The 69,830-nt window shown below is 47.6% G+C and overlaps 4 protein-coding genes across 6 annotated transcripts in view; all 4 read right to left on the bottom strand.

Annotated features, from left to right (window-relative positions):
- Positions 1-7,830: 7,830 nt before the first annotated feature.
- KRT3 (keratin 3) lies at positions 7,831-13,681 on the bottom strand. 3 transcript variants are annotated; one of them, XM_010596904.2, is made up of 11 exons: positions 13,458-13,681; positions 13,299-13,427; positions 12,946-13,157; positions 11,598-11,818; positions 10,981-11,041; positions 10,538-10,633; positions 10,054-10,218; positions 9,476-9,601; positions 8,958-9,178; positions 8,577-8,611; positions 7,831-8,108 (listed from the first exon to the last, which is right to left on the bottom strand). In XM_010596904.2, exons 1-11 carry the CDS (start codon positions 13,546-13,548, stop codon positions 7,831-7,833), a joined length of 1,635 nt encoding a protein of 544 aa, XP_010595206.1. In that variant the 5' UTR covers positions 13,549-13,681. The 3 variants fall into 3 exon arrangements, with proteins under 3 accessions (XP_010595206.1, XP_064140251.1, XP_003405087.1); XM_064284181.1 differs by having other exon boundaries at positions 12,946-13,247; positions 13,329-13,681; XM_003405039.2 differs by having other exon boundaries at positions 12,946-13,681.
- Positions 13,682-33,259: 19,578 nt separating this feature from the next.
- Positions 33,260-39,582, bottom strand: KRT4 (keratin 4). The gene is made up of 9 exons (XM_010600720.3): positions 39,097-39,582; positions 37,207-37,421; positions 36,193-36,253; positions 35,732-35,827; positions 35,001-35,165; positions 34,602-34,727; positions 33,955-34,175; positions 33,592-33,626; positions 33,260-33,483 (listed from the first exon to the last, which is right to left on the bottom strand). Exons 1-9 carry the CDS (start codon positions 39,580-39,582, stop codon positions 33,308-33,310), a joined length of 1,581 nt encoding a protein of 526 aa, XP_010599022.1. The 3' UTR covers positions 33,260-33,307.
- Positions 39,583-48,677: 9,095 nt separating this feature from the next.
- Positions 48,678-61,464, bottom strand: KRT79 (keratin 79). Its single transcript, XM_064284180.1, has 9 exons — positions 60,844-61,464; positions 58,702-58,922; positions 57,305-57,365; positions 57,083-57,178; positions 51,899-52,063; positions 51,589-51,714; positions 50,731-50,951; positions 49,184-49,218; positions 48,678-48,898 (listed from the first exon to the last, which is right to left on the bottom strand). Exons 1-9 carry the CDS (start codon positions 61,318-61,320, stop codon positions 48,693-48,695), a joined length of 1,608 nt encoding a protein of 535 aa, XP_064140250.1. The 5' UTR covers positions 61,321-61,464; the 3' UTR covers positions 48,678-48,692.
- Positions 61,465-67,613: 6,149 nt separating this feature from the next.
- Positions 67,614-69,830, bottom strand: part of KRT78 (keratin 78) — a 7,769-nt gene continuing 5,552 nt past the window's right edge. Inside the window, exons 7-9 of the mRNA XM_064285274.1 lie at positions 68,825-69,045; positions 68,497-68,531; positions 67,614-68,416 (exon numbers count right to left, since the gene is read on the bottom strand). Coding sequence (XP_064141344.1) covers positions 68,145-68,416; positions 68,497-68,531; positions 68,825-69,045 — 528 coding nt within the window. The 3' untranslated portion in view covers positions 67,614-68,144. The remainder of the gene's footprint in view (positions 68,417-68,496; positions 68,532-68,824; positions 69,046-69,830) is intronic.

Raw genomic sequence — 69,830 nt, 5'->3', positions numbered from 1 at the left:
CAAGTATACTCTCTTTTCTAGTGCACATGCAACAGTCTCTGGAATACACCACATATTAGGTCATAAAGCAAGCCTTAGCAGACTCCAAAACATTGAAATACTACAAAGCATCTTCTCTGACCATAAGGCCATAAAAGCGGAAATCAATAACAGGAAAAGCGGGGGGGGAATCAAACATTTGGAAACTGAACAATACCCTGCTCAAAAAAGACTGGATTATAGAAGACATTAAGAAAGGAATAAAGAAATACATAGAATCCAATGAGAATGAAAACACTTCCTATCAGAACCTTTGGGACACAGCAAAAGCACTGCCAAGAGGTCAATTTATATCAATAAATGCACACATCCAAAAAGAAGAAAGGGCCAAAATCAAAGAATTATCCCTACAACTTGAACAAATAGAGAGCAACAAAAGAAACCCACAGGCACCAGAAGAAAACAAATAATAAAAATTAGAGCTGAACTAAATGAAATAGAAAACAGAAAAACAATTGAAAGAATTAACAAGACCAAAAGCTGGTTTTTTGAAAAAATCAACAAAATTGATAAACCCTTGGCCAAACTGACAAGAGAAAAACAGGACGGGAAGCAAATAACCCAAATAAGAAATGAGATGGGCAATATTACAACAGACCCAACTGAAATTAAAAGAATCATATCAGATTACTATGAAAAATTATACTCAAACAAATCTGAAAACCAAGAAGAAATGGATGAATTCCTAGAAACACACTACCTACCTAAACTAACACAAACAGAGGTAGAAAAATTAAATAGACCCATAACAAGAGAAGAGATTGAAAAAGTAATTAAAAAACTCCCAACCAAAAAAAGCCCTGCTGGAGACGGCTTCGCTGCAGAGTTCTACCAAACCTTCAGAGAAGAGTTAACACCACTACTACTAAAGGTATTTCAGAGCATAGAAAAAGACGGAATACTACCAAACACAATCTATGGAGCCACCATATCCCTGATACCAAAACCAGGTGAAAACACCACAAGAGAAAATTATAGACCTATATCCCTCCTGAACGTAGATGCAAAAATCCTCAACAGAATTCTAGCCAATAGAATTCAACAACACATAAAAAAATAATTCACCATGACCAAGTGGGATTCATACCAGGTATGCAGGGATGGTTCAACATTAGAAAAACAATTAATGTAACCCACCATATAAATAAAACAAAAGACAAGAATCACATGATTTTTATCAATTGAGGCAGAAAAGGCATTTGACAAAGTTCAACACTCATTCATGATAAAAACTCTCAGCAAAATAGGAATAGAAGGAAAATTCCTCAACATAATAAAGGGCATTTATACAAAGCCAACAGTCAACATCACCCTAAATGGAGAGAGCCTGAAAGCATTCCCACCGAGATCGGGAACCAGACAAGGATGTCATTTATCACCACTCTTATTCAACATTGTGCTGGAGGTCCTAGCCAGAGCAATTAGGCTAGATAAGGAAATAAAGGGCATCCAGATTGGCAAGGAAGAAGTGAAAGTATCTCTATGTGCAGGTGATATGATCTTATACTCAGAAAACCCTAAAGAATCCTCCAGAAAACTACTGAAACTAATAGAAGAGTTCAGCAGAGTGTCGGGTTACAAGATAAACATACAAAAATCAGTTGGATTCCTCTACAGCAACAAAAAGAACATCGAGGAGGAAATCACCAAATCAATGCCATTTACAGTAGCCCCCAAGGAGATAAAATACTTGGGAATAAACCTTACCAGAGATGTAAAAGACTTACACAAAGAAAACTACACTACACTTCTGCAAGAAACCAAAAGAGACTTACATAAGTGGAAAAACATACCTTGCTCATGGATAGGAAGACTTAACATTATAAAAATGTCTATTCTACAAAAGCGATCTATACATTTAATGCAATTCCAATCCAAATTCCAACAACAATCTTTAATGAGATGGAGAAACAAATCACCAACTTTATATGGAAGGGAAAGAGGCCCCAGATAAATAAGGCATTACTGAAGAAGAAGAAGAAGAAAGAGGCCTTACTTTACCTGATTTTAGAACCTATTAAACCGCCACAGTGGTCGAAACAGCCTGGTACTGGTACAACAGATTCATGGACCAACGGAACAGAATTGAGAATCCAGACATAAATCCACCCACATATGAGCAGTTGTTATTTGACAAAGGCCCCAAAACAGTTAAATGAGGAAAAGGCAGTCTTTTTAAAAAACGGTGCTAGCGTAACTGGATATCCATCTGCAAAAAAATGAAACAAGACCCATACCTCACTCCATGCACAAAAATGAGCTCAAATGGATCAAAGGCCTAAATATAAAATCTAAAACAATAAAGATCATGGAAGAAAAAATAGGCACAACTTTAGGAGCCCTAATACATGGCATAAACTGTATACAAAACATTATTAAGAATGCAGAAGAAAACCTAGATAACTGGGAGCTCCTAAAAATCAAACACCTATGCTCATCCAAAGACTTCACCAAAAGAGTAAAAAGACTACCTACAGACTGGGAAAAGTTTTTAGCTATGACATTTCTCATCAGCACCTGACCTCTAAAATCTACATGATACTGCAAAAACTCAACTACAAAAAGACAAATAACCCAATTAAAAAATGGGCAAAAGATATGAATAGACACTTCACTAAAGAAGACATCCAGGTAGCTAACGGATACATGAGGAAATGTTCATGATCATTAGACATTAGAGAAATGCAGATCAAAGCTACAATGAGATTTAATCTCACTTCAACAAAGCTGGCATTAATCCAAAAAACACAAAATAATAAATGTTGGAGAGGCTGTGGAGAGATTGGAACACCTACACACTGCTGGTAGGAATGTCAAATGGTACAACCACTTTGGAAATCGATTTGGCGCTTCCTTAAAAAGCTAGAAATCGGACTACCATACGATCCAGCAATCCCACTCCTCAGAATATATTCTAGAGAAATAAGAGCCTTTACATGAACAGATATATGCACACCCATGTTTATTGCAGCACTGTTTACAATAGCAAAACCATGGAAGCAACCAAGGTGCCCATCAATGCACGAATGGTTAAATAAATTATGGTATATTCACACAATGGAATACTACACATCGATAAAGAACAGTGAGGAATCTGAGAAACATTTCATAACATGGAGGAACCTGGAAGGCATCATGCTGAGTGAAATTAGTCAGTTGCAAAAGGATAAATATTGTATGAGACCACTATTATAAGAACTTGAGAAATAGTTTAAACTGAGAAGAAAACATTCGTTTGTGGTTAAGAGAGGGGGGAGGGAGGGAGGGTGGGAGAGGGGTATTCACTAATTAGATAGTAGATAAGAACTACTTTAGGTGAAGGGAAAGACAGCATACAGTACAGGGGAGGTCAGCACAATTGGACTAAAGCAAAAGCAAAGAAGTTTCCTGAATAAACTGAATGCTTCGAAGGCCACTGTAGCAGGGGCAGGGGTTTGGCGACCATGATTTCAGGAGACTTCTAAGTCAGTTGGCATAATAAAATCTATTAAGAAAACATTCTGCATCCCACTTTGAAGAGTGGCATCTGGGGTCTTAAACTCTAGCAAGCAGCCATCTAAGATGCAACAATTGGTCTCAACCCACCTGGATCAAAGGAGAATGAAGAACACCAAGGACACAGGGTGATTATGAGCCCAAGAAACAGAAAGGGCCACATGAACCAGAGACTACATGAGCCTGAGACCAGAAGAACTAGATGGTGCCCAGCTACAACTGATGGCTCCCCTGACAGGGAACACAACAGAGAACCCCTGAGGGAGCAGGAGAGCAGTGGGATGCAGACGCCAAATTCTCATAAAAAGACCAGACTTAATGATCTGACTGAGACTGGAAGGACCCCAGTGGTCACGGACCCCAGACCTTCTGTTCGCCCAGGACAGGAACCATTCCCAAAGCCAACTCTTCAACATGGGTTGGACTGGACAATGGGTTGGTGAGGGATGCTGGTGAGGAGTTAGTTTCTTGGATCAGCTGGACACTTTGAGACTATGTTGGCATCTCCTGCCTGGAGGGGAGATGAGAGGGTGGAGGGGGTTAGAAGCTGGCGAAATGGACACGAAAAGAGAGAGTGGAGGGAGGGGGCGGGCTGTCTCATTACAGGGAGAGTAATTGGGAGTATGTAGCAAGGTGTATATAAGTTTTGGTGTGAGAAATTGACTTGATTTGTAAACTTCCACTTAACGCACAATAAAAATTATTAAAAAAAAAAAAAAAAACCCTATGGAGCACATGGGCTCGCCATGAGTCAGGGTTGACTCGACAGCAACTGAAATGCCTGTATACCAGAAGGACACACGTCTTGGCCTTCTTAATCATAAGGGAAGTATAAACCAGAGAGTCAGCAGGCTCTTAGAACAGGAAGGGAAAGATGTGGTACTAAGTAAAAAGTAGACGGAGCAAAAGAAATATTTGGCCTTTGACTAATGAACTCCGATCCCAGCTTAGGGCTCCAGGCATACAAATCAAGGCGGTATTATTCAACAAAATCTGTGAGTTCTCCCATGACCCCCTGTGGGCAAACAATCTGCCTTAGAGGATATGAAAAGGATGGACAACTCAATACCAATCTGTTCCCTACTCAAAGAACAAGAAGTCTCATCAAGTACAAGAAAGTGACTTAAGAGCACTTGAGAAATCAACATAGAATTTCACAAATAAATTATGTGAATGCCGAGGTGAAAGTAAGAGAAGGAGCACTCAAAATCAGGTAAAGTTCCCCAGAAGGTGTTTTCAACCTGTATTAGAAATGGTCAGGGCTGCGCTGAGAAGAATATCTAGTCAAGTGTGGAGGTAACTCCTAGTCTCAGGTCCTGGCACCAAAGCCACTTGCTATGGCCATCCCTCTGGGACAATGAAACCTCTAAGAAATAGCCCTCTCTACCGCCCCCATTCCTTGTGAACCAGTCTACCTGGCTACTCTCTCCTTTAAGAAGCTGCATGAACTCCTCCAAGCCACTAGAGGGCTACTAAGGTAGAGATAAAACCCGGTGCCATTGAGCCGATTCTGACTCATAGCAACCCCACAGAACAGAGTAGAACGGCCCTATAGGATTTCCAAGGAGCAGGTGGTGGATTTGAACTGCCAACCTTTTGGTTAACAGCCAAGCTCTTAGTCTCCTGTAAATGCCCATAGGTGGAACAAGGGTCAGTGGGCATAGGTTAGAGTTCTACGGAATAGGAACAGCAAAGTAAAATGGGCCACTCTCTAAATGTGAGACTTGAGACCAGTGGGTCGTGTCCTATGGAAGCTGGTCCTGCTCTGGCTTCCCTTGAAGCCAACATAGAAAACCCCTGACATCTCAGGAGGAGGCATTTCTAAAAACTTGGACCTGGCTCTGTTGTCTGGCTAACTCTAAAGGCTGGGCTTCCTTGAAGCTCGACTTGGGCCCTCCTCTCTCCTCTCTCTCTGGGAGATCTTATCAGTTCCCATGACTATAAAAACCGTGCTAACCATCATTATGCTGATGTCGAAACGTGAACCTCCAACCCTGACAGGACTCCCTTCTGAATCCACACTCACATCTCCAACTGCAATCTTAACCTTTCCATTTGGCTGTCTTCAGAGCAGCTCAAGCTTGTTTAAAACAGTGTTCCTGAGCTTCCTCCTCAGGCCCATCCCACCCTCCTCTGCTCACCTTCCTGAGGTAGGAAATGGCACCACCAGCCACCCAGATGCTCACACCTGGAAACTGGGCCTCATGATTGAATCTTCCTTTTCCCTTACACCCCACACCCAATCCACTAACAAGTCCTGTCATTTCTCTACCTCAGCCCCAGTTGGTTTTCTTAATAAACTATCATAGCTTGAAATTATTTCATTCATTTGCTTGTTTACTCGGTTTTTGTCAGGCTCCTTTACTAGGATGAGAACAGGGTAATGTCTGAATTTTGCTCACCAATGCATCTCCGACATTTAGCCAGCCTGCCAGAGCAAACACTTAATGACTGTTGGTTGAATGAAGGAAGGAAATAATTTATTGGTGCTGCCCCCTATTGGGTGGGCTCATTCCCATAGGGGTAAATTCTGAGCTAGGTCAGGAACTGAGTCTCCCTGCCTATCTCCCTTACTCTCTCTCCACAGAGGGATGTCAACCGGAAAAGATACATTCCTGCCCCAAAATGAGGCAACAGCTACTGAATCCCACCTCCTTCAAAGAGCCTTCCTTGATAATCACAGTGGAACTAGCTGCTTTATTGCTCTGCCAAGTGTGGAAGTGAAACTTCCTTACTGAATCTCTTTGATCTTAAATTGCTGTTTTGGTTTGTTTGTTCAACTGTTGTTCCCCAACTCTGAAATAAGTCCAGCTTTGGCTGAGGATATAAATACTGCTTCCCTGGCCTGGTCTGACCTGGCCTGGCTAAGTGTTTCTATTCCATACGCTGTGTGTTCTTGGGTGCCCAGGCAGAAGGCATGCCTAGGAGGGCAGCAACTGTAGCCTCAGAGAAGTGTGGGGAAGGGAACGAGCTCTGAACTTGGAATATTAGGTCCACTCCCAGCTCAGGTCCTCACATACTATCTCTCACCTTAAGCAAGTCATTTCGCTTCTCTGAGCCTCAGTCTTCTTGGATTCTTTGAGCCTCAATGCCTTATAGCCGAGACCTTCTAGACAGCACTCCATGACCAGTTAACACCATCGGAGCTTCCTGGGGTCAGGGCATCAGGCACTTCCGTGGTTGATCCCCAAACCTGGAGGCCCAGAGCTCACTCAGGCAATGCTCAGGTGCAGAATGTTTTCTGAGGGGCATCAGTCGTTTATTGAGAAGGCAACCTTTGTGGGAAGTGTGGGTTAAAGAGAGCTAACAGGTTTCCTTGCAACAGAACTTCTCAGAACCTTTACTATGAGCTTCAAGAAGGGAGGGTTTTGTGGGTGTGGAACCCTTCCTTGATGGACTGGTGGTCTATGAGTCAGGCTTGGAAACGACTCTCAGGACATCCTTCCATCCCTGGGTTTTAACAGCTCACAACTTTCCCAAGGGCAGCTTGTTGAGGAAAAGTTTTCAGGATGTCAGCTGAAGTGGGGACTGGAACCAAGGGAAAGATCACTCTGTCCCTAAGCCCTTAAGCAATCCAAGGCCCTCTTAGGTTTCCTCAAATGAGGAAAATGGGGAGGAGATGGATGCTGCTTGCCTGGTTCAGGCTTCAACCCTGAGAACCAAGAGGCCATTCAGCCTCCTGGAGCTTTCTTCCACCCCCAAGCCTCAAAGAATAAACGGACAACCAGATCTTGCCCATTTAGATGTCACACAATGGACAGCAAGGGCTAACTGTCTTGGTTTCAGAGGAAAGGTATTCGGTCACTCCGCGGACCATACAGACCATGTGGGAGAGGTAAAAGGCAGGAAGACCAGGAGGAGGACGGAGCAGTCAGTCCAGTGGGGAGAAAGATGGCGTGAGAAAACATAGAGACCTGCTGTGAAACACAATGCATTTTATTGGCGACAGGACAGGTGGGCAGAGGGAGCTCCGTGTTATATACATCAGGACCATCCCACCTAGAGAGGGGACCTCAAGGGCAGCGGAAACGAGCTGAGGCCCCCGGGACAATCACAGGCACAGGCAGGAGCCATAGAGAGGAAAATCTGAAATTCCCTTTTTAAGCATGCCCAAGATCTGGGTGGAGGAGCAAGAAGCCTCCAGTCTTCTGGCCCCAAAGAGCTTCTCCTCTTGGGGGCGGGGGAAGGGGGCGGCGGGGGGGAGCCTGGAGGGCTCTGGGGGCTTGGCTGATGTCAGGAGGGGAGGCGCAGACCAGGAAGGGAGGTGTGGGGTGGCTGCGATCTGACAGGCGTTATTTATCTGGAGCAGCGCTGGGAGGATGAGGAGAACTTGATGCTGCCTCCCCGGTTGCTGCCCGAGCTGAAGCCTCCGCCACTGACCCCGCAGCGACCCCCGGAGCCAGAGCCGGAGCCAAAGCCGCTGCCGCCTCCAAAACCACTGCCGCCCCCGAATCCACTGCCGCCTCCACGGCCAAAGCCGCTGCCTGCGCCACCTCCTACACCAAAGCCGCCGCCAAGGCCGCCTCCGTAGCCACCAGCTGAGGCTGAAGTCGTGCTGCTGCTGCTGACCACGGCTGCAGGAAGGAGAGGAGAGTACATTGGTCAGCGCCCATGTCACTGTGTTATAATCAGTTAACGACCCAAAATAATTGGGAGAGGATCAGGGCAGTTTTGTACCTATGATCACTGTGAGCCATTCTAATGTCATAAATTAATCACTCCCATCGTGTTGTGGTTATAAATTATCCAATGGCTCCTTCAATATATGACCAACTCTCCACAACCCCTTGGGAGAGTACTCAGCCTGAGTGTCTCCTCCCATTAATAGGCTTCCTATTGGATATTCCCCATCCACGGTCTAGATCTATTAATATTGCCCTGAACCCAGAACACTTACAAAAGTCAATCGGCTGTCCACTCTTGCCCCATTCCCAGAAAACCCCTCCCACTTCCTTAGAAATAATTGTTTTAATTAGTTGCTACTGATTAGCACAGATATTTGAGAATGGACTCTCATTGTCACGGTTACTTTGGCTACTTACAGATGCTCACAGCACTCTGACACTCTCCAGACATCCTGTTTGAGAAAGCGAGAGAAAGATGGCACTGCATCACAAAGTTCCCAGATCAAGGTGATGAGTAACAACCAGAACTAAGTTCAGAAGCCTGGCAGGTCAGTACGCTTTCCGCACCCTTCTATGGGCAACAACACAGAAGACCCTGTGAATACTGGCTGCAGATGCACTTTGTCTACCTGGGAAGGAATGGGCTGGTAAAGGCAAGTACTTCTCTGCAAGGCCTGTGGAAGGCAGGGGCCTCTCTAAAGACTGTAGTTCTCCATCCCTGTTTATTTGGTCACTTATCTGGCCCTCAGCATTTGACCTTGGGCCAGGGGCTATGTGGAGATGGTATTGGAGGCTCACCTGCACTCCTCGCCTTCCAGCAGCTTTCGGTAGGTGGCAATCTCCACATCCAGAGCCAGCTTGACATTCATGAGCTCCTGGTAGTCACGCAGCAGCCGGGCCAGGTCATCCTTGGCCTGCTGTAGGGCAGCCTGCAGGTCTTGGAGCTTGGCATTGGCGTCCTTGAGGGCCAGCTCCCCACGCTGCTCAGCTTCCACAATGGCTGCCTGGAGGTTAGCGTTCTGGGGAAGGGGAGGTAGGGAAAGGGATGAGCCACTGAGAGATTCTCAGGGTCTCTGAGTTTAGAATGGATTGTCCCTTAGCAACCATTTTAAAGTCAGGCAATATCACCCATCCCCTAGCTCCTCCATCTTGTCTTCATCCATGAAGATATTTCCCCATGGATTAGCCAGCCATCTAGACTGGCTTCCCCAAGATGACTTCTAGAAGTCCATTCCAGGCTAGGATTCCTAAGATCCTAGCCCCACCTCCAACCCCACCCCAGTCTTCCCAGGCACCGGCACCTATCACCATCCCACCTGCTTCTTGACATTCTCAATCTCTGCCCGCAGCCTCTGGATCATCCTGTTGAGCTCCATGATCTCACTCTTGGTGCTCCTCAGGTCATCACCATGTCTGCCAGCCGTGGTCTGCAACTCTCCCAACTAGAGAACAGAAGGGCAGATGAGATGTTAATGCAACTTTACTGATTTGTTTTTATATTCCCAGCATCACCCACTGAACCCTGAGGTGCTTTGTAAGCATGTGTTAAGATGACATTGAATTGTGTTTCAATATGGGCACCCCTAAGGCAGCAGGGAAGGGAATACCTGGATTGTTATGGGAAGAGTCTTCCAACCTGCTTCTGAGCAAGCTTGGTTCCGTGATTTACCCTGGCTAGAATCAGTCCCATGTGGCCTGGCATTGGACAGGGGAACCACCTCCTCCCTGGGCGTGAGGTTTTTGTAACTAAACAGCTATTAGGGGGATGTGTCCAGAGTGAAGAACCAAGAGGGGCCCACCCACTGACCACAGACATCTCACCACCCAGCAACCCCACAGGCCACAGCTTCCCCAAGGCCCTCAGTGGATCCTCTGAGAGGTGCCTCGCACATACCTTGGTCTGGTATAGGGCCTCGGCCTCAGCCTTGCTTCTTTGAGCGATGTCCTCATACTGGGCCTTGACCTCAGCGATTATGCTGTCCAGGTCCAGAGAGCGGTTGTTGTCCATGGACAGCACCACAGAAGTGTCACTGACATGGCTCTGCATCTGGGACAGCTCCTGCCAACACAGAGGGGGTCTGTTCACTCTCGGGGCCTCTGTACAAGCACACTGAGGCCTGGGAGACCCCTGATTAACAATGCTACTCACTGATTCTTAGCTCTGAATGTACCTCTGCCCCACCCTCTCCCCCAGCCACTCAGAGAACCCCATGTATACAGCCTGTTCTATGGGACACCCTCCATAGGCCTTTGTCTCTAGGCTCATCCCAGATAGCCTTCTAGGACCCTAGGTACCAAAATGCCCCAGCCTCAAATCTGAAAGCATCTCACCCTGCAGCCCTCTTCCTGTTAGCTCCAGAAGTAGGAAAAGTCCTTACCGCGTCATAAATGCTCCTCAGGAAGCTGGTCTCATCCATGAGAGCATCCACCTTGGCCTGAAGCTCCACCTTATTCATGTAAGCGGCATCCACATCCTGAGAGAAAGACAGAAGCATAAAGGCCTTATTCCACCAAGGACCAAACAACAAACTGCTATTGCAGCAAGAGAGAGTTAGGGAAGACTATCCAAGGCTGGTCTGCACATGAAGGAGCCATTCGCACCTCGTTGGCATGATTTAAATTCAACCCTATTCAAAAACTAAGGATGAAGAAACTGATTCTTTTAGGAATCTTTCCAGACTAAAATGCACTTGGCTTGTGTTTATTCCTCCAGCTGCCTGAAGTTGGCAGCCCCATGGCAGTGAAGTAAGAGGAGATTTCCCAAACCCAGCTGAAAACCTCTACGACTACAAGCCCCAAGAACCTCACACACAACCCTTACCTTCTTCAGGGTTACAAATTCATTTTCAGCAGCTGTACGTTTATTAATTTCATCCTCATATCTATGAAAGTAAAAAAGAAATAGTGTTTTCAGGTGATCATAAATACCACTGTTCTTTGAAACCCTGAATATTCATCTCTTCCATCCTTCTGTAGCTGAACACATCCTCTTCACTATCTCCCTCTTAGTTCTGGTGACCAACCACCCAGTTTCTCAGGCAAACAGCCCTTGTGTTAGCACTGAAAAGTCCTTGTCATGGGAAATCCCTCAGTCCCAGGCAAACCAGAACAGTTGGTCACCCTACCATAAGTTGTCCCAGAATCCTTCAAATCCCAGAACCAGGATTTCTCTTCCCCTCGCCCCCAACCTGGCTCATGAGGAAATGCTTCTTCAACTCTAAAGTTGTCCCTCTTAACTACAATTTTATTTATAAAGAACTGTACTTGGAAAAGGAAGGTAAGGAGGAACTTAATGAACCAAGCTCTCCTCCGTGAAGACAAGGAGAGGAAAAGAGCTAGGCAACACCACTGCCCAGAAGTCAGCAGGAAGGCAGTGAGAGCCAGGACTCTGGGACAGGGTGGCCCGTGGCATCTTCCCACTCCTGCCCCATCACTCACTTCCTCTTGAAGTCCTCCACCAAGTCCTGCATGCTCCTCAGCTCTGAGTCTAAGCGTCCTCTCTCCCCAAGGATGCTATCGAGGTAGCTCCGCAGGGAGTTGATATGGTTCTCAAAAAGGGGCTCAAGGTTGTTGGTGCCCGCAATGGAATTTGTGCCCTGCTGCTGGAGGAGGCTCCACTTGGTCTCTAAGACCTTGTTCTGTTGCTCCAGGAACCGCACCTGCAATGCATTGGGAGGAACAACATCAGGCAATGCTTGCAGCAGAGGAGGGGAAGGGTCTTAGCTCAGGTAGGACTGGGTTCTGTATCTCCTGGTTCGCCAGCACAAAGGCACACTCTAGAAAGGATGTGGAGATGGGCTCCGACTGTAGCTGGAGACTGTGGTCAGACGGTTGCATCAGTTAGGGTACTAAAGGTACGGCGTGATTTGGAACGTTGCTAAAGGAGGAGAGATGGGTAAGGGGAAATGGAAGCAGCCCCTGCCTTGGAGCAGAGAATTATAAAGATGATCCCTCCGTGTTTCTGTGAACTTCATCACTCAACTCCAACTTCCAAAAGTCCTGCACTCTGCAAAAACATGCAGAAACCTCAGCAGTGTCATTTCCATCTAAGGCTCCACTGAAAGTCCAGCTCTTCAAAGAATATGAATCACTAGGAACTGATAACTGATTGAAATGCCGTAATCAGCACAACAGCAGTCTCTTGAGCCTTGAGGGAGACAGACTGTGACCTATCCTTGCCTGGGAAAGGCCACCAAACACTCATCTTTTCCTGAGGAGGTTGGTAAAGGGTGCACAGTGAGTTGCCAACTTCTCTACAGCTCCTTGGGACTAAGGTTCAACTTAAACCTCTTTAATCCTTTCTGCAGGGCATCAGCTTCCTTTGTTTGGCACAGCAACATGTAGGGGAAAGGGCCACCTGGAAAGCCACATAGGGCAGCTCATGTTTGAAAAGTTCATGTTTGACCCAGTTCTGGGTCAGACCCTTCCACGCTAGTGGCTATGGCCCTTGTGTCCCTGGCCTCAGCTTATCTCAGGGATGAGAGCTCTGCCAGCCTAGGCCTGGATAAAGCAATAGGTGGAAAACCTGAGCAGACATTTAGACACCCAGGACTTGAGTATGCTCAGGTTCAAATAGGAGACCACTGTCTTTCCACCCCTGACTCTCCCACTCACTTTTACATGTGGACAAACTCGTCAGCCCTGAATATCTTCCCAGACCTTAAAGTTCTACATAACCCCTCCCCTTCCAGCCTTGCCCCTCCAGGACTGATCCTGAATACTTTGTCTCACTGTCAAACTCAAAGTCACAGCCTAGAAATGGGGGTCCAGTCAGAACCTTCATTACCTTGTCTATGAAGGAGGCAAACTTGTTGTTCAGAGTCTTGATCTGCTCCCGCTCCTGGGCCTTCACTTGCCCAATCTGGGGGTCAATTTCCACATTGAGGGGCTGCAGGAGGCTCTGGTTGACAGTCACTTCCTGGATTCCTCCAGGGAAGCCGCCAGGACCAAAGCCACCAGGACCACCAAAGCTGCCAGGACCACCAAAGCCACCAGCACCTCCAAAGCCACCAGCACCTCCAAAGCCACCAGCTCCTCCAAAGCCACCTCCTACTCCTCTGCCTCCACCAAAGCCACCACCAAAGCCACCTCCATAGCCACCCCCAAGGCCACCTCCATAGCCACCACCACAGATACTACGTCCTCCACCAAAGCCGCCTGTCCGGGAGCCACCAGCTGCCACACTGATGGAGATACTCTTGTTGCCACCCAGGTTGTAGAGGCTGCTGCTGCCAAAGCCACCTGGTCCACCCCGGAACCCAGAGGCCCCTCCACTCGCTCCCCCAGAGCGGGCCACACAGCTCATCCTGCTGCTGCCAGAGACCACAGCGGAGCGGCCAGAGAAGCCCTGGCTCCCGCCACCAGATGTCTTGTAGACTTGTCTGTTCATGGTGAGAGAGCTGGGTGAAGAGAAAAGTGAGCGTTAAGGAGAAACACTGACAGTTGGAGGAAGAAGGAAGGGAACTAAAGACCTTTATATACATCTGAGGAGGCTGTTGGGCTCAAATGAAGGATAATTAATCCCAAATATTCATGGGTTGGGTTTGCCTCCGAGGCAATAGTTTATTCCAGGCTACCAAACACACCTTGAAAATAATCTGAAATGGTAAAAGCGCTAAGGTGGCAGACTTACCTGTTGGGGGGTGGTGGTGCCTGGCATTGCCCCACGCTGGTGCACGGCCACCTCCTAGCTTTGTCTAACAGGACCCAGGAGGCTCGCTCATCTGTGTCAGATGCTTAGCAGCCATCTCCCTGCCTGTAGCTGCCCCAGGGCCCTGCCAGAGCTGGAAGGTGGGATGGCGAAAGTTCTGGCTCTCTGGGTGGTAGAGGCAGTGAAACCTCCCAAAGACTCAGGGACGCTATGTCAATGAATGCCATGAATAACTAGAAGAAGGGCTGATACAATTTATTCCATAGTCTGCACGTGGTTGTGGAGTACCCACTGTGTGCCCGTCTCTGTGCTGGTTTGGGGACAAAGTGATGATTTCTCCCACTCCAGAAAGCCCAGAGCCATCACAAATCTGCCTCCTGGGTTCTCCCTCTATCCAAAGGGAATTTAGCACCTGTACACTTTGCTGAGACATTGGCAAAATTCAACTTGCCAAATGTGTAGTTGTTTTGAAAAAGCAGAGAAACAATACGCTGATACATCTTGGGCTTTTCTAAGGCTTCCTTTTTGGCTTCCCACATTTTGGCATTTCTCTGGTTTTAGCTCAGGTCCCAGGGAGCAGGAAACTCAAACATCCATTCAACAACAGATTCAACAACATTTACAGATGGCCTAATGCATGCCAAACACCATGCAAGGCACTGGACACTCAGTCATAAATAGGACACACAGGTGTGGGGACCCAGTCTCTGGTGGAGAGGCTGTGCTCCAGGGAGGTCTATGGCCTCAGGTCTCCAGAAACGTCCACCCCAGGGAGCCAGAGCTGGCAGAGTCAGCAGACTGCTGAACACACCTGACTCCGAAAGCACGAGGGTCAGCCTGCCTAGAGTTTTTCAGACACCTAGGGACTGAGCTTGCTTTGTCCAAGAGGAAGGCTTTCCTGCACAACTCTGGAGCCTTCCTAGCCAGCTGCCTATCTCTCCAGGACAGGTCTTTTTTCATTCTGTCTGCTGCATGTTAGACCCTGCCAAGGCTGCAGTCTGTGTGGCCTTGACAGGAGCCTCCTCAGAATCGGGGGAAAGGAGGAAAGAACAGGGCTTCTTCAAGGTCACCGGGCAGGGCTAGTGAGGGGCTCAAGAGCAGAGAGAGTGAAATCTTCAGTGACCTGGTTTTTACATTTTTTTCCCTCTCCCATGTCACCTCCAAGCTATACAACATCTGCTCCCTCTCCCCAGGATAAAACTATAAACTCTCTAAAAGCTTACAGACTTATTGTCTGGTTAACATACTGCATCCCTTGGTTCTTTGGACAGTGCTTTGGCAGTAATAAATAAGTACTCATAAAGCTTGGTTGGTTGGTTCGGTCATTGATTTGTTGTTTGGTTGGTTGAGTGAATTAATCGATCAATTAATTAAGCCCTTATGCTGGATTACAACCAGGTAAAACAGAAAACTGATTCAAATCCCATTACATATGGTAGATGAAGCTAATTGAGATCATCTTAACATGAGGAACCCAGGTTTCTCAAATTTGGGGCTCATATTTAGGAAAATGTACAGCAAAATAAAGACCCCAGTGGAAAAATGTTGGAAGTTAACTAGGCACTTGAGGTTACACAATCTCCCCTCTGCCCATTGTTGGGATCTCCTCTCCAGCATCTCTGACTTATATCCCTAATCTTCCACAACTGCTGTCCACGCCGTAAATAGAATGTGAAATTAACCCTGGCCCAGGGCTGGTCACACGGACATCTGCCTTCTCTTTGCTCCCTCAGAGGAGCCAGGGCCTGGGGAGTTAACCCAACTCAGGGCTGGACCAGACTCTCCTCAAGACTATGACCAAGGCTGCTTAAATTCTAGTGTTTCAGCCTCATTAACCATCAAAGATGGTCATTCATCTCTGCCCTCTGGATCTCATAGGAACATAGCTGAATGAATGAAGTCTCTGTATTTCAAGACAAGTAACACAAAAATTAGGCCATTTTTTTTATTTTAATATGTAAGAGTATGCACCTTGGAGCCAGGCAGACTCAGTTTTTAAATCTCAGCTTTGTCATTGCATATTCACGATCAAGTTATTTAACCTCTACGTGCCTCAGTTTTCTCATGTATAACATTACTGATGGTACTTCTCTCATAGAGTCTTTGTCATGCCTATAAAGCACCCAGCACATTGTAAGCCTTCAGCCAAGGTTCACAATTATTTTCAATTTTATTTTTTTTTTGCAAGTCAGTGAATACTGCACAGCAAAAATTTCAGCTTTCATACCTGCCAGAAGAGTGCATCCAAGAAAATGCTGATTCTGTTTGCAAATTATCCAGTGAGGCTCCACGGGGGAATGTGAGCACAGCTTGAGGTTAGAGCTATAGAGATAACAGCAGCTCCACAACCTGGCCTGAGAGGGAGCTGGCCTCAGCTTCCAGCCCAGTCAAGAGAAGTCAGTGAACAAACACAAGGAGTGTGTGCTGAGCGTTGACTCTGTGGGTCACCACGTGATCCAGAGATGCAGAGTGGTTTTCAAGGAGCTCGCAATCCAGACAAGCCAAATAAAACAAGACCTTGTAAAATTAAGTGCTACTTGGTTATTATACATATTTAGATATGATACAATACAATCTGGTATGGTAGTTATGGTATAACATATACCAGTACCAGTTGCTGTCAAGTCAGTTCTGACTCCTGGTGACCCCACATGTGTCAGAGTAGAAGTGTGCTCCACAGGGCTGTCAATGGCTGGTGCTTTGGAAGTAGATCACCAGGATTTTCTTCTGAAATATAATATATATTATAAAATATAATATCTGTAATATAATAACTAAGTACTACTTAGTTATTATATATACTTACATAATATGTACAACATAATATATATGATATATATTATAAAATATAGTATGTATAATAACTATTATCAGATAAGTAGTACTTAGTTGTTATAGGTGTTTTAAGAGTGGGAAGGATCCCAAAAGCAATGAAAAGGAGGAATCATGTAGAAAAGCTTCGTGAAGAGACCTGAGCTGAGCTTTTTAGGGAGAGCAGGACGTGGACAGGCAGAAGGAAAGACCTTCCAGCCCAGATGGCCATGAGCCAAGGCTCAGCATTGAAAATAAGCATGGTTGGGTTCAAGGAGTCAAGATCATGGTAGATTCTTGTCGTTTGTGGCTATCCAACATCTTTGAACACCTTTCCTACATTTTGGTAATATTCCACATCCTGATCCCCACCCTCCTTTGGTAAATTCCAGAAAATATATTCCCAGATTCCTTCACAGCAGGAGTCCAGGGCTGTGACCTGGAGACTTCCAATGAGATGGACCCCCATAAGACTTGGATTCTGAAGTAGACAGTTCAAGGCGGTAGCCATAGGCAGAGGAATTGACCTTTCTGGAGGGCACGATGCTGGACACATCTGGTTCCTATGGGCTGGCCAACCAGCCCCAAGCATCACGAGCACAAGCAGCAGTGACTACACTATTTTCACCAGAGCACCCCAGGTGTGACTGAGCACGGTTCCAGGCTGCAGAGCTCCCACTGCATGAGCAACAGTGTCCTTTAGTAAGCTATTTTCAGTTTACATTAGGCAGAATGGATTCTCAGATTTGCAGTACTAGCCCTGACCAGTATAGTGGTGAGATAGGCCTGGCTGGAGCAAAGAGGGATTGTGGAAGAAGCCTCTGCGAAAGTGAGTAAGAACAGGATGAAGGGCCTGCCTTTTGGGTCACATAGAAGTGAGGCTGCTGCCTAGCACCGTGTGGGGCCTGAAGTTCAGAGCAATGGGTCCCTGGGAATTCTTGAACCCATAGTGAATCAGGGTACCTTACTGCCCCCATCAGGGGGATACCAGCCATTGCCAGAAACCATGGATTCTGAGCCATGTTTATCATTCCTTTAGAGGGAATTAACCTGGGGGAGAAGTTTTGAGAAGCAAAATCACAACCACCACTGTCATCAGGTAGTTCTGGGCCTGGCCCTCCCCAGCAGACAATGGGAGGAATAGAAAGAAGGGCATAACCTATACTTACTCTGGGGTCAGGTAACAGAGAAGACATGACCTGAACCATGACCGGACAGGAAACAAAGCAAGGACTGGGGAGAACATTAGTAAAGACTAGAATGTCAATTCTGATTGGAGGGTCATGAACAATGAAAGTGATGGAAGGGGAGGAGGCAATCAGTGAGTTGAAATTCTTGATGGTCGGGCCCAGCCCTCTGAACCTGGGGGACCCAATAAATATTTTGAGAAAACAGGGTTGGTTTACACTTACCCCAGCATCTGGATTATTTGAAGCTTATTTCCTAAGTATCCTAAGTACTTTCTCCCCAGAGGAAAGAATGAGTCACTGAATTGCAATGTATAAAACCAGAGCCTCAGCTAATTATATCAGGTGGACACTTGAGATTGTGTTGGCAACTCTTGTCTGGAGGGGGGATGGGAGGACAGAGAGAGAGGGAAGCCGGCAAAATTGTCAAGAAAGGAGAGACTGAAAGGGCTGACTCAAGACGGGGAGAGTAAGTGGGAGTAGGGAGTGAGATGTATGTAAACTTATATGTGACAGACTGATTGGATTTGTAAACGTTTACTTGAAGCTTAATAAAAGCTATTAAAAAAAAAAAAACCAGAGCCTCATAGGATGCTGCAGCCAGGAGGTTATCCAGTTCACTCTTCTACCTCGAGGCAGACACCCACCTGGCCTCTCCTCTACTCTTTAGGATCCCCGGGGAAAGCGATTCATCAAATCTTCTGACTTGCCCAGGCCAGCAAGGCACCACCCTGACCTAACAACGTCTTCTTAAATCTAGCTCTAGTGCCTTCTGCACCAGTGAAAGCCTGGCTACTCTTCTTTAAAAATAAATAAATAAATAAAAACAAGTTGTTGAGTTGATTTCGACTCATGGTGACCTCATGTGTGTCAGAGTAGAGCTACTCCATAGGGTTTTCAAATCATGACCTTTCATAAGAAGATCACCAGGCCTTTCTTCCAAGGCACCTCTGTTTGAGTTTGAATCACCCGCCTTTAGTTAGTAGGCCAGCACTTAACCATTTGCTCTGCTCAGGGACTCCTGACTCCGTTTCTTAGGATCAGTGAATTTGGGGTTGACAGAAGCCTCACTTACCTGTCTACAATTACCCTGGTGCCCACACCTCTCTGAGTCTAAAGGCCCCTTTTAACATCAAACAATTGTGTTGACGGAAGGTCAGCTCAACTGGACTGGACCAAAAGCAAAGAAGTTTCCGGGATAAACTGAATGCTTCAAAGGTCAGCGGAGCAAGGGCGGGGGTTTGGGGACTATGGCTTAAGGGGACTTCTAAGTCAATTATGAAAACATTCTGCACCCCACTTTGAAGTGTGGCGTCTGGGGTCTTAAATGCTAACAAGCGGCCATCTAAGATGCATCAATTGGTCTCAACCCACCTGGATCAAAGGAGAATGAAGAACACCAAAGTCACACCATAACTATGAGCCCAAGAGACAGAAAGGGCCACATGAACCAGAGACTTACATCATCCTGAGACCAGAAGAACTAGATGGTGCCCAGCCACAACCGATGACTGCCCTGACAGAGAGCACAACAGAGAACCCCTGAGGGAGCAGGAGAACAGTGGGATGCAGACCCCAAATTCTCATAAAAAGACCAGACTTAATGGTCTGACTGAGACTAGAAGAATCCCGGCGGTCATGGGCCCCAAACCTTCTGTTGGCCCAGGACAGGAACCATTCCCGAAGACAACTCATCAGACATGGAAGGGACTGGACAATGGGTAGGAGAGAGATGCTGATGAAGAGTGAGCTACTTGTATCAGGTGGACACTTGAGACTGTGTTGGCATCTCCTATCTGGAGGGGAGATAGGAGGGTCGAGAGGGTTAGAAACCGGCAAAACCGGCACGAAAGGAGAGACTGGAAAGAGGAAACGGGCTGACTCATTAGAGGGAGAGTAAGTGGGAGTGTAGAGAAAAGTGTATATAAGCTTATATATGACAGACTGACTTGATTTGTAAACTTTCACTTAAAACACAATAAAAATTATTTTTTAAAAAATTATGTTGACTTAAAGTTAAGTGGAAACTTTGGTAAAGGGTAAGACAGTGCACAATACTGGGGAAGCCAGCACAGCTTGTATGAGGCAAGGTCGTGGTAGCTCCATAGACACATCCAAACTCCCTGAGGGACTGAATTGCTGGGCTGAGGACTGTGGGGACCATGATATCGGGGAATATCTAGCTCAATTGGCATAATTTAGTTTATAAAGAATATGTTCTACGTTCTACTTTGGTGATAGCGTCTGGGGTCTTAAAACCTGTGAGCTGCCATCTAGGATACTCCACTAGTCCCACTCCTTCCGGAGCAAGGAATAATGAAGATACAAGGGAAAGATTAGTCCAAAGGACTAATGGACGACATCTACCGTGGCCTCCACCAGACCGAGACCAATAAAACTTGATGGTGCCTGGCTACCGCTACTGACTGCTCTGACAGGGATCACAATAGAGAGTCCCAGACAGAGCTGGAGAAAAATGTAGAACAAAATTCTAACTCGAAAACAAGTACCAGACTTGCTGGCCTGACAGAGACTGGAGAAATCCTAAGAATAGGGACTCTGAACACCCTTTCAGCTCAGTAATGAGGTCACTCCTGAGGTTCACCCTTCAGCCAAAGATTGAACAGGCTGCAAAACAAGACTAAAGAGTTGCACCAGCCATGGAGCAGGGACTGGAAGGCAGGAGCAAACAGGAAAGCTGATAATAGGGAACCCAGGGCTGAGAAGGGAGAGTGTTGACATGTCGTGGAGTTGTTAACCAATGTCATAGAACAATGTGTATACCAGCTGATGAGAAACTAGTTTGTTCTGTAAACCTTCATCTAAAGTACAAAAAGAAAAAAAAATTGTGTTGACCTTCACGCATGTCAGAATTTATACTTTCAGTATCCTTCGGGAACATTGTTTTTACTATGAATTCAGTAATACTTTTAAATACAATTGCATTTTGTGATCATACACATTTCAAAAATGGTAGTACATGTATGTGAAAGACACACTGTTTATTCAGGCTGCCAACATTTGTGCCCACTGGACCCATAGAACCCTGGCAATAACACAACAGCGACCTACCTGGGGTCCGTCCAGCCTCAGGTCTCGAACTTGCGCCAACCGGCCTTCTCCACCACTAGACAGCTCTGTCCATTGGAGAGGCCCTGCAATGCAGAGCTGAGATTCTCCATTGGATTCTCTGCTGGACTGTAACCCTGTGAGTGCTGTGCCCAACTGTCTTCCTTGCCTTTGTACCCCTTGGTGTCTGGCCCTGGCAGGCCTTCAATGGATGTGAATGAACTGAAATGAATTTGGTCTCAGCTGGCCTCCCAGAGGAATGCTTGCAAACTTCACTAGCTTCTGTATGACAACTCTTCCAATATTGGAAAATCCTGTTGAATTCCCAGAAACTTTTCTCCAGAGCCATTGGTGGTTCAATGGTGGAATTTTCACCTTCCGTGAGGGAGACCTGTGTGCCCTTCCCAGCCAACGCACCTCATGCACAGCTACCACCTGTTTGTCAGTGGAGGCCAGTGTGCTGCTATGACGCTGAACACGGCTCAGCAGACTTTCCAGACTAAGGCAGACTAGGAAGAAAAAACTTGGCGATCTACTTCTGAAAATCATCCAGTGAAAACCCTATGGATCACAACGGTCCGATCCACAACCGATCACGGGGATGGCATAGGACTGGGCGGCAATTTCATCCCGTTGTGCATGGGGTCACCACGAGTCAAGGACTGACTCAATAACAGCTAACGACAACAAAACATACCCAGCTACTTCTCCCAGTTCTTAGTACACGTGGTTTCCAGGACTCTTCTCTGAACCCAGGCTACTTTGTTCATGTACCTCTTAAAATTGTGGTGCCTAAAAGGAGCCCTGGTAGGTCAGTGGTTAAGTGCTCAGCTGCTAACTGAAAGGTTAACCGTTCAAGTTCACCAGGAGTTCTGAGGAAGAAAGGACCTGGCAATCTGCTCCCATAAAGATTACACCCTAGGAAACCTTATGTTGCCTTTCTACTCTGTCACATGGGGTTGCTATGAGTCGGAATTGACTTGGTAGCAAACAACAACAACATTATAATATAATACTCAGAAGTGGTTTAATGTTCACCAAAACCAGTAGGAGGACCCTTACCAACTGTGATGTAGACGCTGTGCTTCTTTCAATACAGGCAAGCTTCTAGTCCCTTCTTTAACCGTTGGCTCCTATCAACCATGCCTGAGAGGGATAAGACATGGGCTTTGAAGCCAGGCAGTCCTGGGTTTGAACCCTGCCTCTGCCTCTTGCTTACTGTATGCTAATGGACAATTACTAACCTCCCCAAGCCTAAGTTTCCTCACCTGTAAAGCGGAAATAATAGACGACTCTTCCATGGCTATTGTGAGAATTTAATTAAATGGTGTATGGTAATCACTAAGTATGTCACCTAGACATAGGGAGCAGTCAGTAAACGCTAGCTACAATTCTTCATTTATCATTTTCTGTCATTTTGGAATGTGTTTCTGTCCTAATGTGAGAATAGGGACTCTTCTGTTGCTCTGGGAAAATCGCAAGTTAATACAGTAAGTTCATTGTTCCTGTGACAACCGAACTTCTCCATTTTCTTCATCATATTCTTGAATTAACACTCTTCTCCTTCCACAGATGCAAAGCATCAGCCCTGCTCAGCCTGCCCTGCCACTCAGCATTCATGCAGTGAGTACTTATTGGGCACTTACTGTTTACCAAGCACTATTCTAGGCACTGGGAATGCAGCAGTGAGCAAAACAGATGAAGTCCATGCATTCTAGTGAGAACAGATATTAAAGAAAGAAATATATATGGCAGGCAGTGAAAAGAGCTATGAAAGAAAGGCAACAGGAAAAGGGGAGGAGGGCTTGAGGAGGGGTGCTATTTCACCAAGGATGGTTTACGTAGGCCTGAGCAAAAATCTGAATGCAGTGAAGAAGCAAGCTGTGCAATCATCTAGGTAGAGAGTTACCAAGGCAAAGGAGCAGCAAGTGCAAAGGCCCTGAGGCAGGAGTGTGGGGCCTGTTTCAGAAGCAGCAAAGTGCCAGTGTAGCTGGAGCAGAGTGAGGGAAGGGAAGAGGCAGCAGAGATGGAATCTGGGAGACAGGTCAGACACAGGGCCTTGTACATGCGAAATGAGTCTCGCTGTTACTGTGGGTGACAAGGGAAGCCACTGTAGGATTTTCAGGAAAGTGAGACATGATCCGACTTTTAAAAGGATCAGTCTGACTGCTTCGTATAAAATTGACTGGATGGGCCGAGAGAAAATGCATTGACACCCACTTCCCCTTCCTTAGGCATCTTCCACGAAGGAAACCAGCTTTCTAGTTTCAAACACCTGACTTCCATGTCCCGATATAAGAGTAAACAGAAGCGTAGGCAAAACACTTAACATAACAGCAAAACTGGAAGCCAAGTTTGCCCTGAATAAGCCCTTATTTGTATAAAATTCACCTGCATGATAAGAGCTTTCCACTTATATTTGTGCTGAATCTTATTTGTCTGGTGTCCCCCCTCAAACCAGAGGTTTGTAAATAAGAGACATCATATTCTTGTCTTCACTAGTAGAATCCCCAAAAGATCTTAAGAAGTTAGTAAATAGGTTTCTCACATAAAAGATGAAAGGAGAAGAGGAAAAAAATGTTAAGTGATCATTTAACCCTGGAAAGAGAAAGTTATGAGGAGGTTTAAATTTATTTTCCGTGCAATTATTTGAAAAGTGTGAGTCTCACTCTCTCCACTGAGGAATTTGAGGGAACCCAGTTGGACTTAGGGCAGAGGGTGTGATCATGGCAGGAAATAAGGTGACCGTGGGAGATTGGGTAAGTAATCTGAGGAGATTAAGAGGTAGCGGAGTCACAGTCCCTGGCATAGGGAAGGCTCTCAACAAGTATTGAAGAAATGAATGTCATGGTAGAGACGAAAGATAATTCTGCCAGGAGACAAGGGAATGACAACAAACCTCTAAGTCCCTGCCAACCTTTCCTTATAGTAAGTAAGAGTAGGAGAGGAGGAGGAGCATTTGCAAGGTGTAACATGGAAGAAGGTGTAGATGTGACAGTTCCAGACTTCAGTCCGAAAGACATCGTAAACCAAAAGACCACACCCTGAAAGCAAGTGACCAGGGTTCCTTCATCTCATTCTTGTTCTTCATCTCAAGCTTGTTCTCTCAGACATGCCTTGTTCTGAGCTTGTCTAGTCTTGGAACACAAAGCCCAGGCCCCAAACAGTTAGATAATTGGCCAAACCATGGTTCCACATAGCCTGACTTACTCTCCAGCCTCCTTCCCACCAGTCCCTGCCCTTAATCTTGAATGATGCTGACTGTTTCTGGTTCATACACATACTGCAGGGTGTCACATGCCACTCCTTTACTTTGGTATTCTTGTTGCCTAGAGCATCTTTCTCCCCTGCACTCCTCATCCTCACTCAAGATCCACACCTGGCTGACCCTTTTAGGCTTCAAGACTTATCCCACGTGTCACCTCCTTCAGGGAACAAATCCCTGTGCAAAAGTAAATGCTTCTTCCCTGTGCTTCCAGAGCCCCAGCGTTTACATCAACCATTGCTCTCAATGCTGTCCTAAAAGTATGGAAAATCTGTATTTAATGCGTCTCCCTCCTCAACTCTCCCCATATATCCCCAAGGCCTAGCACAGAACCTGATATTTAGTAGGTGCTCAATTTTTCAACAAGTGTTTGCCGACCTGAATCGATTGCTCCCCACTGAGCTCTGAACTGGTGTGTTTGCAGGAGGAGGAGCTCCAAGTCCAACTGAGGAGATGCTGCAGCCCTTGGGACACGGCATGGAGAGAGGAGTGTAATAAGAATCCAGCCTAAGGAAGCCTTTGGGACACAGAGCAATGGGGTGATCCAATGGGTGGAGCCACTCCTGGGAGACTTCTCCAAAGGAAGAACTTTCTCTTAGAGGAGATTAGAGTCCTGCTCTGTTGAGAGAGCCTTTCTCCCTTTCTAGCTCGCATGTCCTACCTGTCCTTCAAGACTTCACTTAAATACCACCCCTCACATGAACCTTCCTGTGATTACTAACCACCCACCACACACAAACAAAACTGGACTTAATTTCACCCTCGTCAGGACTCCCATAGCTTTCGTTTATAACTCCCAAGAGCATTTATCTACCTGGTTACCAAGTTATTTATGCGCATGTCTTTATCTAGACATTGTCAAATGCATTGAAAACTCCTTGAAAGCAATGTCTCTTATTTGTATTTGGGTTCCCCATTGCCTAGCACAAAAGTAGGCACTCAATAAACATTTGTACATTCATTCAACAAACATCTGTTAAATATCTAATATATGGCAAGCACGGTGACCCTGGAATATCAAGATGAATAAACCACACTCTCTGCACTGGTGGGTGGATGAATGGCAAATGGCAATCAAAACACTTTCCCCAGAAAACTTCCTAGTTTATCCAGTTTCTCAATTAGCCTTCTCCTGGCAAGCCATATTCTTGTAGATCAAGTTATAACATTTCAAGTAAAAAAAAAAAAACTGTTCATGGAGATGGACAAGAATTTTACCTCGGCCCAAAATCAACCAAGAAAACACCACCAACAAGACCCTCATGGCTACAGTCCTCCACCCTCAGCCTCCTCCCCATGGGATAAAGAGATAAGTGCTCAGGTCTTACCTTCAACACAGCAAAAAGCTAGAATAGGTGCTAAAATGGCTTCTCCCCTCAGCCTACTCCTTCCGCTTGTCCTGGGATGACCAACTATTAATATGCTCTGGGAGTCATGGAGGGGGACACAATTCTCTCAAATCTTTCCCTAGGCAGTTCTATCACTAAACCCTGACCATCCACTCAGGACATGGTGGTGAATATGCCTTGTTAGAGAGTCTCTGGTCTTAACCTAAAGCCTGGGTCCCAACAGTGAGCTAAACCAAAACCACACAGTGGCACCACACCTCTTTGTTGTACCCTAAAACCCTGGTGGGGTAATGGTTAAGAGCTACAGCTGCTAACCAAAATGTCAGCAGTTCGAATCCACCAGGTGCCCCTTGGAAACTCTATAGGGCAGTTCTACTCTGTCCTTTAGAGTTGCTATGCGTCAAAATCAACTTGATAGCAACGGGTTATAGATATCTATATCTATAGATGTAGACATATCTATAGATATACATATAAAGAGAGAGAGAGAGATAAACACATATGTAAACCCTTCTTTGTTAATCCTTCTGGATACTAGCAACAAGGTAAGGAAACTTCAGAAGTGTTGGCAAAAGTTTTCTGAAACTGAGAGGACTGGACCCAGAGCACAGGGTCTTGGGGAATGAGGAGTTGTTGTTGTTGGGTGCCACCGAGACAGTCCCAACTCATACCAACCTCATGTACAACAAAACCAAACACTGTCCAGTCTTGCGCCATCCTCACGGTCATTGATATATTTGAGCCCATCGTTGCAGCCACTTTGTCAATTCATCTCATGGTCATGGAGGGTCTTCCTCTTTTTCACTGACCCTCTACTTTACCAAGCATGATGTCCTTCTCTAGGGACTGGGCCCTCCTGATAACATGTCCAAAGTATGTGAGATGAAGTCTCACCATTCTTGCTTCTAAGGAATATTCTGGCTGTACTTCTTTCAAGACAGATTTGTTCATTTTTCTGACAGTCTATGGTATATTCAATATCCTTCACCAACACCATAACTCAAATGCTTCAGTTCTTCTTTGGTCTTCCTTATTCATTGTCCAATTTTTGCATGTATATGAGGCAATTGAAAATTCCATGGCTTGGGAGGGATATTCTTGCTTTTCAGCACTTTAAAGAGCTCTTTTGCAACAGATTTGCTCAATGCAATACTTCATTTGATTTCTTCACTGCTGCTTCCACAGGCATTGATTGAGGGATCCAAGTAAAATGAAACTCTTGACAACTACAGTCTTTTCTCCATTTATCATGATGTTGCTTATTGGCCCAGTTGTGAGGATTTTTGTTTTCTTTACGTTGAGGTGTAACCCATACTGAAGGCTGCGGTCTTTGATCTTCATCAGTAAATGCTTTAAGTCCTTTTCGCTTTCAGCAAGCAAGGTTGTGTCATCTGCATAACAAAGGTTGTTAATGAGCCTTCTTCCAATCCTGATGTCACATTCTTCTTCATATAGTTAAGCTTCTCAGATTATTAGTTCAACACACAGACTGAATAAGTATCGTGAAAGGATACAACCCTGACGCTCACCTTTCCTGATTTAAACCAAGCTGTATCTCCTTGTCCTGTTCAAATGATTGCTTCTTGGTCCAGTTCTTCATGAGCACAATTAAGTGCTCTGGAATTCCTATTTTTTTTTAATGTTATCCATAATTTGTTATGATCCACACAGTCAAATGCCTTTGCATAGTCAATAAAACTCAGTGTAAACATCTTTCTGGTATTCTCTGCTTTCAGCAAAAATCCATCTGACATCAGCAATGATATCCCTGGTTCCATGTCCTCTTGTGAATCCAGCCTGAATTTCTGGAAGTTCCCTATCAATGTACTGCTGCAACCATTTTTGAATGACCTTCAGCAAAATTTTACTTGAATGATACTGATAATACTGTTTGATAATTTCTGCATTCTGTTGGATCAGCTTTCTTTGGAATGGGCACAAACATGGATCTCTTCCAGTCAGTTGGCCAGGTAGCTGTCTTCCGAATTTCTTGCCATAGAAGAGCGAGCACTTCCAGCATTGCATTCACCAATTGAAACATCTCAATTGGTATCCTGTCAATTCCTGGAGCTTTGTTTTTTGTCAATGCCTTCAGTGCAGCTTGTACTTCTTCCTTCAATACCATCAGTTCTTGATCATATGCTACCTCCTGAAATGATTGAACATTGACCAATTCTTTTGGCACAGTGACTCTGTGTATTCCTTCCATCTTCTTTTGATACTTCATGCCTCATTCAATATTTTGCACATAGAATCCTTCAATATTGCAACTCAAGGCTTGAATTTTTTCTTCAGTTCTTTCAGCTTGAGAAATTCCAAGCATGTTCTTTCCTTTTGGCTTTCTAACTCAAGTCTTTGCCCATTTCATTATAATGCTTTGTCTTCTAGAACCACCCTTTGAAACCTTCTGTTAGCTTTTTCACTTCATTTCTTCCATTCTCTTAATTACTCTGTGTTCAAGAGCAAGTTTCAGAGTCTCTTCTGACATCCATTTGGTTTTTTCTTTCTTTCCTGTCTCTTTAATGATCTTTTGCTTTCTTCATGTGTAATGTCCTCCCACAACTCATCTGGTTTTCAGTTATTAGTGTTCAATGTGTCAAATCTATTCTTGAGATTTCTATTCTAAATTAAGGTGGGATATACTCAAGGTCATTCTTTGGATCTCTCAGACTTGTCTTAATTTTCTACAGCTTCCACTTGAACTTGCATATGAACAATTGGTGGTCTGTTCCACAGTCAGTTCCTGGCCTTGTTCTGACTGACGATATTGAGCTTCTCCGTCGTCTCTTTCCACAGATGTAGTCAATTTGATTCATGTGTATTCCATCCAGTGAAGTTCACACGTATACTTACTGTTTACGGTGTTGAAAAGAGGTATTCCAATGCCTAAGTCATTGTTCTGGCCAAATTCTATCATAGGATCATCACCATTTCTATCATCAAGCCCATATTTTCCAACTACCAATCCTTTTTCTTTGTTTCTGCCTTTTGCATTCCAATCACTCGTGATTATCAATGCATCTTGATTGCATGTTTGACCATATTCAGACTGCAGAAGCTGGTAAAAAATCTTCAATTTCTTCATCTTTGACATTAGTGGTTGGTGCATAAATTTGAATAACAGTTGTGTTAACTAGTTTCCTTGTAGACGTATGAATATTATCCTATCACTGATAGCATTGCACTGTGGGATAGATCTTGAAGTGATCTTTTTGACAATGAATGCAATGCCACTTCTCTTCAATTTGTCATTTGACAATCATAGTAGACTATATGATTGTCCAATTTAAAATGGCTAAAACCACTCCATTTCAGTTTACTAATGCCTAGTATATCAATCTTTATGCATTCCATTTCACTTTTGACAGCTTTCAGTTTTCCTAGATTCATACTTCATACATTCCACATTCCAATTATTAATGAATGTTTGCAGCTATTTCTTCTCATTTTGAGCCATGCCACATCAACAAATGAAGGTCCTGAAAGCTTTATTCAATGCATGCTATTAAGGTTGACTTTACTTTGAGGAGGCAGCTCTTCCCCAGTTGTATTTTGAATATCTTCCTACCTGAGGGGCTCATTTTCCGGCACTACGTCCGACAATGTTCCACTACTATCCATAAGGTTTTCACTGGCCAGTGTTTTTCAAAGTAGATTGCCAGTTTCTTCTTCCTAGCCTCTCTTGGTCTGGAAGCTCCACTGAAACCTTTCCACCATGAGTAACCCTGCTGGTATTTCAAATACCAGTGGCATAGCTTCCAGCATCACAGCAATACACAAGCCACCACAGTACAACAAACTGACAGGCAAGTGGGGAAGGTCCTATGCAAATATGGCACTTAATTGGAAACTGAAAGTCTGAGCCAAACCAGGGGTGGGACTGCTGCCAGGACTGGAAGCCAAGGGCTTATGTAGTGGGGATCAGGGCAGATGAACCAAATAAATGGAATTAAAAGATTTGCAAACCCACAGTTGGGGCATTAAGACGTGAGAAATTATTTCAGCGGACTAGAGCAAAGGCATTTAGGGGAAGATGGAGAATTGAGGGACCTCCAAAGTAGGGTGGGTAATGCAGCCTGTGTCCCCATAGCTCATCTGAACATGGAGAGCTGGCCAGGACCCAACTCAAAGGATCTGTAAGAAGGGTGCACCAATTATCTCAGGAGTGGGTCCCACCTCCAAGCAATTCCTTTATAGTACCCAGCCAGCTCCAAGCCTATGAATCATGGCCAGGATCCACATGCTTGGATTGTTCTGGACATAGATGGAAGTAGAGGTCAGTGTGATTTTTTTTTCCTCTTTTAAGTAAAACAGGAGTTTTCTTATGTGAATGAAAAACACAAAAACACTCACATAGCCGCTTACCTGCGAATACAAACATGTTTATCCAAGACACACGCATATTTATACAATCTACAGCCGGACTTTGCTGTGTAAATCATTGCATTCAACTGAGGTTGCTCTAAGAGAGACCTAGCAGTACCACCCAGGTGGCTGGCTTCTCCCACACCTCCCTTGTTAAGGGTGAAAAACATGCTAACTTGCCCCTTTTCTTCTCACAGTGGCTCATCTCATTCTCAACCTCCTGGTGGTTGAAGTTGAGAAACCCCACCCCTAACTGCAACCCTTGACTCCTCCTCCCCCACCCTAGAAACTCAGAAAAGAGCCAATTCAGCCTTTTCCCCAGGGAGGGGGGCAGTGGTGGGAAGAAGTCAAAGCCTAACTGGCTGCAGAGACTTCCTGTTCTGACACATGCAGAGGAAAGCCCTCAGACAAAAGGAAGATTAGGGCTGAGCTGGTGATGAACAGAGCCATCAGCCCAGGGAGAGGCAGATCCTGGCAGAGCATCCAGAGATTAACACTTCGCTGCTCTGCTTCTGCTTCCCAAAGGCAGGGCAGCTCTGAGGCTGGGCCAGGGCGGCCTTGGGCAAACTGTGTGCCTGCCTATACAATAAGACCCATGGGTACTACGCTGGAGGGATTGGAACCAGTTGGGCAGCCAAGGGAAAGAATGTGTTCTGTGTATGAAACCACTACTATAAAAGCCCAAGAAAAGGTTTACATACAGGAAAAAACAATGTTTGATGGTTATGAGGGAGAGGAGGGTTGGGGAAAGGAAATCACCAACTAGATAGTAGACAAGTGCTAACTTTGGTGAAGGGAAAGACAACACACAGTATAGGGAAAGTCAGAACAAACTGACCAAGGCAAAGCAATAGAAGCTTCCTAGACACACCCGAACACCTTCAGTGACCGAGTTACTAGGGTTAAGGGCTAGGAGATCATGGTCTCGGGGAACATCTAGGTCAATTGGCATAACATAGTTCATTAAAAAAGTGTTCTACATCCTACTTTAGTGAGTAGCATCAGGGGTCTTAAAAGCTAGTGAGCAACCTTCTAAAATACATCTACTGGTCCCATCAAGTTCAGATAGAAGAAGAGTGAAAACCGAAGACACAAGGAAAATATCAGTCCAAATGGTTAATGAACCACATGAACCACAGCCTCCACCAGCCTGAGCCCAGAAGAACTAGATGGTGCCCGGCTACCACCACTGACCACTCTGACAGGGATCAGAACAGAAAGTCCCAGGCAGAGCTGGAGAAAAATGTAGAACAAAATTAAAATTCATAAAAAAGACCAGACTTACCGGTCTGACAGAGACTGGGGAACCCCCGAGACTATGGAACCCAGCCACCCTGCTAACTCAGAACTGAAACCACTCCCAAAGTCTACCTTTTAGCCAGATTAATCAGGCCCATGAAACAAACAATAACACACATGAGGAATATGATTCTTAGTTCAATCAAATATAGGAGACCAAATGGGCAACATCTGCCCAAAAGCAAAGACAAGAAGGCAGGAAGGGACAGGAAAACTGAACAGATAAACACAAGGAACCTAGGGTAGAAAGGGAAAGACGGAGAGTACTGACACATTTGGGGTTTGCAACTAATATCACAAACCAATTTGTGCATAAAATTGTTGAATGAGAAATCTAATTTGCACTGTAAACTTTCACTTAAAACACAATAAAATTTTAAAAAAGAAAGAAAGAAGGAATGTGCTCTGCATCTGCTGTGGGAGGGATTTAGGTCAGGCAATGGATAGGGAGAGGGCATTGGTGGTTTGGTGGTAGAATTCTCATCTTCCACACAGGAGACGCTGGTTTGATTCCCCACCAGTGCACGTCATGCACACCCACCACCCATCTGTCAGTGGAAGCTTGCATGTTGCTCTGATGCTGAGCAAATTCCAGCAGATTTTCCAGACTAGGACAGACTAGGAAGAAAGGCCTGCTGATCTACTTCCAAAAATCAGCCAATGAAAATCCTATTGGATCACAACGATCCAATCTGCAACCAATCACGGAGATGGCACAGAACAGGGCTGCATTTCATTCCATGTGCATGGGGTAGCCACAACAGCAGATGGGGAGCTATGCAGTCTTTCTTTGGAAAAGAGAGATTATGCTGCTTGGAGCATTTTGGAATTGGTCCCATATAGAAACAGGGTGACATCCAAAGCTATACTAGACCCTGCCTCTGACTGTCCTTTCCCCATTCTGCATTTCACCAACCAGAACTTTCAGAACTGGCCTCAATCAGTCAGCTTCACCCTCCACTGCTCCAAGACCTGCCTCACCTCCCTCCCCATCTCCCATGCTCCTACCACTCAGGAACAGCAACATAAACACAACCTCAGCACAGTTGAGAAGATGGGGAGGGGAGCAAGCAGGAACACTCCATGAGAATCATACGCTTTCACTCCTCGTCCAACAAGCATTACCTTGTTGATTCCTAGCAGCTTCTAGAAAGCCTTATTTATCCAGTGGGATTGAGCCCCATGCATGGAGTTGAATGAAAATAGGAAGGCCTTGGTAGACACTGAGAATAAACACTCTCCACTCTACCTCTTGTTCTACAGTCAGTGGAGCCCCCTTGACTGCCTTTTCTTCATACCTGTCATAAATCTCTACACTGCCAGCCTTAGAGTCCTTCCCTCAAGGTTCATCCCAGGCTCAGCCTTATGCCGGGGATGCTCCAGAATTGCTCTACGACGGACATCCTTTGTATAGTTGTTGGTTGTCTCTTGAGTCTGTACATCTGCTCTGTCGGCAGCCCTTGGGCTCCAAACTGTGCTTGTCTCCCTCAGTGATCTGGGTACCTTAGAAGTAGAGGCCTGAGAAATTAGTTCATGAATTTACTCTGTATAGATAGATCCTTCTGGCCTCAGTGTCCACTTTCACCTGAATTATCTAGATACACAGGATTCTGGAGACTTTTCCCCAGGAAACAAAGACAATTGCTCAGAATGAATGACAAAAGTGTTTTATTGAAGATTCACCAGAAGATGGATAGAGGGAATGAGAAGAGTTCAATGGGACACTGAGTGGTTCTTCTCCTGACCCTGCAGGACCAGTTGATGCCAGATGATGGAGAATGAGTTTGGTCCTGATGTAGAGGGATATCCAGGATCTTGTGGGAGTCAGCTTTGGGCTGTGAGGGGATATGTGTAACCCTGGTAATTTGGAGATGAAGCTCCTCTGTCCACAGGAGGTGACAAGTCAGCTGACGCTCCTCTCATTCCAGGTGGGCCACGAGGCCCAAATTGAGAAGAAGCCTCAAAACTTCAAGAGGGCAGAGCCCAAGCCCCAGCAGAGAAGATCATCCAGGAATAAAGAGCTCCCAGGGGACAGCGGAGATGATAGTGGTCAGACCAGCCTTAGAGAGAGGGTCAAGGCAGGGCGAAGGAAGCATAGAGACACCAGGACTGGGACTGGCTGGGCTCAGGGGATTGCAGGGACAACGTCTCCTCTATCGGTGGGATCTCTTGGTCAGGGTAGTAGTAGAGATGATCTTGCTGCCAGAGCTGCCACTGACTCCGCCACCAAACCCAAAGCCACTTCCAGAGCCAGAGCCAGAGCCAAAGCCACCGCTCAGGCTAAGTCCTCCACCAATGCTGCCAGCACTGACACCACCGCCGACCACGGCTGCAGAGAGAGGCAAAAGATACAGGTTATTCCAACAGTGGTGACAACTGGGAGACCCAGCCCAAACCAAGATGAGCAAATAGCCATGACAGGGGCAGAAGTACTTACAGATGCTCACTGCACTCTGGCATTCTCCAGACATTCTGTGGGGGGAAGAGAGAGAGCAGTGAGTCACAGCTGGGCCCAGAGCCACGCTCCACTCCATACGCACATCTCAAGCACTTTCTACGTGTGCTTACTATGTTTACAAGTCTTCTGATTTCCATCAGCCACCTTCTCTTATTTCCTTCCAGGAAGTCTTATCCCACCCTTGAATAGCCAGATTTTAAGGCCTGAGTGTGAACCTATTATACTGTCTTGATTCATAATGTACCACTGTGGCGCTGAAACAAAGGCCCAGCAGAAGTGCAAACTAGCTAGGACCACCCTCGCCCCATTTTTCATGTTGCCCTCCTGTCCTACCACCCTCACCTGTACTCCTCGCCCTCCAGCAGTTTGCGGTAGGTGGCGATCTCAATGTCCAGGGCCAGCTTCACGCTCATGAGCTCCTGGTACTCTCGCAGCATCCGGGCCAGCTCCTCCTTGGCCTTCTGCAGAGCAGCCTCCAGTTCTGTCCGCTTGCTATAGGCGTCTTTGAGGGCCAATTCCCCACGCTGCTCTGCATCAGCCACAGATGCCTGCAGAGTCTGGCACTACAGACAAGGGCATTGGAAAGACAATCCTCAGTGTCCTGCCTCCAAGCCCTCTACACCTGTCTCCTCTCCCTGGGGCAAATTTCTTTGGGTTAAGATATCAAGAATCTGTGCTGTTCCCATCTTCCTTGGCTCTTATGCATTTAACTCACTCTAGCCAGAGCCCACCAATGCACCCACTAGGCTGATTAGATCAAGATGCACAAAAACCAATGAAGAACAGCCAAGAAACCTTACTGGGGTGTCATGTCCTTTTATCTAGGATATTGCTGAAAAGATCTGGGTACAGCTTACATAAAGAGCTACAGATTCTCTGCAGACAAGGTCAGCGTCTTATGGCTGGGTACATTATCCGTTTGTCTACTATGGAGATACCTGCTTTAAGCCTCTGGCCCTGTATTTTGATTGAAAGGGGGCGACACTTACCTGCTTCTTGACGTTCTCAATCTCTGCCCGCAGCCTCTGGATCATTCGGTTGAGCTCTGCTATCTCACTCTTTGTGATTTTCAGGCTGTCACCATGTTGGTCAACCGAAATCTGGAGCTGCTGTACCTATACACAGGGAGACACAGGAGACAGGGTCAGGGGTGTTTGGGTAGAGTCCATTCTCAAGTCAGTGGACTCAGAGAAAATGGCTACAGGTGGCAAGGATAATACAAAATATCAAGTAGTCTCAAATCAGTCCAGGATCAGTGACACCTGAAAGAATCAGTTCATCTCTGACTTTTCTTCTCTTGTGCTTGAGCTGATAATTGTATACTCACAGACATCAAAAGTAGTGCCCTATAAACCACTCTCATCTCCTCAGAGACCCCCAACACCCACCTTGGTCTGGTACAAGGCCTCGGCCTCAGCCTTGCTCTTCTGGGCGATCTCCTCATATTGAGCACGGACCTCAGCAATGATGCTGTCCAGGTCCAGAGAGCGGTTGTTGTCCATGGACACCACCACAGACGTGTCGCTGAAGTGGGTCTGCATCTGGGACAGCTCCTGCAAGGTAAATGTCTCACATCAACCCCCCAGGAAAGTCTTCCCTAACCTCTGACCCCAGAAATCTGCTATTGTCATGGAAATGGCCATGCCCAGGCTCAGATGGGAGCAGAGTTGGCATTTTCAGTGTGTGGGGGCAAGGAGGGTAAAGGTCTAGTTAGGAATCAAGTGGTTGGTGACATCTCAGGACAAAAAATCAATTCCTCTAGTCTTTGCTGCTCTCTGGAAACCATAAGACAGTCCGTGTCTAATAGAGTGAGTTTTCAGTATGTTGGACGGAAAGAAATGGAATGGACCCATTTCACCAGAGGAATGCTAGACAGCAATGAATTCTACCCCCGAGCAATCTTTTTAGATTTAATCACTTCTAAGACACCAGCTGACTCTGAGAACCTCTCAGTCGGATCTTTCACTTTAACCCTTCCTATCCATGACCTTGCTAAGAACCCACTGCCCTGGCATAAGGGAGGTGGGGTCCTTTCAAAGAACCGTGAATTCCATCCAACAGCCTCCAAGGTAGAAGATTCCCTTTCCCTGAATGGAGGAGGGCAGGATGGAGTCCTCACCGCATCATACAAGACCCTCAGGAAATTGATCTCATCGTTAAGGGCCTCCACCTTGGCTTCCAGTTCCACCTTGTTCATGTAGGCAGCATCCACATCCTGCAGAGAAGAGGCCATCGGAGATAAGATGCAGGGATTACAGTGGGGGGAGGATCTTAAGTGACACCTAAAGATGTTCTTAGCAGCAACCAGGTGAGGTGATGAGGGATCAACCTTTTGATATATTCTACCCCTAAATCTACCTGCCTACATGGAAGTTACTTATTCAAATAGGCTTTCTTCCCAACATTAATTCTTTAGAACCTGGTTCAGTTACCCACTTATTTTGGCTGCATTAACCTGGATAGCATCAAATGGGATGGAGATGAGGCAGAGATGAACAAAACCCACAATTCAAGCCAAAGACCACTACCAAAGAGAGGAGGTACCCTGAGAACACTTTCCTATAGCCCTTCATCTCTTACCTTCTTAAGGACAACAAAGTCATTCTCAGCAGTTGTGCGTTTGTTGATCTCACCTTCATACCTAGAAGTGGGGACAAGAAGAAAAAGAAAAGCCCCACAGTGAGCTAGTGTTTCCCCGATATTTGCTGCTTGTTTTCAAACATCTAGCTATTTGGAAATATCCTGGTAATTGGCTACCCTTTCTCGTGTTTATTCAGATATCCATTCAACCTACACTTATTGAGTAATTATTATGTATAAGGTGACAGTCTAGACCCTGGTTTATTCTAAGACATGAAAACCAAACTTTAAAGAGACTATTTTCAAGAGATAAGATGTAAGGAGAACCAACAGTGATCTCGTTGATTTTATTTCCATTGAAGGGCTGTTGTTTCAGCCATTTGGTAGATTAAATTCTCAGAACTGTTGCCAACACTCCAGACCCTTCACTTAGTGTGAGAGCAAATTGAGAGAGAGGGTTGGTATTTTCTCAGCCCCGTGCCATAGTGAGCATAATAAGAGCTACTGTGTATTGACTGTTCACTATATATCCAGCACTATGTTATGTGCTTTCTCTATCTCATTAATTTCACAACCTTATAAAGTAGGAATATTATTCACATTTAAAGATGAAGAAAACTGAGGCTCATAGAGGTCAAGCAACAGCTAGTAAGATCACACAGCTAGTAAGTAGACAAGTATTCAAACCAGGTCTACCTGTCTCTACAACCTGTATCCTTCTGACCATGCTATACTACTTTTCATCGGATTGGTTTCTGAACTTATTTTTATATGGCAAACCCAGCTTCCTGAATCTATTACTCATTTTCGTTTGGGACAACTTAAGGATATTAGACCTTACCCCACTGAAGTGTGACTATGAGGATGCAGGGAAATAGACTAGCCCTTCCTGAGCAATTTGAGATCTCTTCAAAGTCTGGAATTCTAAACCTCTGGAGAGAAGCCTAGGGAGCCTGGGGCATGGCCAGGCAAATTTGTGTGTTGAGTATCATCCCTTCCCTTCTCCTCACATACTTGGTCTTAAAGTCCTCCACACTGTCCTGCATAGCCTTCAGTTCAGACTGAAGTCGTCCTTTGTCGTTGATCAAGCCATCCAGCTGCTTCCTCAGGACACTAAGATAGCTCTCAAAGAAGGGCTCAAGGTTTTTGCTGGATGTGGTGGTCGTCTGCTGCTGAAGGAGTTTCCATTTGGTCTCCAGGACCTTGTTCTGTTGCTCTAAGAACCGCACCTATGTTGAAAAAGGCACCAGCCAACTGATAAAGGCCTGAAGCTTTGGCAGGAGGACCAGTCAAGGCCAATACTCACCCAGTCAACCCAAGCCAACAGGCAGTCTAAGAGCCACCTGAGTAGAACCACCATGTTACAACTCCAGGGCACCATTCACTAGGGTCGACATGGTGGCCCCATTCCTGCCTGACCCCATAGCAGCAAATGGGCCGTGTGGGTTATGGAGAACAGAACACAAACAGAGCACCAAAGCCCGATGATTCATAAAAACAACTTCCTAGCCACAGGGATCCAAAGGCCATGGGAGGAGTTACTTGAGAAAACATTGAACTTCTATGAAATTATGAAATAATAAATAAAACTAGGAGAAACAACCACAAACTGGGGGTTATTGAATTCAAGGTGATCCTGACCTGAGGCAAAAGAAAGATAAATTCATTAAAGATATTGTTTAAATAAGCTTACTTATAAATGAACCTGATGTGCCCCTGTGAGCCTGTGCACAATTGAGTATAGATATTTAGGATCAAAGTCCTAGATATAATTGAGTCTCAGTTGAATTCAAGTGGACTTCCTTGAACTTTCCCTCCCTCTATGGAAAGGTAAACCAAGGTCTCAGCTTAGCATGACATTTCTACTTTATGTCCTTCAGAATTGAAAAGAAAGCAGGTGAGGGTGACCAATCACAGTTTAGACCCAAAGGGGGGATGAGCTGAAACGAGGTAAGGAGGCACCAAACCCTTAGTCTTGCTTTCATACCAATAGGCACTAGAGTCACAATAAAGCCTCTTTAAACTGCTATAGGCTCATTTAACCTAGCAGAAGAGCAAATATTCCCACTCATTCTACCCCAAGACTGTTTGTTCTTACTCCATACATTTAAGAGGACTGAGACATTGATGCATGGAGAACAGGGACAGCCTTAACCACAAGTGCTCCGCTCATCCATTTCGTCACTGATTTTTGGGTGACTCAGCTCTCTGGAGCTGATCTGCCCACTATCTTCCATCATACTTGACTGTACTTGAGCTTAAAGCACCTGAATTTCTACACTTATCATGAAGAGGGAAGTTGGGCTACAAAATGAAAGGAGGCCCATCCCCTTATTTCTTTGAACAGACCCAGAAGAGGGAAATTTTGCCCAGAGGCAGTGGGATGAAAGGGATGACCTTGCAGGGTCCCGATGAGACCTAGATCCACCATTGGAGTCAGATGGACTCCTTCAATGGTCGGGGTGGTCCTGGCTTTCCCATATGCCTCACTGAAGCCCCTCTTATGTGAAAAACCAGCTTGGTGTTCTTCTGCTCAAAGAACAGAAGAGTCGATCATTTCGTTATTATTGAAGCTGATTGTGTTATTCCCAAAACCAAAATCTGAGAAAAAGCAGGCATATAATGATCCTGCTTTATAGCTGGGGTGACCAGAGCAAGATAAGTTGATTTGCCTAGTAGCATGAAGCATATCCAGAAAACTCCAAACATTTGACTGTTATCTTCCCACTAGTCATGGGACAAAAGAGGAAGACTCAGAGTAATGATTCCTCTTATACAGCTGGAAACCCGAGGTCCAGAGAAGTTCAGTGTTTTCCCAATGCCTTCGGCAGGCTCAGGTCTGAGGTCTCAGGGCTCTGGAACACTAGCTTCTACCAACACTTCCTGGCCAAGGGGACAGCTCACCTTGTCAATGAAGGAGGCAAACTTGTTGTTGAGGGTCTTGATCTGCTCCCGCTCCTCGGTCCGAATCTTCTGAATCTCGGGATCAATCTCCACGCGGAGTGGGGTCAGCAGACTCTGGTTGATGGTGACCTCTTGAATCCCCCCAGCGGGGCAGACAGGAAAGCCAGGACCACCCCGACTGTTGAAGGAGCCTCCAAATCCACCACCAAAGCTGCCAGCACCGAAACCAGCACCAAAGCTGCCAGCTCCGAAAACTCCACCCCCAAAGCCAGCGCCTTGCCGGCCCCCAGCCACGCTGATGGAGGTGCTCTTGTTCCCCCCGAGGCTGTAGAGGCTCCTGCTGCCAAAGCCCCCAGAGGAGCAGCGGCCTGCACCCCCAGACACAGAGATGGAGCTGAAGGCAGCCCTTCTGCCCCCACCCACAATGGCTGAGCCACTGCTAAAGCCCTGGGACCCGCTTCGGATGTACTGCTGTCTGGAGACCATGGCTGGAGAGAAGCAGGTGAGCTCGGAGGTGTCAGAGAGAAGCCAGAGGGACCAGACCAGTGAATGCTGGAGCCTTCAGCCTTGGTCTCTTATATATGTGTTGGAGCAGAAGGGCTTGGTTACAGGGGCATAAAGGGAAACATTTGAAACGTCTCTGGGCTGGGCCTTTGGCACTGGCCCATCCTTCTTGCACTCACTGAGCATGTCCCTAAACACACCTACAGAAGTCATTCGGAGGGCACAGGTTACTGAATTCCATCACACTTCCCTCCAAGAGAACCTGATCTGGTGCCCCAGGGCCTTCTGGATCAGAGGGCCCTATCCTGGGCCCAGTTCTACAAGCCCGGCACCCACTGCACCTCCATCTCACCAGCCCCGTGATGGCCTCCCTGCTCCAGACCTGGCAACGCTTCACGCATTCTCTCATGCCACAGAATTTGGAACCAGAGGGCCTGGGTTCAAGTGCACAGCCTGCCATTTACCAGCTCTGCAAGCCTTCAGCAAGTCATTCTCCCAAGCTCAGTGGCATCATCCGTAGATTGGGAATAATGCAAATGTCTACCTTCATCACCCCTCAGGATAAAGTGAAATAACGATTAATGAAGTGCTTTGTAAACTCTCGGAAGCTGGGCATATGTATGCTATTATTGCCACTATTATGCTTCCAGACCCACAATTGGCTCCAGGTATACATATAGCCTTCCAAAGCTAGATCTCAACATCACCATTATTGAGAACTTACTATGTGCTAGGCATGGTGCAGAATGCTGAATACACAAAAGTGAAAGACAGCCTAAAAGGAAACAGTCTAAAGGCAGAAAACCCTCCCTACTAAAACCCTGACTCTGTCCCAGGCCCCCAGGGCTCACCGTGTGTCCACACGATTCTAGCTAAGCGTGCTTTGAGGGTGTCCTAACTGTGCCCCCACCTGCTCCATTTGCAGCCCAGCTGTTTGCCTGGCTCCACTGGCACCAAGCACATTCTGTTTTTCCATAACGCTGTTTTTCCAGCATTCAGAGCAGGATTTATGATGTTTTAGGTGCTGGGAACTCCTCTGGCCAGCTGATGAAACCTATATATAGCCCTCTTCTCAGAGTGATGCTTTTAAATGCAAAATCCTGATTGTACATCCTAAATTAACTCCTTTCTCCACTGAGTGCAACAGAGCTGTGTTCATATCTCACCTCTTGCCACGTTCTAGCTGTGCAGCCTTAGGCAGGTCACCTAACTTCCCTGAACCCATTCTCTCATCTATAAAATGGAGACTCCTGCCTCGCTGAGAGTGAGACAATGTACCTTTATCACATAGTAGGTCATACAGTACCTGTATGCACAGTGCCTGGCACACAGTAGGTTTCATTCTCTTCCTGCCCAGACTTTGCCATTGACGTTTACAAGGAGAAAATAGGTGAATTGGCGTTTCCCTCTTCTCCTGGCCACACTCAGTCCTGCGTGAAGGAACCCTTGATTTTGGAAATGATCCTAAATCTAAGGAATAGCAGTGGCCAGGGCCCAAATTATTCCCAGAGGCCCAAGCTGACCCTGCCTGAATGAAAACGGCAAAAATAAACATCTCCCTCAACACAAACGGAAAGCGCAGGGGCTCTGCTCGAAAAGAGAGTAAGTGGGCAGTAGCTCCAGGCTTGAGGGACAGGGTGTATAGAAGGCTGGGCTGGCTGGACCTCTCCGTCTCAGCCAACTCCTTCTCTCTCCCCTCTCCTACCCCATCTGCATTCACTCCTACCTCTGATCTGCACCCCATCCTCTTTGCCATCTACCTCAGCCTTTGCTGAGCTACTCTTGTCCCTGCCCAGGTGGTAAGGGCCTGTGGCATTGAACACAGGAGGAAACCCAAACTCGTCAAAGGGCCCAGGGAGAAAGCCCAAGGACTCACTTGTGGTAAGGGAGCATTCTAGAGCCAGGACCATCTGCCTGATTGGAAGGGGTTGGCCATTCACTCACCCATCCAACATGTATTTATTGAGCACGAGCTTTGTGCCAGGCACTGTGCTAACTGCATCACATGTATTTTACATTTAATCTTCTTAAAGGCTGTATGCAGTAGGCATCATTAGCTTTGCTTACAAATGATGACTTGGAAGTTCAGAGAGATAAAGTATCTCCAAGGGTCACAAGTAGCATATGGTGGAGCCAGGGCTTGAACCCACATCAGGGTGGTCCCAAAGGCTCTGCACTGTAAAACTTCGTACCCATACTGTTCTGCCTGATATCAAGTCAGTGGTGTGATTTGTGTAGCAGGGCAATCCAGAATTGGGCACCTGAGCAAACCTGATTAAATGGACTATTCAGATCAAGGGATTTCGAGGGCACTGACATCCCAGGAGCTACCAGTTTCCACCCTGGCCCCAGGAGGGAACACGGCTGGGAAGGAAGGTGAAGGTGCACCAAGTCAGGGCTCTCAGCCTGGGGGCTGCAGCTGCTGGAGCAGAGGAGACCTGTGATCCACCTGCATGTGGAGCTAAGTTCCTACTACCTAGTTTCCTGCCCCAGGCAGAGGTAGGGGGCTCACCAAGTGCCCTGCCTGAGTGAGGCCTGGAGCTCAGACCCCTGGATGCCCTGTCTTTGTCTTTACACCTCACTCACTGAGCCGTTCTCCCAGCTGAACTGAAGCTTTTACTGGGGACTTTTATGAGTTAGGAGGAGGGTGTGCCTCAGCAGAGTTGAAGCCCCAAGGGGGCTCAGATGTTTTCATTGCTTCTTGTCTGCAAAGGCTGCAGCGCTGCAATCCTAGGAGGAAGTTTTGTGGTACATTGAACCTAGAGTTGTGTCCAACTGTGTCCAGTGCATAAAACAAGATGAAAACAGTGGGGAGAGAGGATGGTGCGTTTCCTGGAGGATGATGTGTATATATACAACCACCATCCACTGCCATCGAGTCAATTCTGACTCACAGCAACCCTATAGAACAGAGTAGAACTGCCTCATAGGGTTTCCAAGGCTATAAATCTTTACGGAAGCAGACTGCCACATCTTTCCCCTGAGGAGCGGCTGGTGGGTTTGGTCACCAACCCTTTGTTTTGCCGCCAAGCTCTTTAACCACTGTGCCACCAGGGCTCCTCATGCGTATGTATAATCAACCTTATTTTGTGCCTCTTGTGCTCCCAAACCATGGATGAGGGCGACAACTGAGATGCTCCTCTATGCAGGTAACCCGGAAATGTCGTATCTGAGACACAAAGTAAAATGAGGGAAAGGCTGCCCTGCTTCTTGCCTAGAAGAGATCCTCGTTCAGAGAGCACCCATGGACTGGGCACTGAGCGAGGCGCCTTTCTTAAACAGCTCCATTAGTCACCGGAACGGTGACGGGGTCTTGGCTAGCACGCTGCATGATCCGCAGAGGCGGCTCAGCTCCCTTCTGTCCTTGCATTCATCACATGATTGACTGTTTAATTTACACAGCCCTGTCCTTTACACGGAAGGAGCCCTGGGAGCACAGTGGTTAAGCACTGGGCTACTAACCAAAAAGTTACTCGTTCCAACCCACCAGCCGCTCCTCAGGAGAAAGATAGGGCAGGCAGTCCACTTCTGTAAAGATGTACAGCGTTGGAAACCCTGTGGGGTAGTTCACTCTGTCCTATGGTGTCGCTATTAGTCAGAATCGACTATACGGCAGTGGGTGGGTGGGTGCTTTACATGGGTTCCTGGGTGGCACAGATGGTTTGCGCTCGGTTACTAACCAAAAGGTTGGCAGCTCAAATCTACCCAGCAGCTTCTCAAAAGAAAGGTCCAGCAATGTATTCCCATAAGATTACAGCCATTGAAAACCCTATGGAGCACAGCTCTACTCTGAAACACACGGGGTCACCACGATTTTGATTTGACTCAAAGGTAAACGGGTTTGATATTTACATACATGTGGTCACCATGAGTCGGTATGGACCCCACAGCAACCGGTTTGGTTTTTGGTCCTTTACAAGGACCTAGTAAGGTATGAAACTGTCCTGAGGGGCCAATTCTGTGTTCTCCAATTAACTAAATCCAAGTTAGTTTAACTACAAATCCAAAAATAAACGTACAACCAAAGAAAGAAAATTCTAGTGTACAGCCATAGTCTGTGGCCTTATTATTAAATCAGAATTGCCAGAAGTTCATGAAATCCCCAAACTGTAGCATAAGAAACTGAAGGTAAACATAAGGAAGAACTTCTATAAGAGAGATTTTACCCCCTAGAGTGAGAGAGACAAAGAGAAGAGTTTCTTTTCCTGAAAGTGAGAAAGTTCCCTGCCACCTATCTGGGCCTGCCACAGGCAAGGGCTTGAACAGGATGACTCTACCTGGCAGCGACAGGAAAGTTGGCCCCACAACCCCTGCAGCTTTTGCTATTGTCCTTCATGACCCTTCCTCACTTGGCAGCTGTCCCTAATCTTGTCAAAGACAGATGAACACCTGACAGGGGTAGGGAACAGGGGAAGCAGGGTGTATTTGCTTAGGGCTTTCTGGGTTGGGGAGGAGAGGCCTCAAATTTAGCCCTGGGATTACAGAGAACCTGAGGACTTTTTTCACCCTTGGTCCCAAACCTGGCGTGTGGTAAGGAAAACGCCCTACCTGGCCAGGTCCATACCTTCGCCTCGTTCAGTCACCCCAGACTTTGTTGCCCCACAGGGTCTGAGTCACTCTTTAGGGAGCCAGAGCCAACCTGGGGATCAGAGATTCTGCTGTAAAGGAGCAGTCAGCATTTCAGGAAGGGGCCAGAGGGCAGTGAGAGGACGGGGACTCCTCAGAGGTGGGGTGGGGGTCTGTGTGCAGGATCCCTCCTTTCCCAGGGGTAGAGATAGCACCCCTCCGCCCGGCCTCCCACGTTGGCAGGTGCAAACAGGGGTTTCCCAATATGTTTCAGCAGCAAAACCATTCTTGAGACCATGTGCATAGACCCATTTATAAAAACAGATAAAAGGAGAGATGCTCTAAGGAGGGGCTATGAGCCCTCCCACCTGCTGGCTTCCACTCTGACTCCCCAAATGCAGCCCATGGGGTGTTCATGCTTCAGGAACTCAGTGTGGAAACGCCTGGCCCCAGGCCATTCCTGACCTTCAACATGCATTTATAAGTAACACATTTAATACCAGTGGGTCCTCCTGGCCCCTGATGTAATCTTTGAGTTTTATTAAAACTATCTCTGTTTTTAATAATTTTTAAGCCCTACATCTAATTTCAATAAAACTGATTTTTTTTTTTTTAACTCTGCCATTAGTGTTTTGTGGCTTTTTGGCGAGTTTTTCCTCTCTCTGGACCTCAGTTTTCTCACCTATGAAATGAAAAGATTGCCTCTGAGGTCCCTTCCAGCTCTACCCCTCCTACTTCTCTATGTCTTTTTCCATACAAAGGAGCCCTGGTGGCCCAGAGGCTAAGTGCTCGGCTGCTAACAGAAAGGTCGGTAGGACAGAGGTTTGAACCCACCAGCGGCTCTGCGGGAAAAAGATGTGGCAGTTCGCTTTCATAAAGATTACAGCCTTGGAGATGGGTATGGGGCAGCCCCACTCTATCCTATAGGGTTGCCAGGAGTTGGAATTGACTCCTTGGCAGGGGGTTTGTTTTTTTGTTTGGGGGTTTTTGTTGTTTTTTGTTTTTGTTTTTGTTTTTTTTCTATACAAGCCATATATCCCATTGGTTATGAACTTGGGGTCTTGAACCAGACCAGGTTTGTATTCCAAACCAAGCTCTGCAACTTACTAGTTGTGTGACTGTAAGTTGCTTATTTAACCACTCTGTGCCTCAATTTCCTCATCTGCAAAAACCCATTGTCACTGAGTCAATTCCAACTCATAGCGACCCTGTAGGACAGAGTAGAACTGCCCCATAGAGTTTCCAGGGAATGGCTAATGGAGTCGAACTGCTGACCTTTTGTTAGCAGCCGAGCTCTTAACCACTGCACCACCAGGGCTCCTCATCTGCAAAGGGTGGAGGGGGGGGCGTGAAAATGGCACTTATGTCACAGGCTATTGTGAAGATTACAGGAGTTAAAGGCTGACAGCAGCTCTGGCACATAGGAAGTGCTCGGTAAGCATGAGCTATTATTCATATAAGGTATTGCACTTTGAGGGTGGTCTACACACCATCTACCGCCCCCAGCCCAGATGCCTGAGAAGAGAAGCCCCACTCTGTAAGAGGAACGGCCTCTGCAGCTGGGGACCACCCAGGTTGGTGAGGTGGAGCTGATTCTGCTAAGTGCTAGGCCCTTGTGTTTCTAAACTGTGGCTTAAGGTTTGCATCAAAATCCTATCCTCCCCTCCCAGGCAGGGAACACAACAGAGAGTCCCTGATGGAGCAGGAGAAAAGTAGGGTGCAGAACTCAAATTCCAGTAAAAAGACCAGACTTAATGGTCTGACTGAGACTGGAGGAGCCCCAGAAGACATGCCCCCCAGACTCCCTGTTAACCCAGAACTAAAACCACTCCCGAAGCCAACTCTTTAGATGTGGATTAGACTGGACTGTAGGACATAAAACGATATTTGTGAAGAGTGTGCTTCTTAGCTCAAGTGGACATCGGGCTAAATGGGCAACTCCTGTCCAGAGGTAAGATGAGAAGGCAGAAAGGAACAGGAGCTGGTTGAAAGGACACAGGAAATCCAGGATAGAAAGGAAGAGTGTGCTGTCACATTATAGAGAAAGCAACTAGGGTCACATAACAATGTGTGTATAAATTTTTGTATAAGAAACGAACTTGAGCTATAAACTTTCCTTAAAGCACAATAAAAAAAAAAAAAAAGAAAAGAAAACCCCATTCCCACAGTCTCTGTGTGGGGCAAGTGGTTAACGTGCTCAGCTGCTAACCGAAAGGATAGAGATTTGAGCCCAAGAGGCATCATGGAAGAAAGGCCTGGCAATCTATTTCCAAAAAATCAGCCATTGAAAACCCTATGTAGCACAGTTCTACTCTTGACACATATGGGGTCGCCATGAGTCGGAATTGATTCAAAAGCAACTGGTTTGACATTCCTGTAACTCTGGCAGAAGTTTCCGCTTTTCTGGGATCTTCTAAGGAGGACTGAGTAGGCAGGCTAAAAGAGTGGAAAGGACATCGAGGACGGTCTATTCCCACATTAACCAGGAGCAGCCAGTGCCAAGGAAAGGAGGGCCATGAGGGAAGCTCCGATTTAGGCAGATTGATTTGGTCACAAGGTCTGGGAGTGTGAGAGAGGCGGGACAGGGAGGACAGCCAGTTGCGGAATTACTTGGGTGTAGGGTGTGGAGCAGGACCTGGGCTCAGAGTAGGGAACTGTAGAGATGAAGAGGAAAAGTTGGCTCTGAGAGACACAGTGGAGGAAGAATCAATAAGATTGGTGAGTGATGGAAGCAGGGTGGGGAGAGAGGCAGCTTCTGTGGACAGAAGATAGAGGGCCTGGGATCAGCAGCCCTGGAATCACTAACCTGCCACTAACCAGCTGTGCGGCTTTGGGCATGAGACTTAAGTTCCGTGAGCCTCAACTTCCTCACCAGCGGAAAGGGGTATAACATACCCTCTTTTGAATTCTGGGGCTGCTGTGAAGGTCACAGGCAAAGTGACGCATTTGTGAACCACAAAAGCTAATTAAATGTGGATACGTATCAATGACTAGAAGTGGGAGCTAAGAGAGCAAACCATGTTGATTCCAACGTGATGCTCTGGAAAGCCAGAGGCCAGGGGGAAGGTCAGCAAATGGAACCCATTCTCATTTAAAAAAAAAAAAAAAAGTTACCATCCAGTCAATTCCCATTATGGCAGCTCCATCTGTGCAGAGTAGAACTGTGCCCCACGGAGTTTCAATGCTGTGTGACCTTTCAGAAGCAGATCACCAGGCCTTTCTTCCGAGGATCCTCTGGGTAGGTTTGAACCACCAAGCTTTCAGTTAGTAGTCAACCGCTTAAACGTTTGCACCACCCAGAGTAACCATGAATCTCGTGAGGTACCCCACAAACCAGATGCTTTATGCATGTTCTCATCACAATCCTGCTTTTACAAAGGAAGCAACTGTGGTTCAGAGTGGTTAAGTAACTTGACTGAAGTCACACAGCTAGTAAGTGGCAGCGCTGGAATTTAAACCTAAAGCTGCCTCATTCTGAAGTCCAAGATCTTTCCACTGAACAAATCACACTGTCTGCCCCACCCAGAGTTAGCAGAAGGCTGAATAATCACCAGGGAGTGAGCTGGGTAATGAGCAGCACTCAGTAACCACTGTGTCCTGGCTTAAGCAACTCACGTGTTGCCTCTGAGCCTCGATTTCCTACTGTGCCCTATGCAGTGGAGAGAGGAATACACAAGTCCTAGAGTGGTTGAAGGAGCCCTCGTGGTGCAGTGGTTAAGCACTCAGCTGCTAACCAAAAGGTTGATGATTAGAACCCACTAGCCACTTCATGGGAGAGAGTAATGGCAGTCTACGTCCGTAAAGATTACAGCCTCGGAAACTCTGTGGGGCAGCTCTACTCTGATGTACAGACACTATGAATCGGAATCGACCCAATGGCAATGGGTTTGATTCTGGACTTAGAGTAGTTGAAGGTAGTGAGCCAAACATGCTTAGTTAACACGGCGATTGGGACCTGGTGAGTGTGTGGTTGTGCTGGTGGTGGTGGTTGTTGCCGCAACTGGGCAGGACAGACTCTGGAGCCACAGAGAGCTAGCTGTACTTGCCATTTATTGAGACACAGGCACAGACAGGGGTGGAGGGTGTGGGTAGATTCAGGGTAGGGGTCTGGTCGAAGACTGGGGAGGTTGAACGGCCTTAGGGGGACCGTTCCAACTTCCATCTCTCCTTCCTCAGCCTGTCCTGAGCTCAGAGCAGATGAGCCAAGCAGGTGAGGAGCTGAGATGGCCTGGGAAATCCAGCCTCCTCTCGATGGTCTAAAGATGCCCCCCAATCACCAAACACATCCCTCGAGCTGGTGACTTTAACCTCCCCATCCCATTGCAGAACTAAGGAGAAAACCTGGATAGATTTAAGCCCTTCCCCAAATGCAAATCACATGCAGGTAATCTGGCATGCAAATACAGGAGATCATCGGTCCTCTGGGCTGATCCTGCTCATAAGGAGGGTGGGTGGGGAGGGCAGCAGAGGCAGGTGAGTGGGACAGGGAGAGGCTTGCAGGCACCCCGGCTAGCAAGGCTCAGCAGCTAATACCTCCGGCTGGACGTCTTGACTGTGGTGGTCTTTTGCAGGATGGAGGTGCCACCAGAGACGCCCCTGCCCTTGGCAGAGCTGTAGCCCACATTGGGGCTGAAGCCACCTTTGATACGTCCCACACCCCCACTCAGGGAGATGCCACCCCCGAAGCCAGCTGAGCAGCCTCTGCTCACAGTGGTAGAGTTGCCAGTCACAGCTGCAAGGCAAAGGGTCCGGGTTAGGCAGGGCAGTGGTACCTGGAGAGGGCTGGATGACATCTAGGAGTGGATGAGGGGTGGAATCAAATCAGGCAGTGGAGCCCAGGGAAACAGATAGAGGAGCCTGGGGCAGAAAGCATGTTCTCTGAGGCCCCCCCGAACCTGCCCCCCAGGAGCACCCATGGAGGGGAGTGCACTTGAGGCCAAGAACAGGCTGAATGAACTGAGCAGAGGAAAGGAACCAGGCCGGGGATGGGGCAGGGGCTGGGCAGCAAAATACTCACAAATGCTAACCGCACTCTGACATTCTCCAGACATCCTGGGGGAAGCAGAAAGGCCGAGTGAAGGGTCAGTGGTCTCAAGAACCTGAGTGAAAACCCTCTCCTTCCTTCTGCCTTTATACTGGAACAACTTGGTAGGTCAGATCTCGAAAGCCAAGGCCAAAATGATGAGACCAGGAGATGATGGAAAGCGTGCACATGTGTTGTGGTCCATACATACAATGGAATATTACTCAGCCATAAAGAGAGACGAAGTCCTGATACATGCTATGACCTGGATGAACCTCGAAAACATTATGCTAATTGAAATAAACCAGACACAAAAGGACAAATGTATGATTCCACTTATACGAAATATTCAGAATAGGCAAATAAGTAGAGACAAAAGGTTGTTAGTGGTTACCAGGGCCCAGGAGGAGGGGGCAAAACCAGTTGCCTTTGAGTCAATTCTGACTCATGGTGACCCCTTATGTGTCAGAGTAGAACTGCGTTCTGTAAGGTTTTCAATGGCTGATTTTTTGGAAGTAGATTGCCAGGTCTTTCTTCCCAGGCACTTCTGGGTGGATTTGAACCTCCAATCTTCCAGTTAGCAGCTGAGCATATTAACCATCTGCACCACCCGGTGATGGGAGGAGGAGGTAATGGGGAATTATTACTTATCGGGTACTGAGTTTCAGTTCGAGATAATGAAAAAGTTTTGGAAATAAACGGCGGTGATGAAGGCACAACACTGTGAATGTAATTAATGCCACTGAGTTGTACACTTAAAATGGTTAAAATGGCAAATTTTATATTATATAGATTTTACCACAAGAAAAAAATGAATGGCTGGTTGCTCCTGTGCTAAGACTCACAGCTCTTCCACCAAGTCCTAAAGCTGCGGAGGAAGCAGAGCTGCCAACAGGCCGTGCCACCTACGCCCTCCTCCCCTGCCCCTCTCTCTCCCTGTGGGCCATGGACAGTATCCCTGCTCCGATGGAAACAAAACCCCCGCCACAAACAGCTGCTCAGGTTCTGACTAAACTGACTTTCTCTCTGTCTCTTGCTTTCCCCAAAGACCAAAAAAAAAAAAAACATTGTGTCGGTTCCAACTCATGGCGACCCCATGTGTTATAGAGTAGAACTGCTCCATAGGGTTTTCTTGGCTGTAATCTTAATGGAAGCAGATCACCAGGCCTGTCTTCCGTAGTACCACTGGGTAGGTTCGAACCACTAACCTTTAGGTTAGTAACTGAGCACAAACCATTTGCACCATCCAGGTCAAAGCTTCCACTGGTGGTGAGATCTAATGCTGGAAGAGAGGTCTCCTACATCTTCCCAGCCTCGTTTTGTTGTGGGCGACCACAAAGGTTAACAGCGGGATGGTTGTGCCAACCAAGGAGAAGAGCGGACAGAGGAAGGAGCAGTGGGAGGTTACCCTCAGATGATAAGTCAGGAGCCCGGCCTCCTGGGCTCCCTCCTTGGTCCCCTGCCCCTACCATTAGACTACACAGATTCTTTCATCAGGTAGCACAGGGAAGCCCCTGAATCGGGGGCAGGGGGGCACCCACCGGCTCTCCTCGCCCTCCAGGAGGGTACGGTAGGTAGCAATCTCCACATCCAGGGCCAGCTTGACATTCATCAGGGCCTGGTAGTCACGCAACAGCCGTACCAGGTCCTCCTTAGCCTGATGCAGGGCCACAGCTAGGTCTCCAAGCTTCTTCTGAGCATCCTTGAGCGCCACCTCCGCACGCTGCTCTGCTTCTGTGATGGCCATCTGCAGCTGCTGGCACTGCCCACAGGGTGAGGGGTGTTGGAAACACTCTCTCCAGAGTCACCTGCCCTCAAGCCAGGCACCACCACCCTACCCCTTCGCCCCAAACAAATGGTAAAAAAGGAAAGGAGAAATATTCATCTGAGAGAGGAGATACTATTACACAAGCAGGATCGTGTAGCACCACTGGGAAAGTTCTTACTGAAGTCTAACTTCAATCCCTCCCACTGCAGCTCAGCCCAGTGCCTCAGAAGAGATTTTTAAAAAATAATGCAACAACCTCATCAATAACCAAATGCTTTGCTCTGATCTGGGGAGGAGTCCACACTTTTTGGCTATCCCCCAGGTGGAGTCAGCAGCTGTGACCTGGACCCTTGAACCCTCAGACTCCTGATCTGACCCTCTGGAAATGGGCCCAGTCTCATTGGAGGAGGTCATTCCACCTGCTCTACCACTTATATGCTGTGTGACCTTGGACAAGCCTATTCCCCTATCTGGGCCTTTTGCCACTATAAAAGGAGGGTGTTGATCTTGATGACACAGCATTTGAGTATGTCTCATCAGTCAGAAGAAAAGCAGGTCTTGTCCCTCAGGATAACAGTGAGAAGGTCTCCCTCCCTGACCAGCCTCCAGGCCTGACCATTCCAAGGCCCACCTGCTTTTTGACTGCGTCCACCTCACCCTGCAGCCTCTGGACAGTACGGGTAAGTTCAGCAATCTCATTCTTGGTGTCCCGCAGGTTGTCCCCATGCTTGCCAGCTGTCACCCGCAGCTCCTCATACTGGAGGCCAAAGAAATGACCGTGAGATGTCAGTTCCCAGGTCACATGCTTAAGCACTGACTCTAGAGCCCACCCTCGAAGGTGGAGGCCCCTCCAAGGGGCCAAGTGACTCAGGCCTCTCACAATGGATAAAGGTCTGTGTCCAGCCACGGCCCAAATAACTGGAGCCAATCATTCTCCTCACCTTGGTCTGGTACCAGGACTCAGCCTCAGCCCGGCTTCTCTGGGCAATCAGCTCGTACTGGGCCTTGACCTCAGCAATGATGCTGTCCAGGTCCAGGTTTCGGTTGTTGTCCATAGATAGGACCACGTTAGTGTCAGACACATGGGTCTGCACTTGGCTCAGCTCCTGCAGAAACAGAAATTGCTGCTACCTGCACCACTGCCCCAGGTTCTAGGGACACTGTAAAAAGATGGAGGACAGAGGCCCCCAGGTGGCCTCAGGAGGCCTGTGCCCTTCTCCAGGCTTCACGCTAGAAGGAGACCCCCAACTGCAAGGAAAAGTCTCGTGTCCCCAGCTGTGAAATAGAACTCCCATTTTTCTAGACTTCATTTCTCTTCGTGAGAGATTAAAGGAGAAAGGGGCATGTACACTTGCGACACAAAGCTAGGTGCCAGGTGCTGTGCTAGCACATGTTTTCCCTTTTAATCCTCAGCAGGCCCTGCAAGGCAAGCAAGGCCACAGCTGGCCTATAGGATGCTTTTGTGCAAATTGGGAAAAGGGGCCTCCCAGTAGGAGGCAGCCTGAACCAGGGCCTGGGGAGCTGAGCGTGGCCAGATTCCAGCCCCACTCTCCACTCAGCCAGTTAACAACCTGCAGCACCATTCACAGTGTTCCTGAAGGTAGGTATTGTTATCCCTGCTCTGCAAATGAGGAAAGAGGCTTAGAGAAGAGGAGTAACACACCCAAGGTCACCATGTACAAGGGTGAGGCCCTGACTGGAACAAGTGAGTTGAGGCCAAAGCCTAAGTGGTTTACTCTGGAATATTTATGGGCCATCGTGATGTTCTCGGACCCTTTCTGTGTTTCCAGGGCCATCAGCTTACTAGAACAGGGGTCTAGAAATATCATCTTTAGAACACATAAACAGGAGTTTAAAGATCCTGTGACAGGCAGGTTAGGAGATGGGGACTCCAGGGTTCTGCCCCAGCCTTGGGGACAGCTCCATAGTTAGGTCCTGACTCTGTCAGTCCCCAGTTGGGCTCTGCCTCTGTTTTTCTGTTGGTCCTTCCTGCCCCAGACTGCCAACAGATTGTCCCAAAGACCAGTACTGCTCAAATCATTCATCCACTCAGTACTCCTCAGAGACTACTAACAAGTAGAGAATCTTCCTTCTAAAAATCCATACGTTCTGTGTTCTGGACTTGTTTCTAGCTATTCACGTACACTGGTCCTTCAGTGTAGCCAAAGTGACCATAGAGACAGAGATATACTAATAATAACTCTCACTTACTATGGTTCCAGACACTGTGTTAGATACTAACTCATTACATGCCCTTTGACAATAAGACAAAGAGATTAAGTAAGTTGCCCCAAATCACCAGCTAGTAAGTGGAGAGCCCAGTTGCAAACCTAGGGCATCTGATATAATACCAACAACAACTAGAACCTAAACTACTCACTGTAATAATAACACCAGAACCTGAGATAACACAGACTAAAATAGAGATAGAAATAAAAAGAATGAGAAATACCAAAGCTGAAACCAATATCCATACTCACTTAGACTGGCAAAGTTAGATTGTCATTAAGAAGGCAGATCCCAGAGGCAGCAGGCAATGCAAAACCTGAAACATGCACTATTTAGGGAAAGACATGAGCTCTGGGGACAGACAAACTTATTAAGTTCAAGTCTCGAGCCTGAAATTCATTAGCCATGTAACTGAAGTAGCCTTTAAGCCTCATGATGCCTCAGCTTCCTGTTCTGTAAAATGACCATAATAATAGCTTCCTCATGCTGTTGTTTTGAGGCTTCAGTGAGATCCATACATAGCCCATGGTGAGTGCTTAGTAAAATGCATTTCTATCTGCCCAGAGTTCTCTCCTGCTAGGCTTATTTGTTACAGATGATATCATTTTGTCATAAGCCTGCCTTATCTTCTTTCCCACTCATGACAACACTGCCAGCGTCGTCGTCTTGAAGCAACACACCCCCTCCACAACTTCGCAGTTCAGGGTCCCTCTACAGACTCATGGCAGAGTGTGGTCCTGAGGGAACTCAACTTGGATTTCTTAAGACAAGGAGGCAAAAAATATCTACCAGACACCACCATGAGCGGATGAGAATGGTGGCCTTGCTAGAACAAGGGAATAGAAAGGTCAGGCTTTCCAAAGAAACAGAGCAAGGGTAAAAGGAGAAAGAGAGTCTGAAATGGCTTCACTGAAGGAGAGGCTGGATCCCACAGACCACCAGGCCAGCAGGAGGCCTCAGAGGCTGCTTTTCTAACCTACAAGACATGCCAGTGAAGGGCAGTTCGCCCTCCAGATTCCCTATGGTACCCGGGTTGGCCAAAACCAGACCATGGGATCAATTTCTGAGTGCCATATTGACCATCATGTCTCTGATAAAGTAGGTGAGGCAACCAGGGAGCTGCTGCTTTGGCCATCATTTCTACTCACTGATGGGCGATGAGGAATTTGACAGGAAGTGGCCCGGACTTGGTCTCTAGCCTGCCCTCTCTTTCCACCTCTCCTCCTATTTCTCCCCATACACTCGATACTCAGCCCATCAACCACCTGCTGTTCCCCAAACACACAATGTTCTTAGATGCCTCCATGACAAGGCACCGGCTGGGGGCCCTGGCTGGCAGGCCCTTCCCACTACTCCTTTGAAGACTTATCCACCATCCTTCACAGTCCAACTCAAATGTCCTCTCCTCTAAAGGCACCTCTAGCCTTCCAGGAAGGGTCAGCCACAGCCTCCTTCATGGCTGTCATCACATGACAACCCAGCACCAGACTGCAGGCCTCCCAAGGGCAGGGACTTCATCTTTCTGTTGCCACATGGAAGGTACTCGGTAAATGTTTGTTAAATGGGCAAGTAATAGTAAAGAAAAGAAACACTGGGTACATCAGACATATGTCTTAGATAATAAGGAAGCCAATTCCTAAACATTCAGAGAAGGGGGAGGAAGGAGTGAGAACTTGTGATCTGGCCGAAAACAGTCCAGAACCTAAGAGAGGGGAATAAAGAGGCCAGAAGCAATGAACGACCTTCAATGATCCTAAAAAAAGTAAAGAAGAATTTGGCGAGGCGCCTAAAAAATCAGCATGGTGGCCCAGAATATTTCCCAGGAAGCTCTATCTTGACCAGATATGAAGAGATAGTGGAGGAAGAGCAGCACAGCCAAGGAAGAGCTGGTGGAGATGCTAAGGCCAGTGGACAGGGCCTGTTAGATAAGCTCTAGGCAAGAACAAGGGAGGCGCCACCGGGCCAGTTCCTTCAGAAGACCCAGGAAAAGCCAACAACTCAACTGCTATGTTATTTTCCATTAAGAACAGTAATCAAACTAAAAAGGGCACGATAAAATGCTTGAGAGGAAGTGAAAGTCCAAGACAGACTCAGAGAGTATGAAAGGCCTTGGCCTTGTTGGTGAGCTGGGTTTCCAGGCCAGAGAAGCATGTCCCAGGAGACCAAGGGGTTGTTGAGGTAATGAGAGAACTCCCCCGGTGCTCCTTAAGAAATGTGGCTCATAGGAGAGGGTCTACAAATGTCCTGATGTTCAAAGGTGAGGGAGGGATTTAGAATTCTCCAAATCAAGCTCCATGTCAATCTCCTACAAACCTCTAGAATGAATTGTAAAATGTGTCTGTGAGGCATACAGCCAGCAAGATCCCCCAAGGAAAATCAAGCCAAATAGATTTCGCTATTTTTCATGGTTGTATTACCAAGCTGTTAAAATAAAAAAAGTTTTAAAACTGCCATCAATTGACCAAGACTTTCATGGCATTCTTGAAAATAAGACCAAAAAATCAGGCCAGATGATGGCGTGGTCCAGTGGGTTTGAAAGTCACTGAGCCACTTTAAGCACGGATTTTGGATGGTTGAGGTGACATCAGCCTGAGAGGAAGTCACAGTAAAGAACCACAGGGTCCTGTCTGCCTTAATGTAATGTTACCAGATAACCAAACTAAAAGTTTCCGACAGTTAGCACAACAGCCTAAAATGATGGGATGAAGCCACGATGATATTTCACAGGGAAGGAGGGAATGACTTATTCTTGCATTCAGTTTCAAAAATCCAACTACCCAGAAATTAGAGGAAGGTGGGTGCATGTCTGACTTGAAAGCATTCACGTGAAAAAATTCAGGGGCTTCTAGGGAGCCAACATTGTGAAATGGCTTCTAAAAACAGTATATCACCTAGTGCAGTATTAGAAGTCTCCACCCCCCTGTTGTCTGAGTTCTGGACTGAAAACCCCAAGTTCCCTGAGCTTCCTCACATGCCACAGATTCCAGTCCCCTAATCACCCTGACCCCTAATGGACTGTCACATGAAAGACATATGTCACATGGAAAACAATTGGTTATTTACAGCCCAGAGGGCAGAATCAGAAGCAAGGAATAAAAGTCATGGGAACAAGATTCAGGCCAGATTTCTAACAAAGTTGTTCAACAATCGAACTGCCTGTCTTAAAAAGTAGTGAGCTCCCTGTCACTACAAGTACTCAAGTAGAGGCTACATGATCACCTGTCAGGGATATTATAGAAAGGATTCTTAGAGTGGGCGGGAGGTTGGCCTTGAGGTCTCTACTGATTCTAATAGTCTCTGATCCTATAGTCAGTTCACATTAAGCTCAATCCTCTCACCCTAGTTTGCAAAGCCCCCTTGTCCCCTATGACCCCTTCTGGATTCTTGGGCCTACCCACTGCCCACAGCTTTCCTCCTGCTCCAGCCTGGTACCCTAGTCCTCCCTCTTTGCCCATCTCTGTTTCTCCATCCCTTGCTCCATTACAGACTGGCCAGGAAGAAGGAGAACAGCATAACAGAGCGACAAGAGCCAGACTTTGGAGTCCGAGAGAACCAGTTTTCAGTTCTAGCTCTGCCTCTTACTATGTGACCTGAGATTTACTCTGAGACTGAGAGTCCTCCACTATGGAGACAAATAATAATACCTACATTATGAAGTTGTTGAGAATATTATGCAACAAAAAAGCTTAGCCCAGTGTCTGGCTCACCATAACCACTCAATACATGAACGTTATTATTAATAATCGATAAAAGGGTCAAAGTTCCATCTTCTACCCATTAACCTGCACTGATGAATTCAGATCAGACCTCCAGGGGAAATCCTTAAGGTATATGTAAAAAAAAAAAAAAAAAAAATGTAAATGTATGCAAATTATCCTGGTCCACAACAAACTCACCATTTCATAGAGATGCTGCAGGAAGACAACCTCATTGGCCAAGATGCCCACTTTGCCGTGCAGGTCCATTCGGCCCATGTACGCTGCATCCACATCCTGGGGGCAAGGAAGAGAGCAGGGCGCATGGTTCGGTCCCCGGGGCTCTCACTCACTTCTCCAAGTCAATCCAGCCCCCTGGAAACCGAAGGACCACCTCTCCCCACTCCCTGCTGCCCTGCTCACCTTCTTGAGCACCACAAACTCGTTCTCCACAGCAGTTCGCTTATTGATTTCATCCTCGTACCTGTTACATAGAGAAGTCTCAGGCCAGGCCCAGCCCAAGCCAAAAGAACACCCAAACCAGTAGCCATGGACTGGACCCCGTGTGTTACAGAGTAGAACTGCTCCATAGGGTTTTCTTGGCTGTAATCTTTACAGAAACAGATCACCTGGACTTTCTTCTGCGGCGTCACTCGGTGGGTTTGAACTGACAGCTTTCAGGTTAGTAGTCGAGTGCACACTGTTTGCTCCACCCAGGGACCCAGTCTCAGTCCAGTTCTGCCTTTTAGGCATTGGACCCACTTGCATTAAGGAAGTCCTGATGGGCCCCATGTCAGCCAAGCTCTCTTTTGGGGAGCAGCTCTTTAATGCAGCCTACCAGTGAAGGAACATGGGATACTATCTTTATTTCAATATTCTCTCCTCCCCGCCCCTTTTGAAGAAAGGGGCACAGACTTTGTGCAATAATATGGCAATCAAGAGCAGCCATCTCTTTGGGTCAGAGGCCTGGGGAGGCTTTACAAGAACGGTGAAGCTGCGTCAACAACGGTTACCCTTTACCTCCGCTTTCGTCAGCGCCACATCGTTTTAAGAGACCAACTCCTCCCCAGCTGCTTTTGTTGAGACATTTAGGTGTCAAATTATGGAGCAAGTTATTTTAAGCTGTGCCATAAGATTATAAACAGGCATATCAGCCCATCATAATATATGAATCCTATCTGGATCTTCAGTTCGAATCTGCCGGGCGCTCCTTGGAAACTCTATGGCGCAGTTCTACTCTGTCCTACAGGGTCTCTGTGAATCAGAATCGACTCGACGGCACTGGGTTTGGTTTGGTTTATCTGGATCTTGTTTCAAACAAACTGTCTTTTTAGAATTTCTGACATTTATGGAACAACTGGCAAGTCAAAACTGGATACTTTATGATATTGAGGAATTATCGTTTTAAAAGTTTTGTGTGTAATTACGGTATTGTCCTTATGTTTTATCAAGTCAAATTATGCAGATGAAGTATATGAATATGCCCAGTTAAATGCTTGTGAATGGAATGACATGATGGCTGGGATTTGAGGAGAAGTGGGTAGGGGTATGGACAAAACAAAGTTCACTGTGAGTTCATAATTTTTAAAGCTGGGTGATGAGAACGTGAGGGTTCGTTATATTACTCTCTCCACTTTTATAAACATTTACATTTTCTATAAGATTATGAAATCGTCACAAACAACCTGACAGTGCAGGAAGCAGTGGGTCTTAGATCTGAGTGCCTAAGGGACCCAAGTCTATCTGTGATCCTTCCCCCATGCTGTTCCCTCCCCACACGCCCCCTCCCCCCATGGCCCAGCCTGTCCAGCTCCCCTCACTTGTTCTTGAAGTCCTCGAGGAGATCCTGCACATTCCTGAGCTCTGAGTCCATCCTCCCCCGCTCGCTCTGGAGGCTGTCCAGCTGCCTCCGCAGGTTGCCCAGGTAGGACTCAAAGAGGGGCTCCAGGTTGTTCCTGGTGACACCTGTGTTCTGGCCCTGCTCCTGCAGCAGTGCCCACTTGGTCTCCAGCACCTTGTTCTGCTGCTCCAGGAAGCGCACCTGAGCCAGAGCAAGAAAGGTAAGCTAGTACCATCTCCCAGCCATGGGAGGGGCCGAGGACAGGGGCCCACCACCTCGCACCATTAACAGACCAGGACATCAAAGGGCCAGTGCAGGGCCTACACCTTGCCAAGGGGAACAAGCTTTGCTGGAAATGGCAGTGCAATCAGAGGAAAAGAACTCTAAAGAGTTAATTTACATAAAACCCTCAGCTCAGCCATTTACTAGTTGATCACAAGTCACTTCTCTCTGGGTCTTGCCTTCTCACTCTCTTGGGTAAACCGAACTAGACAAATGTTTCTACACCCTAACTCCGCATGATAATCAACTGTTAAAAATGCACATGTATGTATATATATGGTGTAAACACATATACACACATACAGAGAGAGAAAGCAAACATGGCAAAATGTAGCGTATACAGGAGAATGTTGTACTGTTCCTGCAACTGTTCTGTAAATTTAAACTTTTTCCAGAAAAAAAAAAAAAAAGATTTTTTAAAATACTGATGCCCTAGCCCCATCTCTATAGACTCAGAATGGGAGCTTTCAGGGGTTCTCTGCCCAGCCAGGGCTATGAGCCAATAGTCAGCAGACAATCAGGCCCCCAGCTCCCAGGCCGTTATTCTGAGAGCCTGAGAAAGGGTTTTGTTTGTGTGATCTCTGAAACAGTTCCACTAAAGAATGAAAAGTCACTAGGGGAGAGGGTGAGGAGGGTGGGCGGAGCAACTTGCTTCACCCTCTGCCATCCAGTCTCCCAGGCTCCCACCCCCACAGCACCTGGGCCCACAGCCACATGGTCCAGGAGACTGTGCAGCATTGCACCTGTCATGAGCAGTAACGAGAACTCTTGGTTCCAAAGACCACAGGAAAGTCCCACGTCCCCAGAGCTCCAGGTCCAAACGCGCACCGGGGTCCAAGAATCTGGGTCCCAGTCCCACTTCTGCCTCCAAACACTTATGTGATCCTGGAAAGCTCACCTGACCTCACTAGACCTCAGTTTTCTCTTCTTAAAAATCAGCATAATATCACCTACCCTGACTTCTCATGGCACCACTGTGAGTATCACATGAGAAAGGGGACATCAATGTCCTTTGAGAAAGCTCCAATAATGAACCAAGGTATGACCAGGATCTTCCTCATCAGGCCCCACTGCCTGAGGACTTAGGGCCAAGGCAGACGACGCCAGCGAAATGGATCAGAATATGTCATAGAACAGTGGGAGAGCCCCTTCTCCTCCCACCTTGTCAAAAAGGAGACAAGGGAAGAAGTCAGGGTTCTCCAAATCTGAGACAGATGAAACTTCATATCCCCAGGTCGTGGTGACCTGGTGACCTGCTCCCCATGGTCCACCCCAAACTGAGCTTTCTGTACCAAACAGGGAGGAGGAATAGAAGAAGCAAAGAGGGGACTTTCCCAGGGAGCCACTCTGTTGGGTCCTGATTACATCTTTGCCCCTTAGGCCTCCTCCAAGGCTAAGAGCACAGGGGACAGAGTCAGGGCTCCATGCCCTCAGCCTTGGATAACTTGTTCAGCTCGGAGCCATAGTTTTTCCAGGTGTAAAATGACAAAAGGCTACAAAGACCACCCACTAAGAGGAACAACAAGGACAGTCCATTGTTTAATTGTGGTTTTAGGCTACTGTGTGACCATATTAATCATGACCGCAGTAAAGATTCCAACATGCTAAAGATGGGCTTGGCCAATAGTCCGCACGAGTAGACTCACCTGAGCAATTGCGTTAAGACCAGGAAGACCATCTCCACCTCCCAGCTCAGGCCAGGACAGCTCCAAAAATTATCCCATCAACCCCCCATCCCAGTGCACAGGAGGCTACAACAGCCTTTGCCCAGTACCCCCTCTCTAGAGGCCTTACTTCTACTCCAAGGGGCTCCTCCTTGCTCCCCTCTACTGAAGCCCACCTTGTCAATGAAGGAGGCAAACTTGTTGTTGAGGGTCTTGATCTGCTCCCGCTCTTGGGTGCGCACCCGCTGGATCTGCGGGTCTATCTCCACGTTGAGGGGGGTCAGCAGGTTCTGGTTGACAGTGACCTCCTGGATCCCACCAGGAGGGCAGGTGGGCACAAATGTCTGCCTGCCAGCCCCCAGGCCCATACAGGCTCCGCCACTGAGGGCAAAGCCCCCCTGAGCCTGCCCTAAGGAGGCCCCTGCAGCTACACTGGCTGAGATACTCTTGCTACCCCTCAAGTTATACAGGCTCCGGCTGCCAAAGCCACCTGTGCTAGGCTCACAGCGGGCCCCACCACCACTGCCACTGTTTCGGGACATGGTCACGGAGCTGAAGCTGGTGTGGGTCCGGGACCCACCCCCTCCGCTAGCAGAGCTGGAGCTGAAGCCCCCTTTGGTGGAGTATATCCGTGGAGACATAGAGGACCTCATGGCTGTCAGTGGAGCACAGAGCAGGCTGTGCTGGGAGCTGCAGCTGGGAGGGAGCGCAGTGAGCCACTGGGCCACTGATGGGCTTTTTATCTTTTCCCAACTGGGCTGGTCCTAGGCTCCACAACACTTCTGTCCCATCACCCCAGGAGGTGAGGGAGGGGCCCTGTGGGCTGGGGAGTGCCCCTTCCCCCAGCAGAAGGGAGGAGCTACTCCCAGTTATCACCTGTACTCCAGAGCTGGGACAGAAGACTGTCTGGGGCGGGATGCCACCTTCTGCCCCCTCAAGCTCTCCTCCCTTGGAACAGGGTGATACCGGCTCCCACAGCCATCCCCACTGCTCAGGGGTTTACTTGGTCTCCTCCCACCCAGTCCTGGTGGCTGCTGTCAATGGGGCTCTGTTCTGCGGGTTTTGCCCCAGGCTCTTGTCGTAAGCCAAGGCCCCAGGGCCTGGGGCTCTGCAGGTGGTAAGGGAAGGTGCATTGAGAAATGTGCTGCTGGAGAGAGTGCTCAAGCCTGCTCCAGTCCCACCCTCCCAGCCCACAGCCTCATTGCCTTCTAGCAGGTCCAGGGTGGTGGGCATAGGTGGCAGAGTAAGGGTGGGGGCAGTCTGTTGTTTTGTCATACTCTGACAGGCGGCCAAGTGAAGACCTGTGCTGGGCAAGGTGTCTATTAGGACAGAAAGAAGGTTCCTGCCCAGCCATGGGCCTGGGCACTGGAGGAGGACACAAGAGAAGGCTTGGGCTCCTAAGCAATGGCCTGAAGCCTAGAGGCGAAGCACACTGTTCTGGGGCTGAGGAGAGGCAGGGGAGCTTCAGCTAGAGCCTGGGACCCCTGACACTCTGTCCGTGGGGGAGCCTCTTCAGAAGGGTCCAGCCATTTAGGAGGGAGCTGGCAGTGGGTGGAAGATACATCTTATCCTGGCTGGAAATATGTACAGATCCAAGAGACCCACAGAGCACCACCATCATTGCCATATACCCCTGCCCACAAGGAGTCCAGAGGGGTCAGGGGCTCTTTGAATCATTTTACATGGTCTCCTCCATGCCTTGCCCACCTACAGGCTACCAGGACCAAACACATTGCTTAGCAAAGACTGAAAGTGTTAGGGATGAAGGAGTGATTGTGGAGGGGATCTTAGAGACTGTCTCTTCCTTCCTTCTTACAGGGAGAAACAGACCCAGAGGGGAGCAGACACAGGCACTTCCTGTACTTGTCACACAGCAGCCAGAAAAAGAGGCAGGAGACGGGACCTCGATAGGAGGGGTCCCACAGTCCAGCAGCCCAGACAGAACTGTGGGATCTTTTTCTAGGGCGACTAGAAGTGGCTCTCAATTGCCAGAAGGTGAATTCAGTTCCACTGGGCAATGGGAGTGAGGGGTCCCCCCTCCCACCCAGCCCACACAGAGGACGTGGGAGGCTGCTTTGTCTTTTCCAGTCCTTAATCCCCAGTCTCCTAATGCCAAGAGTAGGTTTTCTTCCTCCTTGGAGTGAGGATATCAGGCATTTGGGGGCATCTTGCTGGCAGATGAATCCCCATGGAGCTGTGTGTCCTCAGGTAACCCTTACCCTCTCTGGGCTTCATTTCTTTTGCCTTTAAGCAGCGCCTGCCACAGGAGTGCTTTGGAAAAGCAAGGGCCTGAGATCCTAGGACTGAGCTGTCCCTTCCCACTGATTTTGTCTTCTTTCCCTGAGGCTGTGATCACTGTCTCAGCCTCCCTTATCTCTCTCTACCACTTCGTGGGGGGTGGAGACAGCTGTGAGTGGGGCTTTGCCTCCAGGATGTGGCCGCAGGCCCCGTGGGGAAGGGAGTGATGTCAGCCCTTTGAGTCACAGCAACAGCGGGGAGGTGGTAGTGGGAGTTGGGCTGTAAACACAAACTTCACCCCACCCCAGAGACTGACAGTCAGCCACCCAAGTCGTCCGTCCCCACACATTTACCCAGGACATACTCTGTGCCAGGCATTGTGTGAGGCTGGTGATAGACGGGGAATGAGTCCTGCTCACACAGCTCACTGGAGACAGTGAGACATGGAGACAGCCTCCCTCACACCCAGTCAGAGAGCTCACTGGCCTCAGCCCAGGCCAGGGATGCAGAGGCCACTTTGCCTTTTCCAGCCCTTAGTCCCAATCTACTCTCACGCGGGACACCCAAGCTCACACCTTCCTTCGGCAGCCCAAGGAGAAGCAGTGTCCTCCCTCCTGCTGTCCATGGAGAGGGAGAGCTGCTCCCTGCTGTTGCTTGTTTCCAGTGGCCTCCCTCTCTGGATACTGTCACCTGCCCAGACTCCCTCCTTGCCAGCAGGAGTAGAGGGGGTTGAATGCCACTGCTTATAGAAGATGAGGCGAGACAGCTGATCGTTCATCGGCAAATTAGCTCCTAACAGAGGCCAGGCTGGGTGCTGAACACTAGGAAAGACACAGGGGTGGAGATGACATAACCACTGCCCTTGAAGAGGCCGCATAGAGGGGTAGGGCTTTCTGACTTAATCGTAATTGTTACCATTGTCATTGTTGCTAGTTGCCCCCAAGTTGGCTCTGACTCATGGTTACCCCATGTACAACAGAATGAGATGCTACCCAGTCCTGCACCATTGTCACAATTGGTGGTATGCTCAAGTCCATTTATTGTGACCACTGCGTATTTTGAGTGCCTTCCAACCTAGGGGCCCTCATCTTCCAGCACTGTATCGGTCAATGTTCTGTTGTGATTCACAGGGTTTTCATTGGCTAATTTCCAGGAGTATACCAACAGGCTGATAGATCGCCTGACTTCAAGCAGGAAGAAAATCCCCTCTTGGCATTAAGGGACTGCTCCTAGTCTGTCTTAGCCTGGAAGCTCCTCTACAACTTGTCTACCACCTGCTGGTATTTGAAATATTGGTGGCAGAACTTCCAGCATCATAGCAACATACAAGCCATCACAGTGTGACAAAATGACAGATGGGTGGTGGAATTATTATCATAGTCAGCATTTATTGAGCACTTGCTACATGACAGACAGTGGCCTAAGCACTTTACAGGCAACAGTGCATTTCACCTCCGTGCTGGTTTTGCTCCTTCCCACCCTCCTCAGCCATGCTCTGTTTCCCAGGAGACTGGCCCCCCTGGGCTCCTCCCTTGCTCTCTGGCTTCCAGTTGGGCTGGCCAGTGGGAGACATGGGCAGTAGATGAGAGGAAGGGAGAGAGAGGCGAGGTATTTCTTCCCTGCTCCAGCACTGTCTCTGACAGTGGTTACATTCCTTCCTGATTACAGCTTCTTCTGTGATCCCTCTTCCTACAGTTTCAGCAATTCTAGAATCAGGTCACTCCACTTCAGCTCTATAGAGAGTGACCAACTCATCTTGATTTTCCCAGGACTGTCAGTTTTAGCCCTGAAAGTCCTGGCTTCCGGAAAAGCACTCAGTCCCAGGCAAACCAGGACACCTGGTCACCCTTGCTATAGAGGTGATACCAGCTTCCCGCTCTTGCTAGTCTCTGGCCTCTACACCCTTTGTTCCCTTGGCTCTTTCCACACCTCTGTAAGCAATGTCTTCATTAAAGTCAATGGCATTGAACTATCTTGGGTGAATTCCTTCTGGAATCCTGAATAGAACAATCCTCACACTACTATATGAGGTAGGTATTATTATTGAATCCTTTTCACAGATGAGGAAATTGAAGCATGGAGAGGTTAAGCAACTTGGTCAAAGTCACACCACTAGTAAATGGCAGAGCTGAAATTCGAGCCCAGGAATCTGGCTCCAGGGCCATGTTCTCACCCACTGCACTGGCTCCCTCACACAAGGCTAAGAAGCTTCCTTCTGGGATAATTTTGATGGATGGATCTATGGATCTCAGGAAGAGGCCGTCTCCCCCTGAAGCCCAGGGAGATGAATAGCAGCCCAGGCTCTGGAGTGTAGAGTTGAGCCAGGTAACTCCCTGGGTCTGGAAAGGGAGAAGGGGCAGGAGCAACACTGCAGATGATGATGAGGCTACCGGGATGAGTGGAGAAGGTGCTCCTCCCGGTCCCTCCCTCATGGATTCAATTGTGTCCCCCCAAAATATGCGTCGACTTGGTGAGGCCATGATTCCCAATATTGTGTGATTGTCCACCATTTTGTCATTTGATAAGATTTTTCTATGTATTGTAAATCCCATCACTATGATGTTAGTAAAATGGATTAGCAGCAATTATATTGACGAGATCTACAAGATTAGATAGTGTTTTAAGCCAATTTCTCTTGAGACATAAAAGAGAGAAGCAACCAGAGAGGCTCGGGGACCTTAAACTAACAAAAAAGCAGCACAAGGAGTAGAGCACTGCCTTTGGACCTGAGGTTCCTGAGCAGAGAAGCTCCTAGACCACCGGAAGATTGATGACAAGGACCTTGCTCCACAGTCGGCAGAGAGATAGAACCTTCCCCTGGAGCTGGTGCCCTAAATTTGGACTTCTAGCCTACTGGACTGTGAAAGAATAAATATCTGTTTGTTAAAGCCATTCCACTTGTGGCATTTCTGTTATAGCAGCACTAGATGACTAACACCCTCCTAGCACCTTGTCCTGGACACCCACATCCCTGGCTTCCTGCAGAGCTTCCTAAAGGAGAGAGAAGGAAAAGAAATTTCCATCCTCATGTTTAGACAAGCCCAGGCATGGGATGGGAGCCAAGAGGTAGGAAGGTTAGGGGGGTAGTTTCACTCCCAAATCCCCATCAGAGCCTCTGGGCACAATCTGAGCTGCAGGTCCCTGTCCTGGGTGCAGGAGAAGAACCTGCCCAGGGGTTCCAGGCTAATAGAGAAGCTGGATCTCACACCAGAACCAAGACAGATGTAGAGCCCAGGACAGCAACAGGTACAGCCAGACTGTGCCAGGAACAGGAATGTACTGGTGGGTACAAGGATGTGGAATAAAAGAAGGTTTCCAGGAGGAGGAAATGTTGGTTCAGAATGGGGAAAAAAAGGGGCAGGGACGAAAGGGGATGCCCCAAGTCAGGAGTAAAGCCTAGTACAGGCAATTAACCAGGAACAAGCTATGGGAGTTCCTAAGATCAGTGGAGACACAGGGAGATGGAGGGCATCCCAGAGAGTATACTGGAGGGCTTGAAGGAATACTTTGATAAACTGATGGGGATGAGGAGTGAGCATACTTAAACAACCACCAGTATTTTACAAATTGCTTTCTGAAGAGAGTGGGCTGGGGAGCTACACAGCTTTTGTTTTGCTGGGTGAGGTATACAACCCTGGAGGAGAGCTGAATTGCTGGAAGAAGTTGCAGAGTTAATTGCACATTGCCACAAGGACCCTTCATCTCTGCCCTTCAGCCTCTTCCCTAAATGCAATTTGAACACATATTTAAGACTATTGCTTAGTATCAGTTTTAAATTATTAACCTTCGTGAGGAACTCCTGTCCAGGAGAAGGGCCAGACTAAGGCTCAGAAATGAGAGGTGGAAGTGAGGTGACAAGAACCTGGATAGAGCCCGAGCCAGGGGGTTGAACAGTTCAACAGGCTACCCCACGTTTGTTAGACTCATGGCTACCCCGTGTGTTAGACTCATGGCTACCCCATGTGTGTTAGACTCATGGCTACCCCGTGTGTTAGACTCATGGCTACCCCATGTGTGTTAGACTCATGGCTACCCCGTGTGTGTTAGACTCATGGCTACCCCGTGTGTGTTAGAGTAGAACTTGCTCCATAGGGTTTTCAGTGGATGACTTTGTGGAAGTAAATCACCAGGTCTTTTTTCCAAGGCACCTCTGAGTGAATCAAACCTCCAACCTTTCAGCTAGTAGCTGAACACATTAACAATTTGCACTACTCAAGGACTCCTTTTTTTTTTTCAAGGACTCCTTCCCCAGGGTATCTGAGTTAGCCACAGGACGCCTCTGGCCCTGGAGGCTGTGGGCTCAGAGAAGGAAGATCAGGCTCTCATGGATGGAAGGGATTATGCCAGAAGGGGTGGGAGACACAGTGTGATCATTAGGAGGGCAGGGCCTACCAGAGAAACTTGAGTCCTAGCCCAGTGCCTCAAGTATGTTTGCACTCAACACAATTTGTGGGAAGTACAGAGGGTGAGGGAAAGAAGAAGCAGGGAGAGACAAAAACACCCACCCCGGGGAAAATTAGGTGCTGTTTCATGTCAGAGGAGAGCTAGAGAAATGGAGGACCAGAGAGAGGAATGAAGAGGACAAGACCTCTTGGTTCCAAGCTGTAGATTCTGGTCAGTGGGCCTGAGACCTCCCCGCTAAAGGACAATATTTGGTCTATTGCATAGAACCAGTGCTCAATTATGAACCTGCATGAGCCACCTCATGCCCAGGAGAAAGGCAGGCTAAGGCTCAGAGATGACAGGTGGGAGTAAAGTATCAAGAACCAGGCTTGCTGCTGCAGACAGAGCAATATTAAAATCTCTCCCAGCAGAGTTGGTTGCCCCTAGTGACTCACAGTGCCAGTAAATCTGTCAGAGTCCCCTTAGCATGAAGAGTGCTGTGTGGGGGGATTCCGCCCTCCCCTCCTACTGGTCAAGCCCACCCAGGAGTTTTTCAGCCCAGAGGCTGGGGAAGAGGAGAAGATGAGGCTGGCTGTCTGGATGAGGAGGGCTGGTTACTATGCACCTTAACTTGGGGTGGACAACAGACAAATGAGATGCGCAAGCATTCAGAGCAACAGACAGGAAGTCTGGAGAGGAAAGCAGTATGGCTTTATTGATTTTGCAGAACCCTACTGGGGGGCTCAGGCTGTGGGCAGTGGAGACAGAGCTGGCCAGGCAGAGCCCAGTGACGGGGGTGATGGAGCAGGCCTGACTGGTTCAGGAAGGAGGTGGGAGCAAGCTGTTGCCAGCTCACTTAGTATGTGATGGACGTCTTCAAAGTTGACTCGACCGTCTTCTTGAGGATGGTGCGGCAGTTGGAGCTAGAGCTGGAGCCAGAGCCAGAGCCAGACACAGAGCAGGAGCCCAACACAGGGCCCTGTCCAGAACCCAGGATGACACTGGAGCCTCCAGTCACGATGCTGGAGCAACTGGACCCAAAATCAACTTTCTTGCCTCCGAGTCCACAAGTGCCCACCAGGTCTCCACCGACTCCTCCAGGCACCGTGGTGCTGCCTCCCACCGCAGCTGCAAGGAATGCACCAGGGTCACAGCAGGGTCCTCATTTCCCCATGGGGACCCCTCTCCCTAAGTCCACAGATACTCACAGATCGTGACCTGGCTGGTGCACTCCCCAGACATCCTGGAGGAGAAAGGGCAAGAGGAGGAAACTCTAAGAAAGGCTGCAGAAAATGCATCCCTCCAGGTGCTCGTGAGCCTGAAAGCAGCTCCCCTGTACTCTCAGCTGGTAATGTCTACAGTCCCCAAGGTAAAATCCCTTCCGGCAGTGCTGGCTGCCCTTAGTGAATCACAGTGTCAGGAAAGCTATCAGAACCCCCTTTGGCAAGGAGAGCACTGTGTAGGGACTCAATCCTCCTCCTCCGCCTTTCCAGAGTCACTGTCCCATATCCCCCCCTCCCACCAGCCTGCCCCCACCTGCACTCCTCGCCCTCCAACAGCCTCCGGTAGGTGGCGATCTCCACGTCCAGGGCCAGCTTTGTACTCATCAGCTCCTGGTAGTCCCGCAGAAGGCGGGCCAGGTCCTGCTTGGCCCTTCTCAGAGCTGCCTCCAGCTCCTCCAACTTGGCCTGAGCATCCTTGAGGGCCAGCTCCCCGCGCTGCTCCGAATCAGTGATGGCCGACTGCAGGCTGCCATTCTGGGTAGGGAGTCAGGGTGGAAATGAGGGAGGAAGTGGCTATGGACCCAACACAGTCCCCTAAAGCACTTGGTGTGGTTATAACGTGAGACTAGGGTAGATTATAATCTCACAGGCTCAATACTACCCATGGGCACCCCCTGGTGCCTCTCATTCTAAAGGAACCTATTGCCTCTTCTGCTTCCTCACCTCCCTTGCCACGTCCTGAGGTTATCTCCCTTACTTCTGCCCTTCCCCAACCCTCAGCACTGCACCTGAGCCTCTCCTAAGGTACTTAAAGCTCTTCCTGTTCCATATGGATAACTGCCTACAAATCTCAAGGGGTCCTTGATATTTTTAGGACAGCCCACTTTTCATACTTTGTCCTGTTATCAAATCTTGTGCCTCAATTCTGGTTTAAAAAATACCATCTCTGTACCTACCTCTCCAATCTAATAGAAATCTCCTAGAGAAAAGGCAATATCCCTGTCTAGTCAGAAGCAGAGTTGTATGACAGTCTTCTAAATGTCTTCACACTTGACTCAGGAAAGAAGGCGTTCCCTAAAGGCACTCATTATTTTTTCCCACACAAACACCCTGTGGATAAGGAACATCAATAGCATTTTACAGATGAAAAAAACTGAGGCTCAGAAAGGTGGTGAGTGGCAGAGCTGGGATCCTGACTCCACACCACGGACGTCCAGCCCACTGCTCTTACCGCAGCCCACAGCCTCGCACAAGGAAGCCCGGTTTATGTCTGTGCTTGAATAGGCAAAGGGGGCAGCTATATCCCCCAGAGGGACTCT

Source organism: Loxodonta africana, chromosome 4 (genome assembly GCF_030014295.1).
Source record: "Loxodonta africana isolate mLoxAfr1 chromosome 4, mLoxAfr1.hap2, whole genome shotgun sequence".
Lineage (NCBI taxonomy): Eukaryota > Metazoa > Chordata > Mammalia > Proboscidea > Elephantidae > Loxodonta > Loxodonta africana.
This window is presented reverse-complemented; position numbering and strand designations above follow the sequence as displayed.

What these genes read in the sequence shown, in the direction of transcription:
- KRT4 (XM_010600720.3), bottom strand. Translation starts at nt 39,582, where the DNA reads ATGGTCTCCAGACAGCAGTACATCCGAAGCGGGTCCCAGGGCTTTAGC. An exon ending in TTGCCTCCTTCATTGACAAG is followed by an intron (nt 37,422 to 39,096) that starts GTGAGCTGTCCC and finishes TTTTCAACATAG; the next exon opens with GTGCGGTTCTTAGAGCAACA. An exon ending in GTGGAGGACTTTAAGACCAA is followed by an intron (nt 36,254 to 37,206) that starts GTATGTGAGGAG and finishes CCCCACTTCTAG; the next exon opens with GTATGAAGGTGAGATCAACA.
- KRT79 (XM_064284180.1), bottom strand. Translation starts at nt 61,320, where the DNA reads ATGAGGTCCTCTATGTCTCCACGGATATACTCCACCAAAGGGGGCTTC. An exon ending in TGCAGCATCTCTATGAAATG is followed by an intron (nt 52,064 to 57,082) that starts GTGAGTTTGTTG and finishes CTGTTTCTGCAG; the next exon opens with GAGCTGAGCCAAGTGCAGAC. An exon ending in AGTCCTGGTACCAGACCAAG is followed by an intron (nt 51,715 to 51,898) that starts GTGAGGAGAATG and finishes TTTGGCCTCCAG; the next exon opens with TATGAGGAGCTGCGGGTGAC.
- KRT3 (XM_003405039.2), bottom strand. Translation starts at nt 13,548, where the DNA reads ATGAACAGACAAGTCTACAAGACATCTGGTGGCGGGAGCCAGGGCTTC. An exon ending in TTGCCTCCTTCATAGACAAG is followed by an intron (nt 11,819 to 12,945) that starts GTAATGAAGGTT and finishes AATGCATTGCAG; the next exon opens with GTGCGGTTCCTGGAGCAACA. An exon ending in GTGGAGGACTTCAAGAGGAA is followed by an intron (nt 11,042 to 11,597) that starts GTGAGTGATGGG and finishes TTACTTTCATAG; the next exon opens with ATATGAGGATGAAATTAATA.